At 40.1% G+C, this 70,030-nt stretch overlaps 6 protein-coding genes across 11 annotated transcripts; 3 read left to right on the top strand and 3 right to left on the bottom strand.

Moving 5' to 3' along the window:
* Positions 1-1,564: 1,564 nt before the first annotated feature.
* On the bottom strand, positions 1,565-26,598 carry keap1a (kelch-like ECH-associated protein 1a). 5 transcript variants are annotated; one of them, XM_035994469.1, is made up of 12 exons: positions 26,174-26,593; positions 15,639-16,509; positions 14,810-15,013; positions 14,489-14,641; positions 10,394-10,486; positions 9,731-9,877; positions 9,496-9,602; positions 8,519-8,648; positions 7,780-7,976; positions 5,513-5,718; positions 3,350-3,526; positions 1,565-1,766 (listed from the first exon to the last, which is right to left on the bottom strand). In XM_035994469.1, exons 2-12 carry the CDS (start codon positions 15,849-15,851, stop codon positions 1,588-1,590), a joined length of 1,806 nt encoding a protein of 601 aa, XP_035850362.1. In that variant the 5' UTR covers positions 15,852-16,509; positions 26,174-26,593; the 3' UTR covers positions 1,565-1,587. The 5 variants fall into 5 exon arrangements, with proteins under 5 accessions (XP_035850362.1, XP_031165810.1, XP_031165811.1 ...); XM_031309950.2 differs by having other exon boundaries at positions 14,489-14,645; positions 14,814-15,013; positions 26,174-26,592; XM_031309951.2 differs by lacking the exon at positions 26,174-26,593 and adding an exon at positions 19,886-20,030 and having other exon boundaries at positions 14,489-14,645; positions 14,814-15,013.
* LOC116057475 (complement C1q-like protein 2) lies at positions 11,480-14,426 on the top strand. The gene is made up of 3 exons (XM_031309954.1): positions 11,480-11,796; positions 12,042-12,164; positions 14,014-14,426. The coding sequence occupies exons 1-3, from the start codon at positions 11,523-11,525 to the stop codon at positions 14,298-14,300; spliced, it is 684 nt and encodes a 227-aa protein (XP_031165814.1). The 5' UTR covers positions 11,480-11,522; the 3' UTR covers positions 14,301-14,426.
* A 10,189-nt stretch (positions 26,599-36,787) lies between the features above and the next one.
* Positions 36,788-54,166, top strand: crlf1a (cytokine receptor-like factor 1a). Of its 2 annotated transcripts, none has more exons than XM_031310260.2 (9): positions 36,788-37,262; positions 42,006-42,284; positions 43,643-43,772; positions 44,564-44,733; positions 50,484-50,641; positions 51,797-51,871; positions 51,981-52,074; positions 53,013-53,201; positions 53,326-54,166. In XM_031310260.2, the coding sequence occupies exons 1-9, from the start codon at positions 37,190-37,192 to the stop codon at positions 53,340-53,342; spliced, it is 1,185 nt and encodes a 394-aa protein (XP_031166120.1). In that variant the 5' UTR covers positions 36,788-37,189; the 3' UTR covers positions 53,343-54,166. The 2 variants fall into 2 exon arrangements, with proteins under 2 accessions (XP_031166120.1, XP_031166119.1); XM_031310259.2 differs by having other exon boundaries at positions 36,789-37,262; positions 53,013-53,197.
* A 2,853-nt stretch (positions 54,167-57,019) lies between these two features.
* Positions 57,020-59,648, top strand: odf3l2a (outer dense fiber of sperm tails 3-like 2a). Its single transcript, XM_035994947.1, has 5 exons — positions 57,020-57,125; positions 57,598-57,708; positions 58,222-58,347; positions 58,737-58,878; positions 59,288-59,648. The coding sequence occupies exons 1-5, from the start codon at positions 57,020-57,022 to the stop codon at positions 59,631-59,633; spliced, it is 831 nt and encodes a 276-aa protein (XP_035850840.1). The 3' UTR covers positions 59,634-59,648.
* A 4-nt stretch (positions 59,649-59,652) lies between these two features.
* Positions 59,653-64,385, bottom strand: ebi3 (Epstein-Barr virus induced 3). The gene is made up of 6 exons (XM_031310313.2): positions 64,022-64,385; positions 63,153-63,267; positions 62,922-63,021; positions 61,795-61,912; positions 61,497-61,660; positions 59,653-60,242 (listed from the first exon to the last, which is right to left on the bottom strand). Exons 1-6 carry the CDS (start codon positions 64,122-64,124, stop codon positions 60,087-60,089), a joined length of 756 nt encoding a protein of 251 aa, XP_031166173.1. The 5' UTR covers positions 64,125-64,385; the 3' UTR covers positions 59,653-60,086.
* A 107-nt stretch (positions 64,386-64,492) lies between these two features.
* Positions 64,493-68,731, bottom strand: LOC116057722 (rab GTPase-activating protein 1-like). Its single transcript, XM_031310309.2, has 8 exons — positions 68,121-68,731; positions 67,358-67,423; positions 67,140-67,250; positions 66,544-66,648; positions 66,378-66,461; positions 66,142-66,213; positions 65,672-65,938; positions 64,493-65,119 (listed from the first exon to the last, which is right to left on the bottom strand). Exons 1-8 carry the CDS (start codon positions 68,229-68,231, stop codon positions 64,895-64,897), a joined length of 1,041 nt encoding a protein of 346 aa, XP_031166169.1. The 5' UTR covers positions 68,232-68,731; the 3' UTR covers positions 64,493-64,894.
* Positions 68,732-70,030: the final 1,299 nt, after the last annotated feature.

Consider the following 70,030-nt stretch of genomic DNA (forward strand, 5'->3'; position numbering starts at 1 on the left):
TATTCCAGTAAAGCAATAAAACGTACATGAACATGTTTTCCCCTTCTCTTTCACTCTTCTCTGTCAGTAATCTCAACATGTATTTGAATAATTGCTCTGTCCAGAATTGCCATATTTTGGTGGCCTGCTGGGATAATTGCAGGTGAGACATGGAGGAGATAGAGAGCAGCAGTTCAGAAAAAGATGAGTAAACACACACAAGTGACGTCTGTGGTTGATGACTAACACTGTAGTGACTCCAGTACCCTCTGTCTTTCTTCATGGTATGCTGGAATAAAGGTTTATGTGAAGCTCTAAATATTCTCTCTGAGCCATAAAACATAGATAAGTATTCTTTATCCAAACAGGACACCACTGCTCAGTGTTAAAATTTCCATACTTATAATAATAATAATAATAATAATGTGCTATTGTCAAGTTGTGAATAGATTTATGGCCCTTATTCTATTGCTTTGTTATTTTTAAGATGGGAGCTCTCTTAGAGCGCTTTTACATGGCAAAACAGAAAACAACATTTTTATGTTGCAGTGTGCCGCTGTTTTTGGACTCATCCCACCATCTAGTGGTAGTGCATGTGCTGTTACATATTGGGGCTACACACTTGTGTAGATGCATCCTAATAATTGAGATCACAAGAGGTCAGTAAAAACCCATTTGTCTTCACTAACATCAGAGCATATGAGAAAATGTTTATTACAATGATGAACATATGGTGCAGAAACACACATTTGAATTGCTTTATTTTCAGAAACACAAAACAAAAGACAGTGAACACACACACACACACACACACAATCAATAAAATATAATACAAAAATGGCAGTTTTGTGTGAAACTATATTGGCACAAAATAAAGAAAACACACAAGAAAAGTACTCATTTAGACACAGACAGAGGTAGAGATACAACACAGAGTGAGGAATTAGAAATTATAACTTCACTTTATAAATTTACAAATACAATGTAATACTAAAAGATAAAACTCATTTGAGGAATAACACTACTTAATTAAATAGTACCACAATTTGAGATTACTTACATCCGTTAATGGTAAAATGGTGAATGGAATGCATTTGTATAGCACCTTTCTACCTTACTGGACAAAGCGCTTTACAATTTGCCTCTCATTCACCCATTCACACACACATTCATACACCGATTGTGGCGGAGCTGCCAATGCAAGGCGCTGGCCTGTCCAACAAGAGCAACTTGATGTTTAGTGTGTTGCACTTCGACATGCGGATAGGAGGAGCCAGGGATCAAACCGACAGTGATTAAAGGACGACCCGCTATACCTACTGAGCCACAGCTGTCCTGTGGCACCTTGTTCATTGTGACCTCACTGTCATGCTACCTGTTTTTCTGTATCACTACTCCCCCTAGTAGATGTAGAAATATTCTTCTTCTTCAACGTTTCCATACAAACTATTCCTGCAGTACTGCATGGGCAATACGAATTGATCCATGTATGAAGAGTATTCATATTGGAATGTTTTTTTATTGAATGCACTTAACCCTGTCTTGAAAAGTAGCACCACTTAGATCCGTATGCAACACTTGAGACTTCAACAGATCTGGTCCTCATCCTCATGTGGCTCCATCCTCATCCTCCTCTTGTTCTGGCAGGCTGCCGGGACAGGGCTCCATGGTAACAGCGACGCCCATGCCGCTGCGTCCAATGGGCATGTCGGTGACGCACATCCATTCATTTCTCTCTGGACAGTAACACTCTACACTGGCCAGGAAGCCGAGCTGGTTGAAGCCTCCTGGATGGAACACACACACACACACACACACACACACACACACACACACACACACACACACACACACACACACACACACACACACACACACACACACACACACACACTTTTAATTATTGAGCCATTAATAAACCAATTAGGGAACTGTTCAACTGAGTCTGTCGTTAAGCAATTGATTTTCAATTTATGAATTTAGTACATGATTTTTAAAAAGGCATGGTTTCATTTTTAGATTTTCAATTGATTTTAATGCGGTTTGTTATTTCTTCCTGATCGACATTTCTTTTACCTGCTGCTGATCTGTTTAGTCTTAACATTTGAACCATGCTTTACTCTATTTAATTAAACAACAATGAGACATTGAGCCACATTGAGCCTGCTGACCTAACTGTCTACCAATTAATGGGAATTATCTAATTACTTAACAAGTGTGTATTATTATTGTATATTAGTATACAAAACATATACCAGAGATATTAAAGGGTCATCTAGTAGAGACTGATTACCAAATAATCTTCTTTTAACTCATAAGAATTAAAGTGTTTGTGGTAGTGACTGCACACTCAATGAGAAGGTACAATGAGCATAGAGACATGAAACATGCACTAATTAGGGATGGCACTTAAAACAGGCCAAACTTCAGGCAATCAATAGTAATCAATACAAGCTTCATCAAAAACGCCATACTAAAATACCCGGGAGCAACACACACGAGAAATAAATAGTAAAAACAGATAAAATAGTTAAATAAATGAAGAAATATGATACAATTAAATCTGATAAAAAAGGAAAAAGAAAACAAATCTGAAAAATAACAAAAATATATAAATATAGAAAATAATTAATTGAAAAAACAGCGCATGATGAGCCCAATGAAGCGAAACACATTGACCCTATTAGTGTTAATAAAAGATCATTGATCATATATTTATGTTAGTGTGCAATCACTACCACCCTTTTTTTCATTGTCTTACAGTTGTGAGCACCTCTAGCTTTGCAATACATGCTGTGTGCAAACCCTCCCCCTCTTTTTCATTTAAAGTGCTCATATTATGCTAATTTTCAGGTTCATAATTGTATTTAGAGGTTGTACCAGAATAGGTTTATGTAGTTTAATTTTCAGAAATCACCATATATTTGTTGTACTGCACATTGCTGCAGCTCCTCTTTTCACCCTGTGTGTTGAGCTCTCTGTTTTAGCTACAGAGTGAGACATCTCACTTCTGTTCCATCTTTGTTGGGAGTCACACATGCGCAGTTAGTACTGCTAGCTAGTCAGTTGCAGAGTATGAGGGAGTGTCATGCTAGCAGCTAGGCGAGCATTATAACATGTGTTACAAAGTGACGCACGTTCGTCACAGAAGTAAATAGAGCAGTTTGGAGCAGTTTGTGAACAGTGTTTTCTGTTGGAGATGGTAAGTGCCTTTGAGGTGGACTTTGGGCTTTTTTCACTTTGTAAACCTATAACATGCAGTAAAAGATATATAACACAATAAAGGAAAGGGGAAAAGCCAAAAAGCATAATATGAGCACGTTCACTCATGTATGAATTGTCTTATATTTCGATTAGTGATGTAACTGACCGAGGACAAAGATGCGTCCCTGGTGGACTGTGACTCCGTGTGCACTGCGGCAGTACTGCATGGAGGCCCTGGGCTCCCATTGGTTCCTGGCTATATTGTAACGCTCCACAGAACACAGCTGGCTCCGTCCATCATACCCCCCTATTGCGTACAGGTGAGAGTTCACACACACCAATCCTGCACAGACAGACAGAGAGGGAACTTAAAGGAGTAGTTCGATATTTAGGCAACATTTCTTATTTGCTTTCTTCCTGAGAGTTAGATGAGAAGATTGACAGCTACAATCAGGAGATGTTAGCTTAGCATAAAGACTGTAGGTAGGGGGGAACAGCTAGCCTTGCTCTGTCTGAAGGTGACATAATCTGCCTACCAGATCTGCCTAAGCTCTATGATCAATACATAGTATCTCATTAGTTTAATCAGATTGGCTCTCTGTTGAAGGTAAGATGTGGATTAGAAGTCGTGAGCAGGTGAAAACACTCAGGAGAAGTCGGAGATGAGGTTGAAAAGATGGGATTTTTTTATTTACCCCAATTAAGGCCAACAAAGCAAGAATAATAATATAAAAATTAACAAAATTAAAGAAAAACAAAAAGAAGAAAAAAAATTACTTTAAAGTAAATTGACATGAGAGTCAAAAACGGTCAAATTATACAAACATACAGCTGTTTACATATTGACCTTTGAACCAGTCACTATTCGTCACTACTCTGAGGGCATACAACAGACTTACGTCCTCCTGCCTCCAGCTCTCCCGAGCAACTGTGGTTACTAGTCTATATAGGCCTGAGGCGCGCCACTGGAATTGGAACATAACAACACAACAGTACAATACATGGGTGGCTCAGGTGAGTAGACAATACAAGCTTAAAGACAGCCAAAATTAATTTAACTATAAAGCTAGAAATTTACAGAATAGTATTTATAGGATTCAAGCTAACATTTGACAAAGCCCCAAGATATACTGACGGCTAATAAATTAATTACTCAAACTCCGGGTTACTTCCTATAGCCCCGGAAGTCATAGCGTCATTTAAACCCGACAACCGCGGCAAACATTCCTTTATACACACATAGACAGTAAAATAAATAGATAAACCAACAGATCCCGTTGCTCTGGACGGAGACCAGTGTATATAAGTATATTAGAAGCACTTTTCCAGTGAGGGCTGAGCGTTACTGCGCAGCCTCCAACTGAGCTTGAAGACGTAGATGTGACGTGAGCAACCTGTCTGAAACTTGGAAGTCTTCTGGTAGCTGTGCCAAGAGAAATCTCAATTATTCCCAATCTTGCAGAGACGGAGAGCGTAGGTATACAGTATGTAAGGAGATAACATAGGCACAGGCTAATTATTGCTAACTAAAATGCTAGTTAACATTAGTAATTAAACTTAAACAGCTAATGTAACTCGAAACTGCCTGCGAGCTTCTCCTGTACTATACGGTAATGCCTCTACTATAACGTGAGATACAAGGTAATGGAGCCTTTTATACATTGTTGTGTTTCTTTAGAAATAAACAATGGACAAATAAAGTCTTTAAACGCTTCAGATGTAAAGTTATTCGCTGTCAAAGTGACGTCAAAATGAATGGCAGTCAATGGAATGCTAACGGCGGGTGAGTGCTTGTGAGCATCAAAATGGCACTAAAGGAGGTACGCGTTGTGGAGAGAGACTTACCCCCTTGTATACACACAAAGAGGAGACGCCAGTAAGACACAAAGATGATATGTTACACTATGCTACCTTTTAAGCTCAATAAATAGACACGTAATTAACAAAGACATGTGTTGCGTTGTTATTATAACCGTTCATGTTTGTGAAGTAAATGGCATGGTTTTAAACAATAAGAGAATGATGTATTGATGGTTGCATATAAATCACCGCAGTATTGGATGTTAAATATGTGCACAAGAAAGCTACGGGATTACAGTGGGGGATTTGATGAATGGCTAGGTTAACAGATGATTTGAAAACAGTGTGATAATTAACAGAACATATTCACACGCTAAACAAACATATACAGGTAACCTTTGCAGTCTTTGAGAAATGAAATAGGTAGTGCAATGGTACCGTGACGGCAGCTATGCGCCCTGTCACACTCTCATTATGACAGGAGTACACGCACGCACACGCACACACACACACACACACACACACTCACCCAGTCCACTGCGTATAGTGCTCATGGGTGCCAGCTGGTGCCAGGTGTTGGTGTCAGACTGGTATTTCTCAGCAGTGTTCCAGCGGTTCTGCCCATCATATCCCCCGACCACATACAGAGCCCCCCCACACGCTGCCACTCCAGCACCTAGACGAGCCACCGACATCGGGCAAACTAAGGACCAGCGATTAGACTCTGGATCCCACCTGCAAACCAAACAGCAGTTGTGCAGTGCATGCAGTCAGTGTGATAATCTGTTGACACTTCCTAATGTCGTTACACATTAGTCAATTAAAATAATCAAATAAGGGTATTAGTGCTGCAAAACTTTGAATGACTGAGAGCTCAGTGGCTGTGTGAGGCAACCTTCTTAAGCTACACGAGCCAGTCAACTTTAAGTGGATTAGGTTAAACTGGCAACCATGTTTGGTAACTACTGACAAGCTTTATTTGAAGCTAAAGAGGTTGTGACACCACTGAGAGCACACAGAGACAAGAAAGTCCACTTGATTCTGTAGTCCAACAGACGTCTCTAAATACTTGTCACGTTTTCATGTCCATGGTGTTATGGAAAAAAAGGGGGTTTAAAGGTCACAATAGAACACTCATATCTGTCCGTTATACAATACAGTCAGGAGATGGTAAGCTTAGCATAAAGACTCACTGGAGGTAGGGGGGAAACAGCTAGCTTTGCTCTGTACAAAGGTAAAAAGAAATCTGCCTACCAGCATATAATGCATGTATGTTGTTTGTTTAATCCCTACAAAAACTAAAATGGTTTTTTTTTTTTTTTAATGCAGATTAAATAAACAAACTATAGTGCTGGCAGGTGCATTTTTGTTACATTTGGACAGAGCCAGGCTAGCTGTTTTGGCTTTGGTCTTTATGCTAGGATAAACTAACCCCCTCTTAGCTTCATATTTAATGGACAGATATAGGACACAGATACAGATATATTAATCCTCTTATCTAACTTCTTGGCAAGAAAGCAAATAAGGGTGTCTCCCAAACTGTTCCTGTAATCTTGTTCAAACCATTACTGTAATCCTGGAAACATGAATGCAAATAATGCGAGGTATAACAACAACAAAGACATCATGATGAGGCCGGTTGGACTGCATGCTCACTGGTTAATGATTGAATCAGTTCTCGGCACTGGGTGTATTTCAGCTGGAAAGTGCTGATAGGAGAGTGGCTGATATTACATCACCTGTCCTCAAACATTGGCCAAGTGCCCTTGAAAAGCACTAAATTCAAGTCACTTCTTAAGTCAATGTGCTGACACTGACCCTGTGCTCTAAACCCTGAAATTACTACATGCAGCAAGGCAAATTTCAATGATAAATAACAATAATAATAATAATAATAAATTTTATTTAAAGGCGCCTTTCTCGGCACTCAAGGACACCGTACAGGTATACATAAGACATTTAAAAGCAGCAAAAAAATATAAATAAAAATAAAGAATAAAATAAAAACAACAGAAATACATAATATCAGTTTAGCACACTTGAACAAGTTGGTATGGCTCCCTGTTGAATCTCTTACATGTTGCTTGGATTCATTTGGGAGGCATCCTCGAGAGCAGAGCCTTTAGTTGCCAACCATTGTTACTATAAATGCTCTAATCTCCTTTGATGTGTTTCGCACTGAACTTTCATCAGCTTTTATTATATTTAACAGCTTCTTCTCATGAAACGACTTCCAAGTGGCGTCTGATGAGTTCTTAATTCTCCTGTGGCCAGCATCTTTTAGATATCTATACAATTAAATATAAAAAGGGATTGAGGTTTTGTTTGAAACACGCTTCAGAAAAGCTAATAGTTTCAAAAGGATCATCATCATTTGGCTTGTCTTGAGTTTTTGTTTTGTTCTCAATTGATTGAAACTGATTTATAACAGCATTGAAACTCCTCCCTGCTCGGCGGTGGCGGCAACAAAGATGTAAAGCATTCCTGGCCAGATCGACATTCCTGAGAAGTGTGTCTCAACATGTTTTGAAAGAGCCCGTGTTGTTGTCTAATTAGGCTAAGAGAGGAATACCTGCAAACTTCTTGACTGCTCTTTAGGTTGAATGGCAGCTATTCATTTCCTCTGTCATGCCATTATCCATACTTAGACTGAGGTAAATGAACTTAATCTAGGATGTGTGCATAAGGGGAGGAAATCCAGGCTCATTACATCCATTCTAGTAAATAAGATGTCATTAAAATCAAATTACTTCTCGAGGGCCTAGTTGTATAAATAAATCCTCACACACGTCTCACCTCTCCACCGTGTTGTGATGCGTGGAGCCCTGGGAGCCTCCGACAGCATAGATGCAGCCGTCCACCACGCCCACCCCGACCCGGTTCCTGGGGATGTTGAGAGAGGCTCGCTGGCTCCACTGGTTGGTCATCGGGTTGTAGCAGCAGAGGGCGCTGGACTCTGTGTTGTTTTGAAGCGACAAGTTCCTGCCTCCAACCTGAACAGAGATTATGTTGATCTGTTAAAGCTATAGTGCGTAGTTTGTGTCGCCCCCATGAGGAATTCTAAGTAATGACAACAACACTGTCGGCGCGTCCACATGATACAAGCATTCGGTGATTGCGCACCTCCTCCATGCAGTTGCTAGTAGCCAAGGAGGACACGGAGGATTAAAAAAAACATGATGGACTCTTCAGAAGAGGTCATTATCTTCACTCGAGTTTCTGTGTGCGAAAGTCGCCGGACGACAAAATCTTCTGAACATAGCCATACTGAGAAATACAGAGAGAGTTGTGTGGAGCTGATAGTCTTAATTAGCTTTATAGCAACTCATTTGGCAATGGCTTGAATGTAACGGACGATCATTAATATCAAAAAGTTACGCACTATAGCTTTAAACTTGTCAGAACAAACACTAATCCCTTTAGGACTGACAGGTGGAAAAGAAGAGCGAGGAAAGGCAAGTAAAAGTAAAATAATTACAGTATTAAATGTTCAATGTACATAGTGGCAAAAAAACTAAACCAGTTAGACACTTACAGTGTAGAGCAATCCAAACAGCGCACAGGCCCCCAGACCACTGCATGCAGAGCCCATGTCGGCCAGCTTTAGCCACACATTCCTCCTGGGATCATAAGCCTCCATGGAGGCCAGGGAATGCTGCCGGTATCTGAACAGAGACAAGGAAATGTTAAGTTTACTCTAAATGTTCTCTTGATTTTAGATGCGTTCTTTGAAAAAAGTACATACAAGTAAACAGTACAGAAAGACCCACAAGAAAAGGCCAATGGCTTAATATGCTAATACATGTATGCATGCTTGGTGGGGTTGGAAATATAGTGGTGCAATTTGGTTCATGTGAAAAGTAAGTACTCTTTCCCTATGCCAGTCAAAAACAAATTTCACACCCTGTTGTATCTGTGCTTTTATACCAGCCATATAACAAATTACCCCCCAAAAAACCTAAAACAAAAACTGAATAACCTTACAATCTAGAAACTCAAAATAGCTTAAGCAGCACAATCCAAATGTTCGGTAGTCAAAGGATTGCACTCAAAGAAGTGTCTAAATTGGAGGAAAAAATCCTAATTGTAGTTTGAAGTCTGCTAACCCACCTGCTTTATGATAGACAAAAATAGGTCAACATGCAGTATGCCACTATAAATAAAGGGCTTACAAAAGCGGAGGGTGCATACCTGAACCTAGAAAGCAGGGCTCTCTGTGAAGAAGACAGAGTGGATGTGACCTCTAACAGCCTCTGGGTGGCAGACTGAGACACTTTCTGCCTCCATGAGGTGCTTTTATGTGGACATGTATGCCGTGAACGCAGCTCAATCATTTACAGAAAGTATGTGAGCATTAAAGTCACTAGCACAAGTGCAGTTTCTTATGATCAATATAAGAGGAATATGTCATAAAATGTTTTGTTATGTCCCACAGTGTCTTGAAATATGTAAGTTGAACTGGTAATGCATTGCAGAACAAATTGAGTTGAGAGAACTACATGAGATAAGTACCCGCCGGCCACATAGATGAGTTGAGTTCCACGGTTAGGTGCAGGAGCCAGCTTCCTTAAAGTCATATCCTGGAAGATTTTAGACAGGAAGTCCTTACAGGAATTGGCCTAGAGTTAAAAGAAAGTGTGGACAATTAAATGAAGTAAGGCAAAGGTAACTATTGGAAAACAGATGTCTTTCTCATCTATGCGTTCATTTCCATAACAAGAAAACATAAAGCAAGGCGGTAGTTTACCTTGCTGAGGATGGGGCAGGACTGGAGCTGGTTCTTTAGGAACTTAGGAGGCAGGGCGTAGATATGAACCGCATTCAGGAGGGCATGCAGGTATGGGGCTCTACCCTCCATATCCCAGCGGACCCAGTCTGTGCAGGCTTTATACACCTGACATGGATTTATTTAGACATGTTAATATGGGGTTTGTTATGTACTGTACATCTAGATAGACTTTTGTCAGTGCATTGACTAATGGCATTTGTGCTATGTCTAACCTTTTTAGCATGTGCTGATGTTGAGTCAAAATAATACACACACAAAAAAATCAAGACTCTTGACTTTACAGACCATGAATGTCAATTACTGTATGTTTACTTCTACCTTTTCTGTGTCTGTAGTAAAACTTAAGGTTGGTAAAACAAAACAAGACTTGTGTCTCTAATAAATTAATGGTTTAACTGTTGGTCTTTCCAACAGGCATGCACAATAAAAAAAAAAACATCTTACAATATACAGTACTATTTTTGCACTTTGACCCAAATCATGCTTGCAATTTACTAATGCAATTCAACAACCAATTGCAAAAAAAAACAAACAAGAACAGTTGGAACATACCATGATTACAATATGTTATTTCCATGCCTGTCAGTCAATTATTTTATTAGTTATTTTAATGCCACACACCTCAGACTCACAGAGCACCTTGAGACTGTCCTGACTGATGAGCTCCAGCAGCTGGCAGTGCGAGAGGCTGAAGAACTCTTCTTCTTTAGTCACCTAAGACGGAGAGAAGGACGGTCATATAAAAGGCTTCTGACTATTCAATATGCACATTTTAGTGCTTTTTTCAAATTTTGTTTTCTTATGAGGAGTATTATTTAGTGCAGGGATCTTCAACAGGAGGTCCGGGACCCCTAGGGGGTCCTCAGAGTCAATGCAGGGGGGCCTCCATATAATTGTTAATTTTTGAAAGTTTTTTAAAAAATAAAAAAAATCTTAACATGAATCCAACATATCATTAGCAAATACAAATCCCCACTGCTTACTGGCCTATAGGTAAGGTAGTCACTAAGGTAGCCATCCACAGATACAGTTAATCCTAAGGATTCACTGTGCCACATGTATGTGTATCATTAAAACATGATTTATAAAATAATGCCAACAATTATTAGGGTTTACTGTAATAGCTTAGTATTCTATGCCAAAAAAAAGAGGTATGTATAAAAGCTTTGGGCCACCCTACATGTTATTGTAGGCCCAGTTTATTATGCAATTTCATTTTAGACAATATTTGTAGTAGGGGGTCTCTGCTCCATCTCTCTTTCAGTTAAGGGGTCCTTGGCTTAAAAGACAATGAAGACCCCTTATTTAGTGATAAATGTGAGCTGCTAGGTAGGTGCCCGTAACTATAGATAAGACGCACAGACACAGAGGGAGCATTCACATGCTTACAGGGTAGTTCCCGTCATTTAAAAAAAAGAGACAGAAAGATAGCTAAGAGAGAACGTGGGCAATGTACTGGCAAAAAGTAGGCATAAAGTACTGGTGCTGTTTCGCAACAAAGGTGCCAAATTACCTGACCTTGATTCAGGTAACTATTGTTGACTGTAGCTGTACTGTTCCCACAGTTATCATAAGCACAGCAAGATATAAAGCACCAATGGGATGTGCTGATGCTAAGGCGATGTCTAATTAGCTATGCATAAACAAATGCATTTAAACTGTAAGTGTTCTGTAGCTTCTTTGGTGATTTACTGCCTGCTATCTGCAGTCTAAGTAAAGTCAATCAACATCTTCAAGATCTAAAGACAGAATGAAAAGTGCTACAGCTTTGCTGCTGATCCTATGCCTGTCAGGGGCTTTGGTTCAGGCAGAGATGGCCTCACAGTCTGACATCAGTGCTGAGCTGGGAGCACTGAGAGCCTCGGTGGAGGAGCTGAGGTTGATGGAGAACAGACTGGCAGCAAGCGAAAGCAATGTGCAAGCTCAGGAGAACACAGTGAAGGAACTTAGAGCAGAGCTGGATGTGACTAAGACGGAGTTACTTCACTACAAAGAGCAGGCAGAGAAGATGGAAAAAAAGCTTGGTAAATATAATATGAAAATACACCATGATAAAAACGATCACTGATCTTGTGGAGGAAAAATGGGTCGCTAGCAACATCAGGTCATTTTTGACTTGAATGGTTGAACATTTTATTCTTTCGGGGTCATAAAGTTGCAGTCGATTCTCCTTCACCTGACCAAACAATCTACAACTATCACCTGGTGTGAGCCAACTTGAACAAATGATAAACAAAGAACATGTACTTTCCATGTGCTATTTTCACAGATGGATCCAAAGTGGCCTTCTCTGTGGCTTTGACTGAAGCAGTAGGACCCTTCAGGGTTGAAACTACAATAATCTACCCAAACATCATCACGAACATCGGCAATGCTTACAACGCCCACACAGGTATGCGTTTGTTAGAATATGTTTTAATTTTAGAATATTATTTAATGCAATGTTATTTCTCTATTACCTCTTTCCCACCAAAGGCCAGGGTTGGGCCCTGGTTATCTGATCAGGTTTCAACCCTTCTTTTGGAAATTCAAACCAAGCCAGTCAACATGGGTATATATCCCTGGTCATGACAATTCAGGTACGACCTGGGTCACAACCAGGAAGCAATGCATAATGCACAATTACCGTATGTGCTAGAAATGGGCAGGGCTTTACACATCATATTCAGTGAACATCACAAACTCCAGTCCAGCTGCATACCACAAGAGCTAATGTTTTGTAGCTACTTAAATTCGTCATTGTGCAGTAGAGAGAGAAATAAAGCTTATTGTTTGTTTCACAGTAAGTATGTTCTAAATACACATATAAATAACCATTTATCAGATGATTTTGTGCAGACTGATTTTTCCTCCTCTGCATTTCAGCAACTGGACAAGGAAGTAGGCTGCTCTAGTATCGATGTCCGACCATTTTAAGACGAGGGGGGAACATTTCTCTTTGTTTGATATCATTAAAAGTAAAGTTGGGCTTTGCTGTCAGCTTGACGAAAAAAGGGAGAGATTTGCGCTACCCAGCAGCCGCACTAAACTGCAGGCTGGAGACCTGTGTCTTGAGCGAGAGAGGGGAGTGAGAGGGCCGTTGCTGAGCGATTAAAACTTATTTTCATACGTTTACGTTCTAAGGCTGGGATTTTACAGGCAGTTATGCCTGTAAAGGCCATTTTACAGTCGCCGTAGCCGAGCTCGCGCGCGCCAATGTGACGTCAAAATGACGTAGATCTCGCTGGCGCGCCAGGATTTTGAGTGCGCGACCAGAGGGAGCGCACCACTCTATTTTTTTTCAGCGGCGCGCGACAAAGTGGAAACAGGAAACATGAACGAGCTTAAGAGCAACCGGATGCCAGGACTCTCAGAGTGACTGCAAGTCTCTCTTGTGAACTTACTGAGTTAAGATGTGTTATGGTGAATGAAAGGCTTGATCCGACGAAGTACATCATCAAAATCAAATCGAAGCATTGACGTAAATGCTGTTGCCAGTTCTGCCGTTGTTTACCTTTTTCTTCTTTTTCTATTCCGTAGAAATAGCAAAGTCGGTAGCCTTTCCTCATTAGCGCCACCTCTGTTCAGGAGAAGACTGCAACTAGTGTCGTGACCACCGCACCCGAGTATAAACAGTTACGGCGCTCCCATGATGTCACACTGGTGCTCGACAGCTCGGCTGCGGCGAGTATACCCCACGTTAAACACTCCACTACCGCTCTGCAAAAGTTGACTCGCGGAGTTAACTTTTGGGATGGGCAGACAACCGGGCACACTGTCAGTGGACAGTTCTCCATAGGGAATGAATTGAATCGCTCTGCTCTGCTGTTGTTGAAGCTGCCTGTGAAAACCCAGCATAAGCACAGTGAGACAAAATCTATCTTGTTGTTTTTGTTTTTTCAAAGTGTTAGGCGACCTGTGATGACTGCCCCGCTCTCATTTCTGACCAATCACATAATTTGCCCCGCCCCGGCTGTCAGCAACCCAGGTCGTGTGTAATTCACATTGAAATTGACCCTTCTCCTACCCTGATCTAACCCACCTCGCGACCTGGGTCGCGAAGCCGAGTCGATCGACGAGGGTTAACCCGTTCAAACACACAATCGACCTGGGTAAAACCCTGGTTGAGCCCTGGGTGTGAATGGGGTATCAGACATGAAGGAGAGAAAAGAGAAAAAGAGATTATTTTGATTACTATGAGACTATGATAGCTGACAAATTATAACTAAGCTCTGTGTCTGTTTCTTTGCACCACAATGCAGGTTTCTTTACAGCCCCCATCAGCGGCGTCTACTTCTTCAGGTTTAATGTTATGGATAGTTGGAAAGATAGCGCCATGGGCGCAGCGTTGTACAAGAACAACCAAAGAGTTCTTCTAAATAATGCCTGGAATCACTGGGAGGACAATGAGCATGTTTCCAACGGAGTAGTCCTGGAGCTCTCTCAGGGCGATGTAGTGCACATGCGTCTTCCTGCATGGTACAGTGTCACTGATTTTGGTGAACATCACTTCAACATTTTCAGCGGTTTCCTTCTTTTTCCCATGTGAGAACATGGCAGGAGTGTGTTAGAGGTTGCATGTTGCTCAATGAAAAGCACCTCAGTTTCAAAATACTGCGTGTCACATGTTTGCTTAACATAAGTAAAGCTCAAATAAAATAAGCTTCTATAAAAACCTGACTTGACTATATTTCAAAAGGATAACTTCTTTCTGCGTTTCCTGTGTTTGCACCTCACCTCATTGAAGTGTGTATTGACATACTCTCGACTGCGCTGGTGCAGCTCTGTGCAGCCGATCTCCTCGGCGAAGCGGGCAATGCCGATGACATTAGCAGGCTCCAGGTGCTTAGTGAGGAAATCGCAGCATGCCTTGGCCACGTCCTCCATCTGATATCTTGTAGAGGACAAAATTAATTAAATCTTGTATATTCTCCACCTTAAAGTATTATTCGAATGTGATTTTGATGCATTTAACTGGTAAATCCTAAAAGGTACAAAAAAAAAAAGTGTCAGAATAAATAAATCAAGTCTGTGTGTTGCTGTTTAAATACTGTCTGCGTACCTCATAGCAGCCATAAGAACGTGCAACACACACTTCTCTCCCACTGTGATGTGGGAAGTGTAGGCAAAGTCAATAAGTCTTCCCACCACCTGGGGGCAGACATCGCGCAGGGTGACCTCTGAGGCGCTGCACTCTTTGAAACTGCTGGTGAACATGGCTCTGAAGTAGGGGCTACAGGAGGCCAACACCACCTTGTGCACCTGAAAAAAACAAACATGCATTTGGTTATACAGAAACACTGCACTCAAATGTGGAAAAACATCCCACAAAATAGTACATACTGCATTTCATTTTGAGTAGAGCCCGACCGATATAGGATTTTTAAGGCCGATATCGATACAAATATTTGGTGATTTAAAAATCCGATATTCCGATATATCGGCCGATAAATATTTAAAAAATATATATCCAGAAACGTGTAACAAAACATAAACAGATTTCCCTAACATTAGTTATATGTAGTTATTTATGAGTCCTCACTAAAATAATATGATAATGCAGTTTAAAAATAAACTTAAACAGAGGAACATCAAAATATATTAAAGTTCTGTTAAATAAAATGTATAAAAATACAAACTTAAGATATGAAACATAAAGTCCTTTGAACAAAAACACAATAACAAAAAAAATAAATAAATCAAAGAGTGTTGCCAACAGAGACGTTGTAGAGTGCCCACTGGTGGACAAACCAACCATGCAACGGCAACACTCAGAACATGGTTGAATATATCTATCAGTACATATATATATATATATATATATATATATATATATATATATATATTTATAGATATCAGTTGGGCTCTAATTTTGAGGGTGTCTTACCTTGAAGTCCACTGTCCTTTCCTTGTATGTGACATGTAGCACCAAGTCACACAACATCTCCTGCCGTCTGAATTCCTCCATAACCTCCAGGGATCTGGAAGCGTGAGTCTCGACCGAGTAGTCGAGATAGCCGGACCCATGCATTGAGGGAACCGCGATAGCTGAGAAATCAGAGTCGCGTGTGGGACGTTTCTTCCTTGAAGGGCAATTCATTCTGAGAGAGAGGTAGTCCAGATTTTCTTTGTAGTACAGTAACTACCTGTTCAGTCTTACACAGTTCAGAGTTTTTAGTTCTTATCCCATTGGGGTCAGACTTTCAACAGAGGAAATACATTTGGTCTTTGCAAAGGGTCCGGTGAGCAGATGCCCTTAGTTCCTCCATTTTGCCTCAAATTCAAACACACAAGTCTATTCAGTAAGTAGACATTTCCCAAGAAATTAGGAATGTGAACAGCGTAATGGTACTATCCATTGGTGATCCCGGCCACAGCCAGCAGGCAGTGCAAGCAGTCCAGTGATAAAGCCAGTTGCCACATAAAATACGTTCAGCTCATAGGTTTCTCTGCACAAATATGGCGGGTAAACAAACTTGCAGACTGATGGTGAACCACATAACACTCCCTTGTCCACAGAGCCAGGCTCCAACATGACTGACAGCCTTTGAATCAGAATCAGACAAAGCACGAGTCAAACCATGATCATTAAATCGCTGTTGGTCCAGATTTTACAGGTTTCAGAGTTTTGAAAGTGATCCACTCTGACATTTCACAGAGTCCCAGCAATTTAGTGTTCCACAGAAAAAAAGGGGAAGTGGTTGGCAATTGGATGTATCCTGGCAGGGATTTCTTTATAACTCTGTGTGATGCTTACCCTGCAAAAAACACACACAAAAAAAAACAGATTGAGGTAAGACAGATGAGAGACTTTTAGTGGTTTAAAAAGAAGCTAATGGAATCAAAATCTCACGTGTATGAGTTTTTTCCCTCGTGTATGAATGTGTGGGTGTCACAAACTCAGGGTTTCACTTCCTTGCAACTGAAACAGACAAGACGTATACCGTTGAACTGCTTCATGCCACAGCTTCCCCCAAAGAAATGGTCTCTGTGCTTTTAGTTTGGTTTAATGGGGGAAATATTTAGTATAATATTCTCATATACAATCTGTTAATGGGCAATCTGGAATGAATGCCCTGCCATTTTCATGTTACAGTACACTTTACAATATTGAATGGCATTTTAACATGCTCACATGACAGGGCATCTTTATAGCACTTATTCTGATAAACCAGAAACTCTTTATCAATACATGATCAAAGTAGAGCTGCCACAATTAGTCAATCGATTGAAAGAAAATCACAACTATTTTGATAATCGAAATAACCATTTAAGTCATCTTTAAGCAAAAGCACCAAACATTTGATAGTACCAGGCTCTCAAATGTGAGAATTTCCTCCTTTTTTTGCGTTATAAATTGAATAATTTGGGGGTTTGGAATCATTAGTCGGACAAACCAAGACATTCTATGAGGTCACCTTTTGCTCTAGGACAATGGGATGGCCAATTTTAGTTAATCTAACGACATAACGGGTAAATTGGTTAATCAAGAAAACCTGCAGTCTGCAGATGCATCGATAATAAAGAAATCTATATTTACAGCTTTCGATCACAGGACCTCTGGTTGGTGGTTCGACCAGAGCTGGTTCAGTCCTTTAAACATTCAAATTGATAATTTGGACCAGGACCAGTTCAAACTCTCTTTTCCCTCCTCACTTCTTCAAAGAGCTATGCCAAACAGAAGACTGTTAATAGTCACAGTCAGAGTGTGTGAGTCACAGAGGAGTGACTGAGACTCCGCAGACAGCAGCCGGCTGATAACCATATCCAGAACACACATTCACGCTATTTAAAGCAACACAAAGTATGAATGAATTCCTACCAGACACCAGAAGCTGTCGCTGACCAACCACTCCACTGTTTGCCTGAATCACACACACTTCTATGTTCCTACTTATTTTCTGAAGTAAAGAAGTAAAGAAACAAAACCACTCCCCTATGTCAGAGTATGCTGTGTCATCTCCGTGCTGACAGGATCCTGTTTGACCGTCTATCTCAACTTAGTAAGCCTCAAGAAAAGAACACACAAATAACAATGATCTGCCTCTGGCGTATTTCTACATTCATTGTTGATAATCCTAAAAGTTAGCCTAGAAATCTAGACGCACTGTTGCAGCAGCAAATGTAATTTGCAGCCGGGGTCAGTCTAGCAACTCTCCGTTGGCTTGCGAGCTGGAAAAACCAAACTCTAGTCAGGCCAATCACATCATGTATAGAGTCGGTGGGCGGGCTTAACATAATGACGGCAGAGTTGCAACGGTTTCACGTGAATTCCCTGCTACTTGAAAACAAAGAAGATGGCTGCTGCTGCTGGCGAACAGCGGTCTTTCGAATCGGCTTTGGCCGCAACTCTGGAAGACTTGGAGTTAAGCTTTTCTTTGAGAAAAGAACAAAGAACGGCACTGAAGTCATTCTTAAAAAAGGAGGATGTGTTCGGAGTTTTGTCGACCGAATAATCTATCAAGTAGTGTTGCTCTGGTTGGTTGTAGCGCTATCCTATTGCGTGCAGAGGGAATTTGAAAGACAACCGTTTATCCCGCCGCTCGGATTGAGCCCTGCCATTGATGAGTTCCCAGACCCAACATCTTGATGTGGGTCTGGCTTGTCAGGCTACCTAAAAGTAGAAAATGTAAATAAAAAACAGGTGTATCTGAGTTGAGATATGTTTTTGACAGTGTCATTGAAAGATCTTTGTCATTACATCAAGTATCTGTAGAAGACATGATGTAATTACTGTGTGGGTTTAAATGGTGCACTTGTCTCTAACAAAGCACAAATTAAGAGTCTCACTGGATTATTGTCAATTAAAAAATGACTAAGTGCAAGTGGAAGTGTCAACTAATTACCAGAGCTAATGACTGATACTGGATTTTAGAGATCGGTATGAATAGATTTTGGGACTGAAAAAAAATTAGTTATCACTATATCAGCTGACCTTTGTTTTTTTAAGACAATTTGGAAAACATGCTTATTCACTTTCTTGCTGAGAGTTAGATGGAAGATTAACACCACTCTCATGTGTGTACATTAAATTCACAGTTAGGAAAGGTTAGCTTAGCTTAGCATAAAGACTAGAAGCGGGGCGAAACAACTGCAGCTGGAATTTTGGTATTCCGAAGATACACATAAAATGTCTCTTTGAATCTATGCAGAGAAAGGTGTTGTGGGTAACCGTAGATTGCAGAGGTTCCACACTGGCTGGGGGCAGCTAGGATAGCCGTTTCCCCCCGATTTCAGTCTTTATGCTAAGCTAAGCTAACCATCCCCATGATGTAGCTTCATATTTAATGGACAGACATGATAGTGTTATCGATCTTCTCATATAACTCTCAGCAAGAAAGTGAAGACGTATTTTTACCCAAAATGCTGAACTATTCCTTTAACAGAAACACATGAGATAAACATTATTGATAAAGATGCCTAAATTGGTTAGAACAAATGTGACAGCATGTTCACAAATGTACTTGTCAGTGCGCTGTAATAGAGACATTACACAACCATTCTGTATCTTTGGCAATTCTGTACTGCAACTTCATTTAGCCACAAATCAATACCTACTCTACTATTGAAAGAAAATGGCATGCTGTTACTTTGAGTAGGACTATATCTTTAAGCACTATGCCTCACATGATCTAAAGGCATCTAGAAATGTGGTCAGACACAATGTCATACGTTAAAAGCATGCAGTTGCTAGCATCATTTGTAAATGAAAAAAACATAGTATGTTTTTTGTTACAGGTTCCTGATTAGGGTGTTCAAGATTAACAAATAACCTCAATTCTCTTACACCTATTTCTGAATTAACATTTGCAATGCTTGACCTACAAAATTCCTGGAAATATAGGATGTTTAAACACATGTAAACTGTCTCTTTGCACAACACAGCCAACCCAGAGCTTGTCCAGCAAGCATTACATATCTGCATTCCAGAGTGTCACTTGCTGCTACGGCTCGAGGCAGAACAAATCAGCTCCTGAGTTGGAGAACAAGAAAAAACTTCTGCTACGCAGCCTGTTAACAGTGCATTCGAATCAATAATAGCAGACCCTTTTCCAGCAGTAGAGAGACAAACCCTGATCCTACTAGAGACAAAGCTATACTCTGACCCTTTGAGAAAGAAACCGTTATACTTACAGCAGTTTGGTGTTAACTTTATAACCATGGTTTTCTTTTCTGTACTAGCATCTATCAGATGTTTTACTGAGCAGAACACAAGAACGTTATTGCTGGTTTGGCCTGAGGGAGTGCAGCTTTGCAGAGTTGCACAATCAAATCTGTTCCGTCACCTCTTGATCTATAGTCACTTGGCCTGTTTGCTGGTCATGTGACCAAAAGTGTAAGACGGAAAGAGCGGGAGAGTGATGCAGAGGGAGAGAGATTATGAGGGCAACATGTACAGTGAGCAAGGGAGAAGAGAAACAAAGTGGGAGAGGGCAGGAGTGAAATGATCTTAGATGTAACTGAAGGAAGATTCTAAAAGGGAGGGAGGAAAGGAGAGAAAGGTAGCGAGAGTCATTACTACAGTAGAGCTCAGTTTTCCATAAAGGGCCATTGTGCTTGGATATATCAGCCTGTCCTACTCTCCTGATCAGGCTTCAAGGGGGTTAAAAGTGAATGACTGTGTAAACACAGTGTGCAGAGCTTGGCTACTATATAAAGATTTGCTCAAGCCTGCAGGAACACTGTGAGAACACTGTGACACAAGTTCTGACCAGTTTATTGATTTCAGCTATCAATGCTTGTTTGACAAAGGTCCTGACTGTTGGCACCGCAGGTGGTGGGACTGTTTGGTTTTGTCTAATTTATTTTTCAAATGGCTGTCTGGAAATGAGACGAGTAAGACCATGCAGACTAATAGGATTTCATTAATAATAATAAAAAAAATGCATCTGATTCGATTCAGCTTTTGAGATACTTCAACTAACAGAAAAACTGAATTATAGAAGAAAATCATTGACTAACATGACGCATAATTTATAAGAAGAAACAAGAGAGGCAGCAAGAGGGAGAGTTAACCATTTACAGACTGTTTCTGTTGGCAGATGGTAGACAGAAGAGCACAGCTGTTTGGGAACACGGTAGCCTGTGTAGTCATCTTTGACCTGAACATATCACATACAGGACTTTGTATATGGAGTGAAGACACTCCTGCTTAACCTAACCTAACAAAATGTTGTCTAAAACTGCTGAGCTGTAATGACCACATGTCTTTTGCAACGTCATAGGGTGCAGAGACACAAGCTCTTCTGCCTTGTCATCTTTCAGCTGCCCTAACAGCTGACTGGGGTCAAAGCTTTCTGATGACAGAAGTGTTTTTTAGTATTTCGTATTTTAGGAATATTAAATAATATACACTCACCTTGAAGATTATTAGGAACACCCTACTAATAGCGTGTTTGACCCCCTTTTGCCTTCAGAACTGCCTTAGTTCTTTGTGGCATTGATTCAACAAGGTGCTGGAAGCATTCTCTAGAAATGTTGGCCCATATTGATAGGATAGCATCTTGCAGTTGATGGAGACTTGTGGGATGCACATCCAGGGCACAAAGCTCCTGTTCCACCACATCCCAAAGATGTTCTATTGGGTTGAGATCTGGTGACTGTGGGGGCCATTTTAGTACGGTGAACTCATTGTCATGTTCAAGAAACCAATTTGAAATGATTCAAGCTTTGTGACATGGTGCATTATCCTGCTGGAAGTAGCCATCAGAGGATGGGTACATGGTGATCATAAAGGGATGGACATGGTCAGAAACAATGCTCAGGTAGGCTGTGGCATTTAAATGATGCCTAATTGGTACTAAGGGGCCTAAAGTGTGCCAAGAAAACATCCCCCACACCATTACACCACCACCACAGCCTGCCCAGTGGTAACAAGGCATGATGGATCCATATTCTCATTCTGTTTCACCAAATTCTGACTCTACCATCTGAATGTCTCAACAGAAATCGAGACTCATCAGACCAGGCAACATTTTTCCAGTCTTGAAAGGTCCAATTTTGGTGAGCTTTTGCAAATTGTAGCCTCATTTTCCTATTTTTAGTGGAGATGAGTGGTACCCGGTGGGGTCTTCTGCTGGTGTAGCCCATCCGCCTCAAGGTTGTGTGTGTTGTGGCTTCACAAATGCTTGGCTGCATACCTCGGTTGTAACGAGTGGTTATTTGAGTCAAAGTTGATCTTCTATCAGCTGGAATCAGTCGGCCCATTCTCCTCTGACCTCTAGCATCAACAAGGCGTTTTCACCCACAGGACTGCTGCATACTGGGTGTTTTTCCTTTTTCAGACCATTCTTTGTAAACCCTAGAAATGGTTGTGCGTGAAAATCCCAGTAACTGAGCAGATTGGAAAATACTCAAACCAGCCCGTCTGGCACCAACAACCATGCCACACTCAAAGTTGCTTAGATCACCTTTCTTTCCCATTCTGACATTCAGTTTGGAGTTCAGGAGATTGTCTAGACCTGGACAACACCCCTAAATGCATTGAAGCAGCTTCCAAGTGATTGGTTGATTAGATAATTGCATTAACGAAAAATTGAACAGGTGTTCCTAATAATCTTCAAGGTGAGTGTAGCTGTTGATATCTGGGGAATTAAAGAGTTAAAAAGCCTCCTGTAAAAAACATCTGATGGTCAGAAACTTCAGCCAAGTGCTGCACACTAAACATTGTAACCTAAAATACCACTTGAAATCGAAGAATTAAAAATGCCCAATGCTGCCTCCTGACCACAAACTCACCATATCAGAAACACTAAATATACAGTCACTAAACAAACAAAATTCCTTCCTTATCTGAAACGTGAAAACGTGTGAGTACACAAACATTTGAGAACAAGCTGAACAGATATGTGTATGTATTGACACATGCATTGCAACAAGTTGTATTTTTCTAATGTTCTTATTGCATTGTGTTTTGTATTCATGATTATTTTCATTATTGATTCATCTGCCACTTATTTTTTTGATTAATCAATGAATTGTTTGGTCTAGCTATATAATGTAAAAACAATTCCTATAACCCAAGTTGACATACTTACAACACTTGTTTGGTCAGACCAACAATCTAAAACTCATCAGGTTTGTTATTATTATTATTATTATTATTATTGAAGAAGCAAGAACCAGTTAATTTCTGTCTTTTTTCTTTAAAAAAAGACTGTAAAACTGACTGATTGATTAATCAACTAATTGTTTCAGCTCCAGTTTCTTTGTAAAGTATAATTGTATCCTCTTCCATGATGATAAATGATTTATTTTTCAGCAGGGGGTATTTGTATTGTATCTTAAGCTGAAACAATTATTTGATTATTGAAATAGGCCTAGTTAGCCTATTTGAGTATTTGCTTTTCATTTTGTAGTTTCAGTTTTCAGTTTTTTTAGGCCTTTATTTCGACAGGACAGATGAATACATTAAAGTGATGAGCGGGTATAAGTTAGCAGCAGGTTTGATATTCGCCGGATATTCGTTTTCGACTTACCCCCGATTCAGTTTCTTCAATAAAATTCCACTACATTACGAGTGTAGTATGTTGAGGACAGTTTAGGACACTGTATCAAAAAAAATGACAATGGTATTTCTCGTTGCTACCGATTTACGAGCGAAAACAGCACTTCAATCTACGTTCCGGCTGTTGGCTGAGTTAGGGACCGTCTACAAATTACAGTGCTCAGGCTGGTGACATATAGACTTATGGGATTCTTTCAGGAAAGAAATCACCAAAAATCATCTTTTGTAATTCTGATTACTGTAGTAGTAGCCAATGGTGGTCTGCTAGTTACTACAGGTCATATTTTTGTCATATGTCACATTATAGTGAAACAGGATGGAATTAAAAGTTTAAAATATTCACCAAAAATCAACAAAGGTACATTTCCTCATTCTGATTACTGTAGTAGTTGCTAAAGGCAGGGTGCTACGTACTACAGGTCATATTTTTGTCATATGTCACATTACAGTGAAACAGTATGCAATTAAAAGATTAAAATATTCACCACAAATCAACAAAAGTACATTTCCTCATTCTGATTGCTGTAGTAGTTGCCAAAGGCAGGGTGCTACGTACTACAGGTCATATTTTTGTCATATGTCACATTACAGTGAAACAGGATGGAATTAAAAGATTAAAATATTCACCAGAAATCAACAAAAGTACATTTCCTCATTCTGATTGCTGTAGTAGTTGCCAAAGGCAGGGTGCTACGTACTACAGGTCATATTTTTGTCATATGTCACATTACAGTGAAACAGGATGGAATTAATTGTTTAAAATTCAATGAAAAGACATTTTCACATTCTGTTTGATGTAATGGGCTTGTTGCTAGGCTGCTACTTAATGTAGGTGGATTTTTTAGTGTAACAGGACGGGAATAATTATTTAAAAAAAACACACCAAAGGCATTGTTAACAAGTCATTTTTTAATTACAGAGTAGTAAAGAAGGGTGGATGTAGGCATGGTTCTTAAACAAAAACAAAGCCCAGTGATGAATAAAAATACATATTCTTATTCTCTTGGATGTAGTTGCCAGAGTATGTCTTATTACAGGTCAGATGACATTATCAGATCATTTATCAAAAGGAGTTGATGGAATAGACATTTTCCTGTTTTGGTTACCTCATTTCCTTGTTTGTTGAATAAGATCCCCTTAATTAGTATTTTTTTCCTCTTTCATTTTGTGGAGCTTAATTTTCTTATTCACTATACTTTTGTTATTCAACCCCTATAGGGCAATATGACCCCAAAATGATCTCACTTTGTAGAATAAACAACATAGAACAAAATCTGTCATGAATAGCCTATAGCTAAGAGACTTGTATTTCTTAACAAAACATAAATAAAAAATATAAATAACATAATATTTATAATAATAAGCAACACTTAAATAAAGATATAAATAAAGTAAATAATAGGCAGCGACACTTAAATAAAAATAAAAAATACTGTAATAATAAGAGGCAGAAAAGATAAATAAAAATAAACATAATAAATAATATAATAATGAATCTTTCACGTTGACTTTTCCTCTAACCTTGCCCCACAAAACTTTTACATCGTCACGGATTTTCTCTTTCCCAGTCTTCTATCTTCTACTACAGAACGTAATTTATTAGTAGACAATTGTGAATTGTGAATATTTTAATCTTTTAATTGCATACTGTTTCACTGTAATGTGACATATGACAAAAATATGACCTGTAGTACGTAGCACCCTGCCTTTGGCAACTACTACAGCAATCAGAATGAGGAAATGTACTTTTGTTGATTTTTGGTGAATATTTTAATCTTTTAATTGCATCCTGTTTCACTGTAATGTGACATATGACAAAAATATGACCTGTAGTACGTAGCACCCTGCCTTTGGCAACTACTACAGCAATCAGAATGAGGAAATGTACCTTTGTTGATTTTTGTGAATATTTTAAACTTTTAATTCCATCCTGTTTCACTATAATGTGACATATGACAAAAATATGACCTGTAGTAACTAGCAGACCACCATTGGCTACTACTACAGTAATCAGAATTACAAAAGATGATTTTTGGTGATTTCTTTCCTGAAAAAATCCCATAAGTCTATATGTCACCAGCCTGAGCACTGTAATTTGTAGACGGTCCCTAACTCAGCCAACAGCCGGAACGTAGATTGAAGTGCTGTTTTCGCTCGTAAATCGGTAGCAACGAGAAATACCATTGTCATTTTTTTTTGATACAGTGTCCTAAACTGTCCTCAACATACTACACTCGTAATGTAGTGGAATTTTATTGAAGAAACTGAATCGGGGGTAAGTCGAAAACGAATATCCGGCGAATATCAAACCTGCTGCTAACTTATACCCGCTAAAGTGATGAGAGAGGGAGAATGACATGCAGGTCGGAGTCGAATCCACGGCCGCTGCGTCGAGGAGTAAACCTGCACATCCGGCTCTACCAACTACACAAACCCGGCCACATAATTATTTAACTTTTAATCGATTATTTTAATTGTCAGCGATTCATTTTCTGTGATCGACTAGTTGTTTCAGCTCTTTAAAGCGTTAGTTTTTCACGAGGATGTTTATTTGACTCTACATGAATGACAGACCATGAACAAAACACAACGAGCTGAAGTTTCAATTCCCCTTTACGAGTCTGCGCACTAGCCTACTGAGGAAACAAACGGAAAGGTCGACAACAACAGTATAAACTACCGGACATCTTTGCTGTTAATGCGACCGTGGTAAGGAGTTAGGAGCATAGACAGTAGGCTATATAAGAAGGTCAGGAGTAGCATGAACACAACAAATGAACACACACACACACACGCACACGCACACACACGCGTGCGCGCGACAACAATGTTTAAATACTTTTTTACAAAGGGCGCGTCCACCCAGCACATGAAACCGACACTTTTAACTTTGAAACAGCTGCAGATGTACTCACCTAAAGCAAAACGTCAATGGCAGCCGTTAAACGCCATATCACATGAGAACAACACAGAAATCACTTCGGGGAGTTTCCGCACGCCTTGTCCGACCGCAGGAGGTCTTCCCCGGTCGCTGGCTGAAGCGTTCCGTCCCGTCAGGAAAGTAGCAGATCTGCCACTCTTCACATTAAAAGGCTAAACGAGCGGAGCTGTGAGTGTCGCTGCTGCTGCTGCTGCTGCTGTTGCTGCTCTGCGTCGCCGGCACACTTCCAAAGGCTGCGGTGGAGGAATGCATCAACATGACTTTGCAACTCTGGAGTACACTGCGACCCGGTCGGGCAGTAGCTTACAGAGACCTACATGGCAACAAGTCAGGGGCAGCATTCCTCAAACGGAAACTGAACCTTGGCCAGAAGTGCAAGAATTATTATATAACCGTTACACTGTTGAAACATACAACAGGATCTCTCTCTCTCTCACACACACACACACACACACATACATATACACACACACACACACACACACACACACACACACACAGGAAATCCACACCAGTTCATTTGAATGATGATTCATGAAGAAAAATAAAACTGGATCTGCCCATTACATTTCTGCCCTGATGAATCACCTCTTGGCTGATGGTGATATGTCAATACAACAAATAGTAAATCCTTTAATAAAATGTAGACAAGCAGTAGGCTATTTGCTCTTTTATTATTTTATTAACATTTCAAACATAAAGACCATAATGTGACACAAGATAATACAGTACATCATTGGAAACAGAAAATATAACACACATAAATGTATTGCCTACAAATAAAATAAGACAGAAAAACAAATTAGACCCCCAAAGGGAGTGGGCCAGGGGGGCAGACTAGATGGCAAAACCACCTCCCAGAGGCATCTCTCAAAAACTCTATAAGGTAAAAGTAATTATTATTATTTACTCAAGGTCCTCTTACTTTCTTTTTCTGGTCTCGGGTTGATTTTCCTTAGTCATGCAGTTGGCTGCTTGTACCTGTTGTTCACGTTGGCTTAAAACTTGTGTGTCAAAATACATTCTGTGTTTGCCTTGTGTCCCTTTATGGTTCTGGAAAATTATCCTGCTCCTACATCCTCCTATCCTTTTTTTTTTATCTGAAAAAAAGTGCCACACAGTTGAAAACAGAGTAAACTAGCGCATGAAAAGTTTGTGTTTTGAAGATACAAAGTTTTCACGGGACATTGACGTCAAGATAAATTGCTTATTACCATGGTCTACAGCAAAATTTTAATCCATAATCCCCTAACTCTTGACTTGTCTTATTAAGTGAATGAGCTTGTTTGACAGCCTGAGAGTCAACATACAGACAGAACTCGCTTAAGAAAACCATGAATTTTCAAAAGATTATTCTGAACAAGAAAATAGCTTAAGGGCTTATATCCATTGTGCTCACTGTATGATTTTTTTGTCCCTACAATACATAAACTCCTCCACTTGGAGTGACTGCCCTCTCCCCCCTCACCTGGTATCTTTTTTTTCAGTTTGGGACCACAATCTCAGACATGTAAGTGCTCATCCTGACCACATCGTACACAGCCAGACCTCAGATATACTTTGATATCCTGTCCATGGACATCTCAAACAACAGGAGAGCTGACAAGTCACACCCTTGGCAGGTGGCCACACTGAAAATGCTGAACATAACTCTGAAGAAAACAAACACAGCTCCGGATCTGTACATCCTGGGAATGAATGACTTGCAACAGCAACCAATCAACTGGTCCTCCTCCACAATACCTCATGAAACAACAATCACAAGCTTTCCCCAGTTCTCATGTAGACTTGTTCAGCAGGAATACTAGTTAATTATATGTGCACATCATAACCACAGACACATAAAGCCATTTTAACAAGTTCTAATGATGAATATTAAAGTGCGCAGATGATAAGAGTCTTTATCTAGTTTGTTAGGTGGAAACTTCACTCTATCCTTCACTAAACTTTTATTGTGTGAATATCTTCCAGACATATATAGTGGGCTAAATTATTTCAGGACATGATTGCTTTCAAACTTTATTCAAATTCTCATCTGCACATCCTGTAATTATAGCATTTGTCATCAGCCCTCTGGCAGTTTCAGTACAGATGGGTGTGATTTTTGCAAATTTTTTTCAAAGGTGTTAACTAAGCTGACATTAAGAAAGTTTATACTGTATTTTTTTATGGCAACATAATTATCCACACATAGCACACCACACCCACTAACCAAGAACATAAAAACAAACACACTGAAAATCGTGTGCATAGTTTAATGTCTGCATATTGTTTCTGTTACTCATAAAAAAACCACAACAGCAAATCCATGATGATGTTAAAGATGTTGGTAGTCAAACTGTAGAGGATGATCAGTGTAAAACCATGAATAAAGCTGCTATTTCACTGTGTTATAAATAAACATAGGACTCTCTTTTAGATATATTTGTCATTTGTACTTTTTTATCTTTTATTTTTTGGGATCAGATGTCTAAGGCATTTATTTAGTCTCTTTTTCTATAAGTTATCATATCTGCAAATACTTGTTCAACTAACACAAACCTCAGCTTATTCCTGGCGCAATAAACATATAAACCACTTATTTACATAGGGAGATGCTTTTGTTGCCAATAAACATATCATGGAAGGACATTCACATCTGATGATTCATTGTTATACAGAACATGCAGTTAAATGTGTGGTAAGTACATGTACAGGTGTGTGCCCATACTGTAAATGTTTATGTATTTGTTGTGCTATTGTTACTGTTTGCTTAAACTAAATGAAACCAGTCCCGATGAAAGATGTTTTCGCTGAACATCATTTTGACTGCTGTTTATTTAATCAGGAATATTTGATGTTACAGAGAAATACTTTTCAGGGGTTAATATGTGTGTACTGTACTATTTTACTGTTGTATTCTCTTATACAAATGTTCTATACGGTTAGGTAGTTTAATCATTAACAATGCGTCATCTTTGATGAACTGCTTATATGTTTTGTCTGTAAAATCTTTATTCATACTGGAATAAAAAGTACATGTTTTCTCTCTGAACTGTACTGGAGAACAAGTATAAAGTGGCATGAAATGGAAATAATGATAATAAATGCAGTGATGAATGAAGTATTCAGATTCTATGGCACAAAATGGAAACAGAAAGTGCAAATACTTAATCAGTACTTGAGTAAATGCACTTGGTTACATGTACAAACACTTATCACTCAAAACACAGAGACACATCTTTGTGACTAAAAGCTTCTACAGTGAAGAATTGAGTAGCTTTGTTTTAAAAGCAGCAATGCTTTAATTAAAAGTGATTACTTTTATTTTGATATGGTTTTAAAAGATGTAATGAAATGCTTTTATTCAGCTAGATTTTCGTTTTCTTTTTTCAAGATGAGCACCTGTGTGTGTGTGTGTGTGTGTGTGTGTGTGTGTGTGTGTGTGTGTGTGTGTGTGTGTGTGTGTGTGTGTGTGTGTGTGTGTGTGTGTGTACCTCATGCACTAGGCATTGTGCTCAAGTCCATTTACTGCTACAAGGAAGTTATACAACAAAGTACAACAGCACGGTGACACAGCACAATGCAGGCCACATTTCTGTTCTGTCAGAGTGATCACTCCTCTTTCCTTACATCCACCTCTGCTGCTTTCCCCTTTCCTCAGCTCCAACCAAACCTCTGCTTCATTTCTTCATTCCCTTATTTAAGAGTAGTAATGAGAGAAAACCATAGATGGTTCTTGGCGTCAGATTTTACTTGACCACATAAAACAACTCATGCTCGTCTAACTCCAACACAAAGCCCTAGTTTGTTTAAGAACACACTTTTTAAATTAGTAAGGGAAAGATGTGAAAATGCTGCTCGGTTTCAATCAAGGCTGGTTGTGTTTAGTGGAAGAACCGCAGGGTTTTATGGACCTTTGTGTTACTGTGATAATGAGAGGGGAGTAAAGCTGACATCATGCACTGTGAATGTGCTGCCCTCTGCTGTTTGAACACAGAAACACATGTAAATGTGAAAAAAAAAAAAAAAAAAAAAAAGCTGTAGTTAAAGGGGTACTCCGAGTACAACACAGCCGGTGAAAATAGTTGTATAATGTCTTGTGGGGGGGGTCTGAAAGGAGATGTCCAAAGTTCGAAAAAATGTCTCAGCTTGGACTTGAGACTTGACATTTTTACTAGGAACAGACAAGAAGACAAGCACTGCTCAGACATAAAGAAATAGAGTTCAAATTCTAGCCAAGAATGCAAAATACTTGCAGAATTTTCCTTTTAAATGATGCAAAAATGAAATATATTATCTTGGACTTCAATAATTCCGTTAATATAACTCAACCATAGGAACAGGAGGATGCATAATATATTTTAATTAATTGAATCATTCATCATTAAGACTGAGTATCCTCCTACAAAAACGTACTTACTTTGAGTAATATACATATTGGACTTAGATAAAATTTTCAAGGGAAATCTAAGTACAAAAAAATATGGCTAAATAGATCATTTAAAATGTTACAATATGACAAGATGCAGAGAAACGATAATCCACGAAAATATGTGAAAACTAAATAAAGTTCCATTAATTTTTAAAATTTTGCAGCAATCTAATGCAAATGTTTATGCCTCTGTCAAATACAGTACAGGTGGCAATGCCTGTAAATGATCATGATCCAGAGTAAGTAAAAAAAACATGAAAACAGTGTTGGAGTCCACAACAACACCATGCTAACTCTAATAAACATTCACTGCCTGTAGGGTCACTATTCAACCACCAGAACAGGAGGATTCCTCGGAGGAGACCGTAATCCTCTCTTTCTCTGTTTTATAGTGGTTTATGCCTTGATGTGTGATGCCCATCACCAACAACACATTGGGTCCAGATGGGAGGAGGCAGAAAGGGAAAGAGAGAGAGAGAGGGAGAGACGGAGACAGACAGACACAGAGATAGAGAGAGAGAGCATGGTTGATGTACATCTGTCATGCATTATTGCAGCGAATGCCAGCGCTGCTATCCTGGCTTTAGAAACTATGTGAGGAGGGGGTTGATGGGGTCGTCCTTAAATCACAATATGATTCCTCCTCCTCTTCTCCGCCGCTCCTTTTTAGTGACTATATCAGCACACACACACACACACACACACACACACACACACACACACACACACACACACACACACACACACACACACACACACACACACACACGCATATACACATATATACACACACTATCCCCCTATGAATTCCTCAGGAAGGAGTCAGCCTTCTTCATTCCTCTGGACATAACTTTTCCTTAACAAGGTACTGATGGTCTTGACCTCCTCTTCAAACAAACCCTTCCCTCCAATCAGGGAGGATTGTGGAGCCTGGGCTCAGTCGAGGCCTGTGGGTATTACAGAGGAAACGTCCTGATTCTCCTTGATTACTCGCTCTCTCTCTCTCTCTCTTTCTCTAACTCTCTCTCTCAGTATCCCCCTCCTTCTGCCCCCACTCTCTCTCTCCAAATATCTCTGTCTCAGTGGCTTCTGGCTCTCCTGTTGTCTCTAACCCAATCTCGAACTTTTCTTTCCCGTCTCTGTCTGTCTACTCACTGTATTTTCTTTCTAGTCTCGTCTGCATCCATCCCTCTGATTATTCTCCAGTTTGCTGTTCAGAGCTTTCCAGCCTCCTGATGACGAACCGTTTATCCACTTTGTTAGCAGAAATTCAACAAATCCTTTCAATCAAGACTTTAAGGAGACTATTGGAATACTCAATTGCACTGTATGTGTGTTCATGTTTCACAAATGGCCTTATTGACATGTGTGATAGGGGTAACATAACTCTTCAAAACTCCATATGACTATTAAGGTAAATTAACATAGGGACTGACTGTCAGGAACAACATTGTTAAGAGGTTTTTGTTTTGAATTTTTCGCTGTATTTTCCTTTCCTCTTTTACATCTTGTTTAGCAGAGGAAATATGCAGAAAACAAAGTGTGTCAAATGACTCATATTTTTCAAGTATATGTTAATAACAGCAATCTCATTCTTTACTGTTATTAACCAATACACGTATTCCAAAAACTGTATGGGCCCCAAATATGAATATAAGATGTATTTCTTATGTTTATGAGACCTTTCGTTTCAATTCTAATTATTCTACAGATTACATTAGAAGACGAAGAACGACGTATATTACAGGAAACAAATTCATCAAGTGAAGGAAAACCTCTTAAAACATTGTAGTTGTCTAGGAGAAGTCTGTAAGGGTGAGTGCTTCCAAATTTTGTGTATGTGAATTTTTAATATTTTAAGAGTACGTTCTTTAACTGTGGAGTCAAATTAATAAGACTTTAGCAATCCCTACTTTTCTGAATACGACTTTTTTTTTCATTCAAAGTATAGTTTCTATATGGCTATTAAAAAAGTGACATGATCTTGCATAAAATGGTTCAAGCGTGGTTGGCACACTGGATTAGATTGACGCTTCCTTCATTTAGATTTATGTTGTAGCACATTTATGCTATGATAGCCATGATAGCAGCTGTTCACAAAGTTCATTTTAGTTTAGCGTGTAAGCATGCTAACAACAAAGCACAGCTGAGGTTGATGAGAGGTACAGTATTTGGTCATTTACCAACAATATTGGACAAATTGATGAAAAGTCAAGGGATCACCAAAATAATTACAATTCATCCTACGGGGAACATGAATGTGTGAACAAAATGTCACAGCAATCCACCCAGTAGTTGCTGAGACATTTCACTTAAAGCCATGAACCTCATGGTGGTGCTCAAAAAAAAAAAGTCCAATGATCACCAAAGACATTAGCAATTATAATCTGGGAACCATGAATGTCTGTACAGAATTTAAAGGGTGATCCATCTGATAGTTATTGAGAAATTTCAGGGTGGATCAAGGCGGTGGATTGACTGAGTGAATGACAGTGCCCACCATGGAGCCGCACTGCTAGCATGGCAAAGAGCTGCATTAAAGATGGAGCCTCATCAGCTCTCCATTCTGTCGAACATGTGCCATTGGTTTACACCGAGCCTGTGTTCTCATGTTGTGGTTCCAGCTAGAGATATAAAGCCTATTGTCCTCACATGACTGGCATTATTACAGAGCAGGCTTCCTCATCTAACTTCAGCATCGCTGTAATGGCTCTCTTGATCTTTCTGACTTTCCCCGTCTCACCCTTTGTCATCATCTTCATTGTGTTTCACTGCCTCTCAACACGTTGTCTTCTGCTCTCTGTCTGTGGTGTTTTGGATTAAGGACTGTCTGGTTGGAAGATGTGGTATTTAAATGGCTGTGTGTGTGTGTGTGTGTGCGTGCATGTGTGTTTGTGTGTGTGGGGGGGATGTATTTGACTGTATGGCACACATTTGTGCAAGTCTATGTGTTAGTCTTTTTATGCATGTGTGAGAGATGACGTGTTAATGTGAAGTGTGTGTGTGTGTGTGTGTGTGTGCATAAAAATGGAGGACAATAGCAGCATAAAACACACAAGCTGAAACAGTGACACAACATTTTCACAGACGGGGCGAAGACAGTGGCGGCTGTCCGTCATGACTCAACTATTCTAACTATGACACTGTGAATACCAGACGACCGGAAAGTGACACAACAGCCGCAACAGTGTCACAAAATTCTTTTCACATTTCCTGGACAGTAACTGCAGGGCACGAGCGGGAACGGCCCCTCGAACAAGAGTCCCCTCTGAGTGAGGAGAAAAGGGGGACATTGTAGGCCGGGGACCCAAAGGTCATCACGGCTGTTAGGCTCACGCTCTGCCTGGACTCCTGCTGACTCACCGCTGGTCCAACCAGGAGGAGGACAACCAGGACTAATCTGTATATGTCTTGGGCCACCATTAGTCAAATATTAGTCACAGCGCCCATTTAGGTGATGGACATGAAGAGAGTTTCTGTTCTCCAGACACAGTCTTTGGTCCAAATGTGGATTTCTCAATCCCAATGTGACCTGATGTGATTGTATTTCCTCTTCCAGCTTTGTCTCCCTGCTCTTTGCTTGTCTCCAGAATCTGTTAAAGATGCACAGACTGACAGACTTCCTGCGTCAGAGCACTCCCATTGAGATGCTGACTGGCTTCCACTCAGCTGATGCCCGAGGGCAACTCTGATGCTGATTGGCTGACAGATTATCTGATCTTTTATATTTCGGAGGAAAAGGTGGTTGTTTCACATGTAATCATATCACTCCGCAATCAATCTAGAGGCTTACTGTAAAATATGGAAGGTTTTTCCCAATTTAATTTATCCGGACAGCACTTTTCTCTTTCAAAACTTTTGGAAGTGCGATGTTTTATAGATGATTAAAGGAAAAGATGCCTTTTTGTCCGAACTACCTGGTCAAATATTTGCAAGTTTCCTCAATATGTTTCATCTTCCAATAGCTCTTTTTGCATGGAAGACATTTTGACTTGTATAAATAATAAAAGTAATAATGGTAGTGTTCCATTTAGTTGCATCGGATCCAGTGTCCTGGTTGTGCATGCTGGCTCTCACTGTCATGGCTTACTGGGACACTAGAATAGAACGGAGTCCTCATTAATGTTATTAGTAACACCAGTGCTTTTCCTGCTATGACAAGTCAAAATGTCTGCTGTGAAAATGGCCTATTGAGCTGACTTTGTGGTTCTCCGGTTGGGTAATCTCTCCAGCATCTTTGTGTATAAATGGGACTGTTGGGATTCTTGTTTACATATTTGCTGAAGGTCATCTAGACTGAAAGGTCATGGTAAATAAATATGAAATAAATAAACAGCAAGTGAGCCAGTTTGTGGGTGTTTTGGGGTTCTTTTATTTGGACTCATGCTTAGTCAGTGTCTATTTAGCAATAGTGCCATTTTCTCTACAATAGCACCGCAATTCTGACACAAATGTTTACGTTAAGGCAACCATGAAAAAAAGAGGAACCAGTGTTTCTTATTTCCTGAAAATACACCCCTTTACAATAAACCACCGGGTCATGTTTGATGGAAAATATTACAGTAAAGGAGCTAACTTTCTCTAAAGCCAATTTCAACTTTTTGTTGAACAGTGGCTATGTGTCCAAATGTCGGTTTGACAAAGAAGTTTTAGAGTGATCTGTAGTGATAGGGCCAGTCTTCATTTTACTTTCAGAGTAGTCTAATGCAAGTTAGTTTCACAAAAATAAAGACAGACATACCAAAGTTGGCCAACCAACCCCCAGGCTAAACTAAGAGCCATGTTTCCATGGTAACAGTCATTGACTCCTGCTGACCGGTGGCCCCAAAAGACAAAAAAAGAGATAAACATGTCTCATAATTTGTGCTTTGCGAGTAAGAAGAAAGGAAAGAGTTTTTAGAGAGGGCAGTAACCTGTTGGAAATACACAGCAGTGAAGAAATGTCCTTGTAGCTGTTATATTCTTCCAGAAGGCAAACATTTTCTGCTGGACTAGGAGATGAGCAGTTTGAAGCTGTTGCTAGGTTAACAATGTTTTTTAGTTTGAAAAAAGTCTTAATTTACCCAGAATTTATGGCAAATTAGTCCTACTTAGGATAGTCCAGATCAGCTTTGTTCAACATATGAATGTAGACGTCTATCTGAAGTCTGACTATTGGTTAGACATAGTTAAAGTCACAATTACAAAATAATGCTAAAAAGTGGCATAATTAGCAGCACAAGGTTGGACCAAGGGACTTTCCCCTGGAACTAGAAACCTTCTGAGGACCTCATGGCGTTTTGAACACAGGGACCAGGGTCTAAATTTATTTCTAAGGACATTTTTTACCCCCAAAAAAGTCCCTGGTCAGAGGGAGCCTTCTAGTTGCTTAAAATAGTTCATGGGAATTAAAATAACTAAGAACCTTGGGTCGCAAAACAGCTGTACAGAACAAACATTAGCAAACAATAGCCACCATGACCTACTGGTCATACCAGACCAAGTAAGGCTTTAGCTGCAAAGCTCCAGTGTATTAAATAGAGCAAGAATGCATATAAATTACCCATGCATTCACCTTTTTATTTGTAAGAGAAGGAATTTGTTATTTCATCTTTGAAACGTCACATTGTCTTTTTTTAAATGTTTGTAAATCTTACTATGAAGTGAATCCCACTTAAACCTTGGTGATTTGTAAAAATCCAAAAGGTCAGAAAAGATATTAGAAGGCACTTGTTGATTATTTCATTTGTTTAAAAAAGCTATTTCCATCCTCACAGGTAACTGAGGAGAAAAGTGACACGTAGCGCCAACAGAGGGCCAAATTATTTAGATCCAACACATAAATATTGTACATAGAGAAATCTTAACTGTATAACAGTAGCCTACAATTTCCCATGTTATTCAACACATCATAAGTATATCATGTCTGAGTCAAAACTGACCATCATAATTCAAGTGGGTACAAAGAGGCTTTTTGTGTCACACTTTACATGGACAAAGATATTTAGACACTTTAGGATTTTCTTTCCTGTAACTTTCAGTGACTCAACAGCCTCCTATGGTGAAACCTGTGAAGCAGAGACCTGAGGCATGGAAAGTAACAGGGACAGAGTGATTCAGTGAAAGTGAATGGCTCTGACTCTCCTACCCATCACTGAAGAGGGAGAGGTTGAAAAAAAGAGCAGGGAAAGGACGGAAAGAGGGGGGAAATGACTGGCGACTGTGTGGGAAGAGAGAGAGGAGGGGCTTAAAAAGTATGAACTTGTGTATGATTCAGCTGCAGGAAGCATTAAGAAGGGAAAAGACTCCACACAGGACGCGGTATACTCACTCCTTTAGCCTTTACTGAGGACGTGTTGTCTTATGGCTTCTCAGAGGGTGACTTTTCCCACCGGGTCACACTTTCTCTAGTGCGCTCCTTCACTCCTGAGAGTTGGCTTGTTAATAAAATCCGGAGCGTTCAGCTTTTTGAACCCGTGCTGTTTTTGCTCTCTCCACACTGTGCGTAATTTCTATCCAGGATCGAGAAAGAAAAGGCGACATCACAACAACACGAGGACGAGGAATCAAGACAGAGATAAAACCAACTGGGGGAAAATGAAAGTCGTCTTGGATATCTGCTTGATGTTCCTCATGCTGCACACTCCCGGCGTGCTGTCCTTGTCCACACGTAAGTTGTTGCACACAGATGTCCATCGATGCGCAAAGTCACGGTCTTGCTGGGGAAGGGTTTTGGTTTGGGTACAGGCTGCCCTTTTTGGTCCACTAAGACAGTTTAATCCATGTGTCACCCAACGATATTACTGTAAACAGCTCTGTGTGACATTGTCCTGCTCTGGTACGCATGATTTTAAAGACAAAACAAATGCAAAAATGGATTTGCACAATAGTACAACACAAATATACTATTTTAGAAGGGTGTTAGTCAATGCAAACACTACAATATAGTGATATCATATGGTATATAATTACTATTTTAAAAGGATATAAGTCAGTGTAAACATTGCAAAAAAACCCTGCAAGCCCTCCTAATTACATTAGGCAATAGGAATATTATAGTGATATTAAAGAGGATAAAGCCCGTAAAAGGTCACTTTAACTCCACTACCACTATGTGTAGGGTTAGGAGGATACAATATCCCATATATGATCACATTAGATTCACAGTGATCTTATGGGTAATACTGTATTCAAAACATGTTTCCAATGCAAAAATAACTCAATAGCTTCTTAATATTAGGGGCTCACTTGCTTGGATCCACTCTGGTGACACATTAAAAAAGACAAATGCCACTCTGTCCACCTGACACCGCCTGTTATTGATATGCTCCTGCTGAAGTATATCGGTTGTACCCCTGCATAGAGAACTCAGCTCCCAGGAGGCTGAATTTCAACAAGTCAAGCCATAATTCGTTTAACACATGGAGAGCATGAGGGCTTTACGAACCGCAACAAAACAGTGACATCATTTGCTCGGGTTTTGTAGAATGTTAACCGGCAGCTTAATGCACAGTAACGTAAATAAATCAAAGTTACGTCCGCTTCCTCTGTTAAGTGGCTGGATTAGTTTTTATGGTGAGCTCACTGGCAAAGAGCGATTCCTCAGGGACGATCTCCTGTTATTCATCGAGTTTGAAAGGCGCTAATAAAAGAAAGTAAAGTTCCAGAGGCTTATAGAAGACAATGGGCCCTGATCATAAACTGCCCTGCTGTTTATTATAGGGCCTAATTGGTCATTACTGTTTTATTCACTATAATAATGGAGGGTGCCTCCCTTTCACTCAGTGTGATGTGGTTTACAGATGCCACTGAAATAAAACAGTTTAAATGTGGAATTTTCTTACCAACATATAATTAGTTTTTAGTACAGCTCATAATCCCATAAAGTTTGAGTTTATATGTCTTGTTAGCTTATACAGAAGTATTTATGTTGAATATGATTATTTAATACCAAATATTTGACTCTGAAACACACTAAATCCCCCTGAAAAATCAGCTTTTTAACCTGAATTGAACTTCTCATAATCCTACATGTCCCATTTCTCCTGCATGTATTTGACTTAAATTGATTTGACAAGATAATCTCTCCTCTCTCCAGATATGAGCATCAGTTAAATACCTAAAATGCAAGCTGTGTAAAAAAAAAAACAAACACCCGCTGCTGTCTTCTCCGTCTCTTTTCAGATGGTGTTGCGCGGCTCATTGTCACTAAATGTTTTGTGACATCTTCCTCTTGGCTCATCTACACTGGCCCCTCAAAATGTTCCACATGTACGTCTATTGTACAGCAGGAAAGTAAAGGCCTTCTTTGAAGTGTTGCATGGATGAGTGGAGAGTAAACATTTCTTTAGAAAGAGGAGAGGATGTCGTGTCCCTTTGAAGACTGACAGCATAAAGGAAAGTGTTTTCAGTCCACTAAAGACTTAAAATCGCCCATACATGTCATTGAAGGTCTCCTATGCCTATGTCCGACCGTCGCAATCACAGGGTTAAACTCATCCCGTTGCCCTGATCAGAGCTGTGCTTCAAGCACCCTCATCCTCTCCAAACAAATACTATCATACAAGCCAATTCCTCCATTGAGTGTGTCAAGCAGAGACAATAAACTGTAGTAATTGTGTCTATCGTTGTAGTGTTTGAACTGTGAAGAAAGGGCTGTAAAGGGGCTTCACACCGCGCTCCGGGGCAGTGTCCCTTCCTTAGCGCCTGGAATACATAAACACTGATTGTTATTCAGCTGGATCAGCACATTGTTGGCTAATCACGGCCCCCTTTACGTCCACTGTATCCGGTGACAAAGACAACCACCCCTCTGATCATGTGTTTGTTTGTATCCATGTGTTTGCATAAATGTGTGGAAGTGTTGTGTCAAAGCTGGAGTTGGGTTTGTGATGTTAATATTGGTGTGGAGTTACAGTTGAATTAACTTCTTCAAAGGTGGCTCCTCCATAAAGGACCACACAATGTCTGTCAGCGTAAGAAGGCTGGCAGCTGAATAGATGTGGCCCCCGGGTGCAGATTTGTAATGGTCTGAACAAAGTGTTGACACTCTCACTCAGTCACTGCTCTCATTTCTGCATAGAAAACATTGTTTTCATAGTCCTGTCTACTTAGGTGGGCAACTATTTTTTTTAAATCCTCCAATCTGAAGAAATAAACTAATATCTTGTCTTCTCTTGTGTGCTGCTGTTACAAGAGAGACCTGAGAACAAATTACATCACAAAATAAATCACAAATATTATTAAGCAATATATAAATAATATCTCTCAGTACTATAGTGTTAAAGAGTGTCTCTAACTGTATGTTCTTTGCAGTTTGCCACTTTATTTGTATGTTAACATTTAGCTGTAAAACATGATAACAAATTATACAAAAGCAGCAGGAATAATATTTATGTAGCAACTTTCCTAAATAGTTTACCAACCTTTTTACAGGATTAAAAATCCAACACCACAGACAATAAGCAAACAGCAGTACCCAAGTACTGTAAGCCAAGTGAGCGAAACAAACTTAGGCAAGAGCTGGTGAAAAACAGCAGAAAAGAAGGGCACCCAGAGAGCACAGACCTCTGCCAAGGCCATGCCCTATCTCGCAATGTTAATGAAAGTGAAAAATAATCCATGTATGCGCCTCATGGTTCGGATCCGCTACCTAATTTAATGGGTTTTTACTTGGCCCATGCTACACCTTTCCACCAAGTTTCATGAAAATCGGGCCAGTACTTTTTCTGTAATCCTGCTGACAAACTAACAATCCAACAAACTGAACCAAAAACATAACCTCATTGGCAGAGGTAATTATCAAACTATTAAAACAGTCAAAACAAAATTACAAAAGTAACACACTGAAAACAGCCTTTAAACAACTAGTGTTTAAAAATAATAAGGTTTCCGCATGTATTATCCCCAAAATAGTGCTTGCTTTACATTGTTGACAACCATTTTCTCAGGCATGTCTTACGTTTTTATATGTATTTTCCACTTTTAAACACATTTCACTGTAGTACAGCATGAAAATCAACTTGCTGAAACATAACACTTGCTTCAAATAGGTAATGCATCACAGTGAATATTTCTTCAAGCAGGGACAGTTTTTTGTTCCATGCACCATCTGAGATTTCAAAGTCAGGCGCCAGTCATCTTTACTGTAACACAACAACATATTTTAGCTCATTCATGCAATAATTGGGATGCTAACTGACAGCTAATCCGCCCTCCTCAGGTTGGCTTTTCCAAAGTCTAAGGTCTCTGAAAGGCATTCTCCAGTAATTCAGTATGACACGTCCATAAAGTTGAAGGAATACATAAAAAAGAATGATCAAACTCAAAGCAGCAGAGGCCGAGATATCCTGAGTTTTAGTCTTTAGTAGGGGCAAGCTCTAAAAACACTGGATCCAACATATCCCACAATGCAACGGTACAGCATATTTTGTTAGACCCTCTATATGTTTGTAGTGTAAACTCCTGCATCCTTCAAACACCTCACCCCCAGTTTGTAAGGCAGGCTTTCTGTCCAATATTTAAAGTTTCAACCCTAACTCATAACCCTAATGACATCACTATGACATCATAGAGTTTAGATTCTCTGCCCGAGCCCGAACTGGACCCCGACATTTCCCACTACTATCCTCGGGCCCTTGATCAAGCATTTGTGTTTTTTTAATAATTACTTTATTAGCCTAATTGGGTGGGGAGAAAGCTATGTCATAATCATGCGCGTCTCTTCTACTCGCACACATCACACCCGGCCTGCTGTGCTGTATGGTGTAGCTTAAGTGCAACATGGAGCTTGAAGATGTAAAGAAAAAAATAAAAACAGGAGAATTAGCCTAACTTTGAGCAAGTTTGGAGGAAAGTCGGAGGTATGGAACCATTTTAAACAAGTCGTGGGCAGTGACAACATATGTGTTGGCTTTGTCGAGTGCATTAAGTGCGGCACCCTGCTCGCCTGTGACAGCAAAAAAACGGGGACGATGAACAGACACATGAAGCAGGCTTGCCATGGCAGAAAAGATGATAGTCATCCTTCAATGTCCTCTTTTGTTACTTCTCCAAGCATACCCCTTCTAAACAGATTTCTGTAGTTCAAACAACTCGGAATTGTAGTTTAGAACGTCAGTTATAACGGCCCACGTATTAAAAAAAATGTTGGGTTTAAATCAGGCTCGGGCTCATAATTACAGTTAATGTGTAGGGTCGGGCTTGATTTTTTGGGCGCGATCTAAGCTTTATGACATCATCAGGGTTATGATTAGACTTTACAAAGGTCCACCCAGAACCATAGAAGATATTATACAGCTGCTTCCACATGCTGCGTAGAAGAGACGAGTAAACTGACCTTTACGTGTAAAATGACTGGAGTGCTCATCAACTGTCTTCCTCTAACTATCCATCTCTTCCTGCCATCTTCCAGATGTAGCAGTGGTCTACCCCCAGGACCCCGTCCTTCGCATAGGGTCCACCCTGACCGCCAGCTGCTGGGTCCACCCCGACCTCGGTGTCCACGCCAGCTCCCTGTTTTGGACGCTCAATGGTCAACAGCTGCCCAGCTCCCTGTACAGAGTGCTGAGCCCGACCAACCTCAGCGTGACGCTGGCCGGACTCAACGCCTCCAGACAGACGTCCGGCGACAACCTGGTCTGTCACAACCACAAGGGACACATCTTGGCTGGCTCCTGCCTCTACGTTGGGAGTAAGTTGAAGTGTGTTAGTGGTTATATGATTTTTCAACTTGGTTTTATTTATGCAGAGGTCCATAGTTTTTTATTTTGTCATTTTATTAGTATAATCATTTGGCCAACATTTCTCCGAAGAATTTGTGTCTGCATGTATCTCTGCGTCACTGTTTAACGTTAAGGAAAAGGGGTAAATAAAGGGTAGAAAAGGAGTGAGAGGAATAAAAAGGAAATGGGAATGTAGAAGGAAGTAGTGGGCAGATTTTTAGTGTCTCTGTGGCTATATTTCATGTTAAGTTTCCTGCCTTCAGGCCAGTGAGAGGCCTCTATGAGTGTGTCACTGTGTGACGCTTTGACCACCTGTGTGGTCCATTACTTGCACAATCACTCACAGGGCATAGGCCATTTTACACAGACACATGTTTGTATTTCTATACGTATGTGGACCAGCATTTACATAATGCATTACCTAGCCCCTAAATGTTTTATTTTTATTTTTTTACAGTGAACTTTATTGTGTGATCTTGTTAATGTGGTTTCTGTTAATAACCTTAAAACAACCGTATTTTATTGCTTATTCACTTTCTTGCTGAGAGTTACTTGTTATTATCAATGGCTGAAGCTGCGCAAGTTGTAATAAACTGGACACATCCTTTAACTCTCAAACAGCCCTTTGAAGAAGTAAGGAGTATCCTCACTCTAAAAATTGTGCTCTCAAAGATAGAAGTACGTGAGCACACACAACACACACTCATTTCCTTGCAGTTCCCATACACAGAAAAGTACATGGTATCTAAGACTATGAAAGGTGATGAGATGAAAAATGACACAAATGTATTCATGAAGCAACAAGTGCGTGCACATGCGCGCACACACACACACACACACACACACACACACACACACACACACAGACACACACACACACACGCATATACACATATATACACACACTATCCCCCTAGGAGGAGATGTAGTCGGGATCCTAATCTCTGTGCGACACTGGTGTTGAGCACCCTGTGTTCTGAGAGACGAGGAATGTTGGCAGGGATCCCGAGTCTGACAACATCTCACACAAACGTACGCACACGCACACACACACACACACACACACACACACACACACACACACACACACACACACACACACACACCAATTAAGAAAAAAACCCACCAATTTCTAGAGAACATCACTAGTGAGTCAATTACACTCAGGAGGATGGGGCTGGAGTAATGGCTAGAAGTACCTTTGTACCCTCAATGACCCTACATCTCCACTTTCTTTCTCTCTGCTCTACTCTCCTTTGTCTTCACCCATATCTCTCACTCTATTTTCTTCCCCCTTTCTCCCCATCTGTCCCTCTTTTTGTCCCAGTGCCTCCAGAGAAGCCGGTCAATCTGACCTGCTGGTCCAGGAACACCAAAGACCTGACTTGCAGCTGGTCTCCAGGAGGAAAAGGAGAGACAAACATTAGCACACAGTACATGCTCAAATACAAACTCAGGTATATAAACACACACACACACACACACACACACACACACACACACACACACACACACACTGTTTTACTATCTTCTCAAAATTAAAGATGAACTTTTTGAACGCCATTGATGCCAATAAATTACACCCCGTCTTCTCAGAGTCATAACTCAATCAAATCAGAGCACACATACATCAAAAACTCATGCCTGCTTTAAATAGGACAACATACTCTTTCTAATAAGTGATTACCCTATATGGCTGTAAATGAAGGGGGTGAGAACCATGCAAAACCAGTGTTGGGTTCAAATGGGTTAAACATCCAACTTGGTGAGCCTATTGCAAATGTTCCCAGTCCAAATTATACTTCAGAAGATGTTTTAGCCCCAGAAACAAGCTAAAGTGGAGCTGGAATCAGGACAAAATACCATATCTCTTTGGCAGAACTTATTTTGAGAAAAATACGCCCTTCGCCTGTAAAAAACTATCATGAGAATTAGGAAAACAGGTTTTCATCTGGGAACGAAAATGAGTTTCAGATGAGTTGTAAGCTCTATTCACATTTTTTAAAAGTTAAATCAACTATTTAAAAGCACCAAAAGGGAAATGACTTGACATGCAGTGCCCGCAGTTGGGGAAACTGCATATCTCTTTCTGAAGTTGCGCTAGTGTAAATAAGGACTTAATAAAACCACTTGACAGATAAACTCTGAACTGGTAACTCATTATACAATAAATTCTATATCAAATGCATTAGTAATGGATATTGAAGCAGTCCAGAGTTATTTGAGTTTTGTTCTGTTTTCCTCCCAGGTGGTATGGTAAGGAGAAGGAGTGTGAGGATTACACTCATACGCAGCCTTACTCCTGCAGCATCACTCGGGACCTGCACCTCTTCACGCCCTATGAGATCTGGGTGGAGGCCTCCAACCAGCTGGGCCGGGCTACCTCCGATGTCATCACCCTCGACATCCTAGACGTGGGTGAGTGTGAGATAACGTGAACTTTGACCCTCTTTCTTTAACTGTGTTTTAGAGCTTAGATCCCAGTGTCAATGAGCCCTCAGGCTATAATAAAGGAGAGTGGATACCAGGCTTTCAGGCTTGTGATGTTGAATGATGAAAAAAGACAAAGCTATTTCTACCTGCAACCACTCATCACAGGTTACACTTGTGTACGACTTGTTAGCAGTTCAATTGTGATTTCCCCCTCTCCCCGCCCTCATAGTGGTAATATAATAAAAGTAATTAAAGTAAACAAAATCTGAACAGGAAAAGGAAATACGAAGCAAATAACTGAGGTGATTTCGCAATTGAAAGAAAAACAGTAAAACTTACAGTGATTGAAACATTGATTTAAAAGTCTGTCTTGGGGGGCAATTCTGACCTGCGGCCCTTTGCTGCTTGTCATACCCCGTCTCTCTGCCCTTTCCTATCTTCAGCTGTCAAATTAAAGGCCTAAAATGCCCAAAAAATAATCTTTAACAAAAAAAAAGTCTGCGGTAGCCAGCTTAAATGAGCATGTTAACTTAACTTGACTCTTTAAACTCAGTTGAAGGACTGTTTTGTTCATCATAGTATTAGTTGATTTAAAAGAATAGTTTATGCCCAGAGTTAGATGAGAGGATTGATACCACTGCCATGTTTCTGTGTTAGGGTACATTCAGACCAGATCAAGCAATCTGGCGAATCGCCGCCTGGGAAGTTAAGTGCTTGTGTTGTCTTTTTTACCCTCGTAGTTTAAAAAAAAAACTTTCTTGTGGCAGCGATAGAGGCAGTGAGGTTTACTGTTTCCTGTACGGGACTCTGACACCGCCTCAAAACGGACTGACAAGTCTGATCGGCCTACGTGATTGGCCATTGCAGGGTAAAGTCAGGTTGCGTTTCTCCAAAAGTTAAATCCGTCTTGCTGCAGGCAACTGCATGACCCTCACTGAAAATGAATGGAAGGACTTGCGTCTTCGCCGGACCGCCTGAGAGTGTGTGTCAACCTAGCATTAGCTAGGATGTAGGGTCATGTAGAGTAGGAGGGCGATTAGCTTACCTTAGCATTGAGACTGTAAGCAGGGGTAAAGTATAATATAAAATATACCTTCCAGCACCTCTAAAGCTTATTAATCAACACGTTGTATCTTGCTTGTTTAATTACTCGACTCATTTTGGTGTAGTAACAATAATTTGTGGTTGTACAGGGGGTTATGTGCCAGACATTTTCTTGGCTTGTATGTGACTTCAAGTCTGCACAGCAACACCTATAGAGCTTTCTTTTAGTTAATTCTAGTAGGGATCCCAAAGCTTCCTAGCCTGGTTGACAGCAGACCCTTCTCAGTTGTAACTGAGAGTGGTCCAAGGATGCATAGAATACAATGATTTAATAACCTTAATACTACTTAATAAGGTGGACAACTATAAGTTAAGTGGTTTATTCCCTATTTATCATATCGTGAACCCTCAGATTTCTCTTGTGACCGGGTGTGTTGGGAACCACTTACACTTCAGCCTTGAATTGGCGCCCTTGAAATGTTGAGTATCACTTTATAAATTCATCTCTTTTATTTCAGACAGGGCATTGGCTTGAGTTCTGTGGCTTTCTGGCTTTTGGAGAAAGTTGTTCACAAGTACTCATCCAGCTTTACACTGATAGGAACTGAGTGGTATTTCCTTTTACAGCTTTGTTATGTGGTCTGTTGCTTGGCTTAGTGCAGTTTAAGCAAATGGACCATAAGATGAAAATTCTTATCTTCTCTCATTATCCCCAAAACACACACACACACACACACACACACACACACACACACACACACACACACACACACACACACACACACACCTGGACAGGCGTAGGTGTGTGGTGGAAACACCCTCTCTTTTGATGAGCTCATGTTCTCTTTACTTATGCTCACTGGACACACGTACAGAAACACGCACAGAAAACACTCGTTAACCCTCTTTTATGTAGTGTTGGAATGTTCCAGACTGATCCTCAAACCTAATCCCATCTCCGAGCCGGCTGCAGACCCCCGAGGCCTGAGGAGTTTGGGCTTTGACACTTTAAGACTTGGACCTGAAATAATACAACCTGATTAGCTCAGAGCTCTTCACCTGGTTCAACACGCTCCTAACGGTGTTGGGGAAAACGTACCGAGGAAAACCATATAGAGTTTCAGAGGTGAACACATCACCGGTGAGGAAACAAGCGTTCATCATATTGTAATCCCTATTCCGTTCCCTAATGTATGCACGCACGCACACCTGTTTACACACCCCGAGGGCAGGGCAGGGCCTGGTAACGGTATAGAAACAGAGAGAGGCAGAGTGTAGGCGGTTTCTGGACTTGTGTGGTGTGTGTGTGTGTGTGTGGGGGGGGGTTTGGTTTCGCTCAGGTTGCCCTGGCCATTCTTTTCATGCAAGCAGTTTCCACAACAGTAGCAAGTCATAAAACACAGCAACCACACCTGTGTGGAGCTGCAGTGAGTCACTCACATCTACGGTCATGTCCAATCAGTTATGAAGGCGAGGCAGAAACACCTACAGTTTTCTCTGCATTCCTAAGTCACGGGATGCCCTCTGAACTCAGAGACTAGAGGCAACTTGTATCGGTGTCTGACTCTAAAATGAGGATATGTTGAGGGATAACACAGCATATGCTAACAATGATTAATCTGTAATTTGCCTTGTCTCATTGACCTCTATTGTCAAATGCACATAACGTATAGGAACAACGCATTTCCTCTTATCCGTGGACAAGTAACAAGAATGGCCAAGGTTGCAATCATTTTTACACAAGTTAAATACTGTATGTTGTTATCTTTAGGTATCGTGGCTTTTCTTGGGATAACAGAATTTTTCTTAAAAAAACAAGAATGCGTGGCCGGGTTGGTTAGTGGTAGAGCAGGCGCACATATGCCTCGACACAGAGGTCCAGGGTTTGAATCCGACCTTTGACAATTTCCTGCATGTCTTCCCCCTGTCTCTCCCCTTTCTCACCTAGCTGTCCTGTCAAAAATTAAAAAAGGTGGAAAAGCCCAAAAAAAACAAAAAAAAACAACCAAGAATGCAGTATGGACTATTTTGTCATCTCAAAAGAAATATCCGAATGTTATTCATATTTACATCAATTGAGCAAACAAAACATTATTATGAAACCAGCTATCAGTCTTTCCATTTTAATGGTAGTCAAATAGAAAGATTAGAAATGCTATGTATGCTATGAGCTCTCATACTTTATGTGAAATAATGTATATTAGATCTTTATTAGCACAGTCATTTACTGTCTCAACTTTGAACACCGCTAATTCAGTGATTTCTTTTTTACGCAGGAAAAAAAGTGCACTAGTATGAAGTTTTTTATTTTTTCAAACCTGAGTTTTGCCGGCAGTCCTGCTCTTAGGCTTCGTCCAAGCATCCACCAATCAGAGGGTCGGGCTGTAGAAAGAAACAAAAAAGACAGTTTAAAGAGATGTTAGTGAGTAAATTAAACTAAAGTGAAAAAGTAGGAGGGACAAAAAATGAAGAGTGGAAATTATGCCCTTGGTTATAATTAACCAGTTATTATGACAAAACAACTCTGTCATCCCGAGATAACAAGAACATTATACTTAATCCTAATCCTACTTTAAATAATTTAGTTCACTAGTTTAATTAATATAAAACCATATTCAGCCCTGTATTAACATTACATCCATTATTTAAATTAATTGTGGTTAGAGCTGGGCGATATGGAAAAAAATCTAATATCATGATATTTTTGACCAAATAACTCAATATGGATATTGCGGCGATATTGTAGGGTTGACAATTGGTGCTTACAAAAAATATTTACACAATGAGATTTTTGATAAATAATCATCATTAATGTGTATATAATAACTAAGTGGATAAAGGCAAATAATAGAAAAGCTTGAACAGTCTGGTAAGTTCAAAAAATTAAATCACTTTTACTGTAGTTGCACAAATTCAAATTACGATATGTTTAGGAACACTTCCACCCACCCATCCAACTTTTTAAATCACCCATGAGTACAAAATGACACGTCTGAAGTTACACATTTTAGTTCAGAGAGTCTCCGGTTTCTTCGAACACTGGGAAACAGATCCTCTGATACTCTCGTGTCAACTCCCACTTTTTCGCCTCCACTGAATATGTTCCATCTTCTTCTTTCCCATGGGTTCATCTGGTTTGTTTATTGGTAAGGGATGACATTATGAAAAGGAACAAAAGTTGATATTGCAACGATCTCAAAAGCCCAAAACAAAACGCGAGGAAAGTTAAAATAATGGTCTGACAGCACGTTTGTTTGTCGAGAAGATAATCGTTGTCAGATGAAAAAGTCTCTTCCAGCTCACACAAGTCAACTCTTCAGGAACTATAAGGCACTCAGAGACCACAAACCTCCGCCAACGCTGAACAATCCTTCAATGAGCTGTTACGCATAAAGACATTACTCCTACCGCTTATAATTGAGTGGATTTCTTGACCCTGCAAACATAACCCAAAAACGTAGAAAGAAGCCCCTAAGCTATGTTTTTTTGGCTAAAAATGATAATCTGGGGCATCTGTCCACCAGAAGTTAATCATTAAGTTGTTAGGATAGAAATATACTTGTTAATGGATGTAATAAATTAAAAAGTATCCCAGTTTGTGTGCCTCTCATGAAATCATTGTTTCTTCATGTGAGATTTTGCACTGATCATGACATTATAGTCACAGTTTTTCTAAAAAATAAACAAAAATCCAACAGGTTGTTTGGCAACACATACACACACTCTTTTTTTAAAGACGTTTCTTAAATCCTTAAAGCTGCTCTTATCAATATTTCTATATTTACCATGGATCAAATTACTAAATGTAATGTGAACGGAGTCACCTGTAGAACCAACAGAGAATTATAACCCAACTCAACAGTTCCTCTCAGCTCTACCGAGCGTTAGCGTCGTTCAGCTCATTGTCTTCGTTTCAGCCAACAACTTAACTGTTTTGGTCCACTCTCACTGCTCTCATCAACTAAATTTCCAGCAGCATGCAGCTGTTTTAGTGAAAAATCTCTATTGAAAATCTGTACACTCCTGCTCAGCACTAAACGACTTCCTGCTTCAAATGCAACCAATAACTTGACTCATTTTTAATTTAAAATTTGTTACTGTTAACCCCCTCTCCTCGACCCCTCAACACGCACTCCCAAGAAAGTGAATGCAGGAGACAGGAGAGGAAGCTCTGGCTGTCTGGCACTGGTCTGGTCTTGGTCATGTCTCGGTCTCAACCCCTCAAAGTCTTGGTCTTGTCTCGGTCTCGATACACTCTGGTCTTGGTGATGACTCGGTCTCGGTTTAGGTGGTCTTGACTACAACCCTCTTGGCCAGAGACACGACTCCTGATGAATGATATTGTTTCTGTGTTTTCAACTTGTTCTGCTGTCCCCAAGTGGCCAAAAAGCAAGTTATACTTCTTTAAAGATCACTCTTTCCTTTCTGCATGCAAAAATATGCCATTTTGGAATGAAGTAGATTGTTAACGGTTTCACAAGGTTTCAATGTATTCCTTAAAAGGAATACAAAGATAGCAACAGGAATTGACACTCTGTATGTCCCAATTAGTCTGAAATATTATAAATATTATATTATACAATTTGGTTGAAAATATTAAAACAAAATACCCTGCACATTTTTTTTTCATCATTTCAGCTCTTGATGAGATCTTCTTACTTAATAACCTCGTCCGTCTCCTCTTCCTCCAGTGACCACGGACCCTCCATCAGGTGTGACTGTCAGTCGTGTCGGGCAGTTAGAGGACCAGCTGAGTGTTCGCTGGGAGGCCCCGCCCGCTCTCAAAGACTTCCTGTTTCAGGCCAAATACCAGATCCGCTACAGACTGGAGGACAGCCAAGACTGGAAGGTATAGGACAAGGACACACAGTTATAAAGACATAAATCTGTTCTCTTTGTCTCTTACACACAATATCTCTGCAGCACCGTCCCAGCTGTTTCTCATCCTAGTGCTGTAATCAACCCTAATCTAGTCTGATTGAGGCCTCCTCTGCCAGATGGGTTAACAGTTCAGAAACTTTCATCAGCCATAAATCTAGAAGGCAGGTTTTGATCAGGAGAAAAACACAGGCCAGAGCCACTGTCTATACCTCTGTTCAAACTTTTAATGAATTAAAAATACGGTGTAAAACCTTCAGCCGTGCAGATGGTGCTTCCCAGGATTCCTATGAGTCCTCTGGGTACGAGGGAAGATTCTCCAGTAATTAAGGGGGAATTACACCGATGTAATATAAGCAAGTCTTTGCTCGCAAAGTGGAAAAAGAAAAGAAGGGGTGTGGAGAGACGCGGCGGAGGGATGAGACCGGTTCGAAGGAGGAGAGAGGAGATTTAAATCCAAGTGGCTTTAAGGGTTTGATGGTGAAAACAAAACACGGTTTTCCGACTGAACCGGCCCTAATCATGAGGTCATGCTAAGGAATGGAGGGATACATCTCAGCTGTTAATGCCTTCAATATGGCTGTAAAGATGCTCAGCGGTTAGCGTCTGCTGATTTGGCTTCCCCACGTCACATCATTAGCCCTCTGATGCCTCTAATTTCCATGTTCTGCTTTCTGTTGTAGTCGTTCTTAGCAAGTGTTTACAGACTGAATGCCAGAGAGAAAGTGGGGACTATTAGACACGATTAATAACTGCAGTATTTAGGAGTTTCTTTCTCTCTACTGTATCTATGTTCATGTCATTATTTTTGCTATATCTTGTACTGTATATGTTGAGGACCTGTGCTGGCTCCTGTGTGTGTTTCTCAGCATATCCAGCTCTGTAATACATAACAGAGAGCAGATTTTTACCCAGCAGGCAAGATTACATTAAAACATTTTCATAAACATGCTGATTAGGAGTCACTAAACAATGTGGTGTGCATGCATGCTTAGGTCTGTACATGGTTTGTGGTTGTGTTTTCTACATGGTGACTCTGCCCTGTGTTTTAGTTTATGCACATTGGCATTTAATACTGCGGTCAGACCTCCAACTCTTCTGTGTTTGGGTCTTTTTTTTCATATAGGTGATGGATGACGTTGGGAATCAGACATCTTGTAGATTGGCTGGACTGAGGCCTGGAACAGTGTATTTCGTCCAGGTACAGCATGGTCTGGGTGTGCGTGCGTGTGTGTGTGTGTGTACATATGTTGGAGTGTATGTTCGTGTACGTGATTTGGTCCGTGTTCATAATGTTGTATCTTCTCCAGGTTCGCTGTAACCCTGTTGGCATCTACGGCTCTCGCAAAGCTGGGATCTGGAGCGAGTGGAGCCATCCAACTGCTGCATCCACACCCCACAGTGGTGAGCACATGCTCAAACACACACACACTCACAGGACTGCTTGTTGAGGCAATTTATGCCACTAAAATTTACTTTATATCACTGTGCACCGCGTGTCCAACAGCTCTCTCCCACTACTGGAAACTGGCAGCCTCATAGAAGAAGACAATGGTGCTGTTTTACACTCCTTTCAGCCTGTTTTGTATTTTATTGGCAGTTTTATTTATGACAGATGCATCGGTCAAATCATATCAAATCAAAAATCATAGCCAAACCAAATCACATTATTTCCAAACCAGATGTTACGAAGCCAAACCAGACTTTAATTATGTAACGTTTTAGTTGCAACACAAAGGCATTGTCAAAGAAATGATGAAAAGATAAATAAAAGAACACTCAACACAATTGAATTCAGGCTGTTTTCCCCACTGGATACTATAACGCTGTCAGAAGGTAGCCACTGTTGTTGCCTCCACAGATTTAACAATTAACATATAATCATAACTGATAGGAACAATGGCCATGACTATGAAAACCAAACATGGGTTGTTAAAAATTTAAAAAAACAAATTTCCCATGATTTTTGGCAAAAGTACCAGACTGAAAGAACAGTCCTCTCAGTTACTGTTTGCATTCATTGCCTGAACTTTTCATGGCTCTTAGTGTGTGTTACATTGGCACGCACAGGCAGTACGCTACACATCTTGAGCGATATCTCACTTCTTGTTCTTGGCTTTCTTCTCTTTAATACTGCTCAGTCGCTCCTATCTGTCTTTTTTACCTTTCCTATAACTCTGCTTTGCAGTGGTGGAAGATAACTAAGTACTTTTAACCCTGCAATAACTGACCGAAATACCACCACTGCTGCTCTGTGAGAGGTTTCATTACAGAATGCCAAAGCCAGTCTAACTCCCGTCTCACTCTTCCTCTCTTCCCTTCCTTTTCTTCCCTTGATGCAGAGCGCTTGATGTCGGGCTCCTGTGACTCAAAGTCTAGCGGGGACTCCAACTCCACCCTGCGCAGGGAGCTGAAGCAGTTCTTCGGGTGGGTGCGGAAACACGCCTACGGCTGCAGCAGCATGTCCATGAAGCTATACGACCAGTGGAGAGTGCTGATGCAGAAATCCCACAAAACTCGCAACCAGGTAGGTAAGCATCACTAATGCAGGGGACACACAGTTGTATTCAAATCTGATCACAGACATGCATGCAGACATGCACTCAAAGTAAGTTTTCTTTTATAAAAGCTAACAGATTTTGTCTTCTAATTTAGGTTCTCCAAGGGGATAAATCCTAGCACACGCTGCGTTTACAAGCCAAAAACAAGTCAAGAAAAGAACTGAGTGAGTGTGTTTTTGTCTATGTGTATGTGTGTGTGTGAGAAAGAGACATTGTGTTCGTATATGGGAATTATAAGACATTGTGCTCCGGACATTTTGTGCGAATACCAGCCGTGGCCATGAGAGGACATCCAACGAGAAACTGTGGGATTTTCTTCTTTATTGCATCTTCTCCAGCCGGAATGAGCACTTTTTTCGTCTGAAAAGTTGCAACTGATAAAGGTGGACTTTCCACGGACATCCTGGAGTCATCATTAGCAAGAGACCATGTGGACTACTCTGCTTTCTCAAAGGACGTTGTAGCATGAATAACTCGGGCATCAATAAAGAAGTTTGTCGTGTACCTGCTCTAAATGTGCACAAAGGTGATCAAAACCAATTCAAACAAACTAGAAATGTTGCCAGAGCATCTAAAAGTATTCTGTGACCTTTTTTTTGAGTTTCTCCTGTGGATCCAAAGCACCATCTAGTGGCTGTTCAGCGTCCATGGATACTCCACATCAAAGCTTTCACTGTGGTCCTGATGTAAAAAGAAAAAGCAACAAATTGTCATTCAGTATTTCTAAGTCATGCTTTGTTATATAAGTGCCAAACTAGTTCACCCAGCATCCATGTGTTTCTGAGCGACAGTATGTGACTGATGGTGTTTGTGTGTGGAGACGTTTCACTGCCTTTATTTTTGTACTGAATTGTACCAGCATATTTAAAACTGTATAAAGTTATGTTTTATGTCTTAAGTTATGTTTAGTTAGTAAAGAAATATCAATGACTGAAGTTGTTATCAATCTCTAATGTTGTTCTATAAAAATGTTGTCAGAAACACAGGGTTTGGGAATGAGTTGTGTGCACAGTAATACAGACACAATGAAAAACACACCTCTGCTCCCCGTGTTATAGATAGCTTTAATATCCATATGTTCCCACTGCTCCATAGAGTATGTCGACACATTTCCTGCTGCAGGGATTTCGGTCAGATTGTCTGAACTGATATATTTCCAATAAGTGATTTTTGTGGACAAAAATAACACGTCATAATATGAATACAGAATTAGGTTTTCTTATCATATTGCCACCAAAATAAGCAGAATGCATGCAATAAATTGTGTGACTTTGAGCGATACTATCAGCTGCTCCTCAAAGAAGAAAAGATGGAATGTAATGTTTTGCTTTCCCTGTGTTTTATTAACTCTTTATCTAGTTAATATGACATTCTACATCTGTGGACGCTGTTTCTCATGGTCAGCATCTCAAGTCCCAGGGGCACCCTTAAATTTGTGGTTTAATATTCCAAAATACTTTGAAGTTTCCAAGCTGTGGCTGGATCCAGATCTGCTTCAAAGTGCACATAGTGATAGGAAAACACCACCAACACTTGTAAAGTAAAGAACAACATCATTGTGATACCATGTGTACCAAACACCATGTGTTTCAGCTTGTATTTTCAATCCTGACTTAGTTACTTTCCAAACTCCAGTTTAAGGATATATTGTGCTTTTCAAGTAAGAAAAGTCAGATTAATAACATTTTGATCAAAGTGCACTCATCTTGCACATGCTAAATGTGGTTACTGTTTCCAAACGTGTTTAAGCCAAGCTTACAATATTTTAGCAACCACAGAAAAATGGAAAAGGGTTTGTTATTGAAATTTCTTCCAGTGGCAAAACAAAAAAAGTGTCTTGCAAAACAATCTCAGTGGTAGAAATGGGTGTTCATAATTTAGCATTTAGGAGCACAGATGTATAAACGCTGACCACTTGGTGGAGCTATCTGCTTTTATAAATCTAATTAGTTCTTCCTTGGTGCATAACCAACTTCCCAACAATCTTCATTCACCTCTGTGATTGCTTTCCTGCTAACTACAGAAACAACAGGCAAGCAGGAATGAAAACTTTGGAGAGGGCCATAAAAAAACTGATCTTTCACAAATACCTCCCCCAATGAATGCAGGCTGCATCTCCAACCCAGTCCCACAGCAACCATGCTTGCAACATTGTCTCAGTGTTTATCAGGGAAACCTAAGACAGTAGTTGTGTTTCCTCTCCTGCTGGTGACACAGCGGAGTCTTATTACTGAGCCTGTGGCCACTCAGAGTCACTGGTGCTTAATATTTAACCAGTGTGGGGTTTAACTTGGTCATGGCTCTGCTCTTAAGGCCTTAGTTACATCTCTGTACAGGGATAGAATTAGTGGAATGGGAGAGCAAGAGGGCAAATGTCTACCTAAGTTTCTCACGCTGGAAAGCAAACATCTCTGTATTTGCCAAAAGTTCATTCTCCTCAGGGCTTTTTTTCTGACACAGTTGACACTTTTCAGATGCTGCCTGTCTGGGCGCTATTATGGCAGTCAAAGTAGCCTACTCTGGAATATGTTGATGATTCCTCAACCTTTTTTCTTTTGTGGCTGCAAATCCATTTTTAGATCCCCTAATCCTCACAATCCCAGAAATTAAGGTTTTTGAATTGAAGTTTTGTAGTTTGAAGATGTGAGTTTTGAAGGACATGCATGAAGCTTTACCTGTATTAAATAGAAGAAAAAGGGAGGGTTCAAAGAAAATATTGGTAATGGTGGGGAGGATCTTGCTTTTTTATAGAATTAAACATAAAATTCACCCCGTATCCCCACCCCAGTAATTTTTGTACAGTCCCTTATATGATTAGAACAATTGTTTAAATAAAAACACCTGAGTAAATCTCTCTTTGAGGCTGTTTTCGTCTGGTTTTAACATCCGTCCTGAGTGATCCAATCACAAGTGGACAGCTCTATATGTGTCTTGAGTGCCTGCCTCTGGATTTTACCCCTGAATGTAGTGGATTAGAAGTGTAAAGTAGCATTAAAGAGAAAGTACATGAAGTGCCTGGAAATTGTACTTAACGACAGTAATTACAGTAGTTCCTTCCCACTATGGAGTGCAGATCCATTTTGGCTTTAAACTGTGACTGATTTACCAGCCAATAAAAGAGAAAAGGCAAAAACATCCCTGGAGATTTTTCAATATTTAAAACCGTGTTTTCTGTTTATACTCCTTCCTGGAAGAAGTCATTTGGCACGCTGTTACATCACCTTACTAAATTTACCAGTTGGCAGGCAACGAATCATAACTGATCTAAAATATATTTACTGAGTAACAAAATGCTGTCCAGAACTTAATACTCACCAGTCCGTGGTTTTCATTACAGCAATGTTGAGCTTGTCAAATAGCCACCTGCAATAGAAGATTAGTGCAGGCCCTTTCAATTTTAATAGCATGTGCACTGAGATGCTATTAGTTACAGCAAACACAGTGCAGTTGAGAGGATTCACCACACACATTGAGGGTCAGTTTAAGTAATCTAATGCCTCGGAATAGGATGACAAATTAACTACATTACATGTTGCTGACATGTTATTGTTGCAGTGCTTTAAGACTAAATAAAGCACCTTAACTCTGAATTTATATGTTCTTTACTTTTGAAGATGTGTCTTAGACAATCACTGTTTCTCCTCTTTTTAGCCTTGAGAGAGTCAACGTTTTGGCCCTGGTGGTAAAAACCTTTTGTCCTAAGGGGACCTTGGGGAAAAGGAGGTGGAGAGCAGGTTGGGGTGTAACCAGGACCTCGGTCAAGATAGGGTTTCTTTCACCTCACAGTCATGGATAATTCAGCCCAGGCGGCCGTGGATCACCTGGAGAGAGTCACACACAAAAAGGATGTGTCTCAGGTGACAGAGGACCCAAAGAGGAAGAGAAGGGGACAAAGTAGAAGAAGGAAGAAAGAGGCCGACAGAGTATGCAGGAGGCGGCGAAGAAACGGCCGATAATCTCTGCTAGAGAAAGAGGTCAGTTTAAGAAGACTATGGCCTGTGTGTGTGTGTGTGTGTGTGTGTGTGTGTGTGTGTGTGTGTATGTGTGTGTGTGTGTGTGTGTGTGTATCCACATGGACTTTATTATAGCTAAGCTGGTTTTTGCTAAGAAATCTCTCGCAGCATTATACAGCCATTGCTCCATACTTGTTTGAGGTGTCTACTTTGTTTAGAATCCATTGCCAAACATGCATAGGAAGAACGTTAAAATGCATAACCATAGAAAATAAGAGAAAGAGCTCCATATGGAAACCATCAGAGACAATACAGCCTGAGCCAAAGAGCGGTGGGTGTGTCATAATGCTGCACGGAACTGAATCTGTTGCACCATTTTCATCACCATCCTCCTCTTACTCTCCCATCATCAGGCCCGGGCCCTGGACGCTACGCTCTGCCCCCTACAGTTGGATACATCAACCATGACTTCACCAAGTCCAACAGCCCTGCATACTCCTTTCACAGCCGCATGAGCAGTGCAAGTGAGTTGCTATGTATTCATGTGTACAATAGGGGTGTGAATCTTCACTGGTCCCACAATTCAATTCGATTACGGTTATCCTGTCAACGATTCCAATCGATTCGATATCACGATGCATCACGATGCGTCACTTCCTCAATATTATTATATATTGCTACACATGGTTTTCATCAACAAATTCAAGCAGTCAGACATATATGAACTCCCCTTTTCATTGTATTCGCGCTTAAAAAAGACACTTCCTGACTGTAGCATAGTTTGAACACAGCAGACAACAGACAGAAACAAAAAAAAGCAGCAAGCGGAAAATCAACAAGTAACATCAGTAGGCTATAATCGATTATGTGTACAATCTGTCACACACGTTTTTCTGATATATTGGTCTACAGTGCCCCTGTTTTTACTCACATGGATTCTCAATGTCTCTTTTTTTTAATGCAGAAATTGGTTTACTTAATTTTATGAGGTCTAAAGGTGTCTTCGGATGATTGCATGTGCATCCTGTGTTCCATAGTGGTCTCTGTGGACTCCAGCCCAGGACCAAGGTACCACATTGACGCCAAAGTCACCCGGTTTGGCCGGATGGAAACTCCCTCGTTCTCCATTTTGGGCAGAGGAAGGCGCACAGGGACTAACAAAGGTGATAAAAACCCTTGTGGACAAAAATAACACGTCATAATACGAATACAGAATTAGGTTTTCTTATCATATTGTCACCAAAATAAGCAGAATGCATACAATAAATTGTGTGACTTTGAGCGATACTATCAGCTGCACATTATTTACGCTGTTTCAGTCCACTCTACCTTTATCTAGTATATTGGCAAGCTTCAGAACAGCTCCATATATATATATATATATATATCAAAAGATTAGAAGAGGATTAGAGAATACTTTCAAGTTGTGCTTCCTTCTGACACACCTGTTCACACATGCAAGCGTGCAGAGATTTCTTTTATTTAAATGAATAAAGGTAATATAGACAAAGAAAAGAAAACTTTCCAAACCAATTTCTATTCATGTGCATAGACGTGCTGTTCCAGACTCCAGGGCCCGGGGCCTACAGCCCAGAGAAGGCTCCCCCTCTCAATGGTCACCATAGACCACCATCCTACACCATGGGCTCTCGCACAAGATACCGCTCTGTGGATGCTGTACCAGCACCCAACAGGTGAAGACAGCAGTACAGAGACATTAAATGATAGAGCTCTACGAGATGACATTTTCCCTCATTAGGACGAACATGCATGGGTACTGTAGTTTATTTTGAGTCAATACCACATAAGCGCGTATTTGTGTTAGTTCCCAACAAATGCCCTATTAACTCCTTTTTGAGCAACGTCTGCTAACAGTGCCTAGCTTTTCTTTTTTAGGATAACATATAGCACTTTAATAATGAAAGTATTTGTGATATTTGTTGTTTTTAAAGATAAGTAGGAATGAATGAGTTTAGCTAGGGATTTTGGAAGGTATTGAGAAACAGACTGTTGCCAGCCTTATCATTTAAGTCAGAGATACTGCTGCCGAAATGAAAAGTCTCCGAGGCTCAGCTTTAATACATGTGTTTTTTTTCCCTTCAGCTACAGTCTTCCTAATCTGCTGGGCTGCCAGGTTCCCAATAAACCCTCCAGTGCCAGCTACAGCTTCTCAGCCCGGAGGAAGATCGGAGCTCCCTCCAATGACCTTTCCATGAGCCCTGGACCAGCAAAATACGACACCACCAACCCGGACATTTACCACCAACGTCAGCCCTCCTTCTCCATGCAGAGACGGACTAAGAGGCCTAGTTATTCCTCTGCTATCCCCGGCCCCGGCACGTACAGCCCGGAGAAGTTTCATGTGCATCTCCCCAAACCACCGGCCTTCACTCTGGGTGTCAGACACTCAGAGTTTGTCACCCCACTCGTGGTGGATGTCGTTGACTGACAGGTCTGCAGATTCAATATAAATGACTTGTTTTTATTCAATTTTTCACACAAATGTGGAGCTGCCACACAATGAATAGTACAACATACATATATGGTAAATTGTGTCTTTAGAGAGGTCAAAGGGGGGGTCATAAACTGTTGATAAAAAAAAAAAAAAGATCAGACAATCAGACACCTTGACCAATAATCACAATGTCTTACAGTATGGTTTCAGACACGCCACTCAACCAACACAAACCAACAGCATTACAAAAAATATAATACTACTTTCAATGGAAATGCTGATTGTACACTATCCATTTATTCCTTCATAAATAAAACAAAATATCAATAACTGTTGCTTGCATTGCTTGTGCAGTTAAACAATGCCACCCGTCAGCAGTTTTTCAGTTTTACTTAAAGCTAGCTTGAAATGAGAGGGTTAAATAAAACAGGAAGTAAGGGAGAGTCTTTATGATTTTGTTCTTGGTATGGTGATTTGTACAGGTTTGCTCCAGTCGCTGCACTCGCCCAGACCTAGCAGCTCCTTAGCACACACCTGGAACACGTAGTTCGATCCTTGGGTCAGCCCCTTCAGTTCAACCTTGGTGCTCTCATACGGACCCAGCTGGAGAAGAGAACATTTTTTTGTAATCATCCATATTGATTTCACATCTGGAGTTTCAAAATACACAATACACAAAGACTCTATTTTAACACATTGGTTAAAAGGAATGGTTTGACATTTTGAGAAATGCAGTTATTCACTTTTTTGAATGAAAGATTGATACCACTCTGTCGTTTCAATATGATGCTACAGCTTGGAGAGTGGGCTAGCTTAGCCTAGCACAACGACTGGAAACAGGGGAAAACATGTAGCCTGGCTCTGTTTAAAGGTTAAAAAAAATTGTCCATCAGCCTCTCTGAAGCTCACTAATTAACACAAAAATGTATTTGTGTGTATTTCATTTGTAGTGTATTTCCAAAAATGTCTAATGTCTAAACTAATCCTTTAACACTGGAGCATAGTGCATCATTTAAATGAGGAGACAAACTGTGTTCCAATCAACATTTGTCATTTTAAAGGTCCAATGTGTGGGAATTTCTCCCATCTAAAGTTGAGATCATATAGCTCTATCAACTCTCTCGCACCACGCAGTTCAAAGTATGTATTACAGCTACGGTAGCCTTCACGCTTCAAAAAGCCAGTCTCTTGCTCTTTTCAATATCCTTTTTCTTTTTCTGGGCGAAGAAGAAGACTCCTGTTCCTGAAATTTGGATTTTGAATATGTGTGGTCCTCCATGTTTCCTTCTTCAAACTTGCCGGGGCCGGGAAGATACGATACCCGTTTACCAGCATTAGTAGCACCTGTGAGTTTATCATGTGACAGCGAAAACGCAAAAGGCGCAGTATGTCCTGTATGTCCCTTACCGTTTCAAGACAGTGCATGAATATGGAGCATCTACCCCAGTTCATGCAAATGCAAATGTAAAATTTCAAGCCAAAAGGAATACTTGGAATTGATGGTGGTGGTAAATATTCATGAAAAAGTTTTTGAACGGGCAACACAGATTTTGATAATGAACAACAAAACACGTTACACACTGGGCCTTTAAAGTAACTGTTTTAAAAAAATAAATATTTTTTTTAAAACAGATAATGATGATGATGATAATGATAATGATAAAAAAAGAAATACAAAGAAAAAAAAACCATTACATTTTAGTGTAGTTGAAATAAGAAGGATTTCCCTTGATGAAGGGACTTTCTAAAGTTTAGGTCATTTTGAACTTCCTCATGTGATATCTGTGTATGTGTAATAATGTAGAGCTTTTGAAACACATTGCTGTTTTTAGGGCTGATGATGAAGATTATTCTTACATTGACAGACTTTGGAGTGCCCCTGCTTTTGCACTGGTACAGTATCTGGTATTTTAGGGGGAAGATGTCCAGGTTAGCCCAACTAGGGGGAGGAGACCATTCCACCAACAAGCTTCTGATACCATGAGGGGAAACCCGGACGTCTATGGGAGGATCTGGTTTCACTTCAGAGAGAAGGAATAAATAAAAACAAAAATGTCTTCACAATATGCACAACACATTACTATCAATCACACTATGCACACATCACTTTCTCTATTCAATTTTAGATTGTGTTATTTATCATTTCAATTTTCACCTATATCCTCCAACATGAAACTTGATAGATGGGAGCTGCTTCCACCAGAATAAACTGCTGTGACATTGATGATGTAACTAGTGAGAAGCTTCAGGTTGGGCAGGTGGCAGTGCCAGAGCTAAAGAAAAAGAGATGCTGGATTATATGGGATTCTAGCTAATATATATCATTTAAAAGATACAATGAAATATAGATGTAGATAGATTTAAATGTAGATCTTAGATAAAGAGGATGGATGCTGAGGAGAATTCCAACCACAATAAATGCATAATTGCTAGCAACCAAGCACACCACTGTTAAGTTCTCTCATCTTACTGATATACTTTTCACCTCAGACTCACAAGACAAACTTGAAAGTGTCTTGTGAGTGTGTTTCTGTTACAGCTACTGTATAGCAAGACACATGAAAAGGGGTTTTCCAAAAACCTAATACACTGTGACCAGTATGGAAATGGAGAATAGAGTGTGTGAGTAACATCTTTTGAAGAGTTACTTTTATTAATCCCCACGGGGGAATTATAAAAAAACAACATCATAACCTTCACTATACTCATTGATGTGTGCTTGGTTTCATTTAGGCTAAAATCAGACTTAGTGTGTTTTGAAACCCCCCTCTAATATGGGACGGAAGATGCCAAAATCAAACTAAATAACTGACTCGATAAATAAATGAATATGCCATTAACTGTACCGACAACAATATAACAAATAAATGTAGGAATTAATTAATTGATGAAATGTAACATAAATTGATATTCTCGTTTAATTTGCTTCTTGAATTATTCACATTTGTATTAATGCCTCTATTTATTTATTTTCATATTTATTTTTCCTTTCCATTAATTAATTAATTAATTAATTAATTTGTATTGATTTTATAATGTACGTATTTATTAAATGTATTTAATTATTTTGTATATAATTTCAATTCACTTTTAAATGTTTTATTTTATTTTATTAATTCATGCCTACATTTATTTGTAATATTAGTTTTGGTACATTTAATAGCATATTCATTTATTTATCGAGTCATTTAGTTATTTTTTTTCTTTTTGGCAGCTTCCATCCTCCATACTCTTCTGCTAAAGATACAGTCTATTTGCTGCAAAGATAAATCAGGCTGGTACCTGTTCAGATGACGGTGACGATGCTGAGATCAAATCAGAGGATGAAGAGCCGGGTTGGATGAGATGGCACTGCTGGGTGACCTTCTGTCTGTGTCTCTCACTGACAAACACATTAACACAGATAAATTAGCTCCTTGTTGACACTTGACGACTGGAGTCTGTTTTACTAAAAGGTGTCAGTGGTTTGGGTCAGCACAGTAGGAGGACAGCTGTCTTCTTTGTCAGATGTACCTGTAGGTGGCAACGTAGTGTGTTGGTGGGGATAGAGAGGGTTCAGGCCAGGAGCAAACAGTCACGTTTGGGTAGCTTGCACACCAGCAATGCACTGTGGGACTGGAGGGAGGATCTGAGGGAAGAAATTACACTTAGTCACATACCGTGTGCAACATGAGCAGAGCATAACATATTTTTTAAAATGATGCGTTTGCTTCTACGTTAAAGGTGCTGTAGGTAGGATTGTGAAGATCCAGGACTTAGCCAAAAAATTTGAACATCGACAACTTCTCAGTCCCTCCCCCACTTTCTGCTAAAGCCCAAACGGTCTCCTAAGCCCCTCCCCCCACAAGGGAGAATGAATGCATGTGCATGAACAGTGGTTGACACGCCGTTAGACACACCCCTGGCTCTGATTGGTGCATCTGAACAGGGAAATGACCTGCTTCATGTAGTTCTACTGGAACATAGGGTCAGTTTCAGAAAATATGACAGAAAGTCTTACCTACCTTTAAGGTTGTGTTTTAATTTCATAACCTTATTTGTCACTTTAATGGCAAAATCAATTAAATATGAAATCAAATCAATTAAATATCATTTTAAATATCTATAACAACATAAAATAATGGATATAAGGCTTAGAAAATGACTCTATAAGCACTAAGGGCAGGCAGAAAAACATCTAAACAGAGGTATGATTTTCAGTGCGTAATAGCAGCATCGCAGCCAGATTATCATCATTTTTGAAAATGTATTGCTTTTCAATAAAATTATTATGATTTGATTAAAGAGCACTTTCCAGGAATGAATATAAACACACTGACAGGACACATGAAGCCTTAAAAACAACAGCATGATTCCATATTTTCACTTAGATTGGTACTTACTCCTTGATGTTGCAGTCACTCTCAGCACGTCCAATGCTTGGCCTCCAAGAACAAACATGAGGAGAGTCGCAGTGATCCACACACTGCCAACTATCGCAGCCATCAGCGCTTCAGGCAGGAGAAATTATTACCCGAGTTTAGTTTGTCTAAATAGCTTTGTAAATACTGTAGTGAACCCTCACTTGCGCAAGATATCGACTACTTTCTATTGTTGTCTACTGTTCCTTTGTTCTTTGCTCGGTTTCTTTCCGTTTTGGTCTGTACGCCAAAGTTCAGAGATAACAGTCTGTGTTACAGCCTGTTGCTGACTCTTGTCTGTGCGTTTGAGCAGCAGCCGTTCAGCACTTTAAAAGCTGCCGTCGTCAAAATGAAAGAGGAACAGCAAATGTGGTGTATTTTTTTTAAAACTTTCAAAAATGGCCGCTTTGTTTCTGTTGATGAGTCAGGTTTCCTTATGTCATACACAAAAACTTGTGTCATACTTGCTTTAATATTGTATTCAAATTGTTTACCAACAACGACACAATATATACAGCACAAGTACAAAGAGTATAGTATAATAATATATGATAGAAAAAACACACATGACGCATGGATTTGGTTTACAAATATAAAAATCCCCTTATCAATGGATACACTAGTTGGAAAGTGGTGAACAGAAAAGAGTACTTGTCTGACAGCACCTGTATGCTCTCAGGTACATTTCTCTGATTGTTTTATACTCTAGACTGTCCTCTAGTGCCCGAAACAAGAAATAGCAGCTACAATATGGACTACATAATAACATTGTCAATTAATACTCTGAGGTCTGATCCTTCCGATGTGTACACTTTTAAGTGATCTGCACACTCACAGTCCGAGCTATCAGACATTTTATCGATTGTCTCCGATAGGCCGCAACAGCTTCTTTGCGCTCCATCCAGAGAGGGAGCCGCTGTGGAGGTTCCAGCCCACTGTGGGAGATCCATCTCTGGGTATGCTAATACTGTGAAGTCCCTCTCCGCTGGAGGTCCGCAGGGAGGTGAAGGCCTTGCTGATCCAGCTGTTCTTTGCTTTCTGGAGATCGTTTGCCAGGATTCCCTTCTGGTGCTGCAGCTCCTGTACGAGGATGAAACAGGCGTATGTGAGAAAGGCAGCAGGAAGATGTGAACTTTACTTTGTCACAAGGTACTTTCAATATGTTATCTGTGCAATGATACTGTTTATGTTCTTGTATTTTTCTAAAAAAAATCCTTGTAATATTGTATTGATTTTTTTTTTTTTTTTTTAAAGTTTAACAAAAAAGAATTCCTTAAAGAAAAATAATAGTATACTGTACCTACTAATAGTATTAAAGGTCCAATATGTAATATATTTACTGTAATAAATCAAAAAATGACCCCAATGCATCATCAGATATTAAGGAAACATGCTCAGTTGAAATACTATCTTTTCTGACAACAATGCTAATGCCAATATTTTCTAAAATTAGGTTTTTTGTTTAAGGGTTAGGCAATGAATATATTCCCAGAAAATACAAACATTTTGTTCTCTGTGTATGAGGCATGATTAGCTGCGACTATGTGACCTGGATGTTGCATGCTTATATTGACGAAATTAGTTTTTATATAATCAAATGCGCTGTGTGATGGTTTGATGGTCTGCTCTGACCTGGATCTTGCACTTGGCCTCCACCATCTGGAGTTTGGTCTTGGCCAACTCCTGTTCCAGCTCCCTGATCTGGTCCTTGAGGGACGCCTTCTCCTGGTTGTCTCTCTTCTGCTCTGCCTTTTTTGGACCTTCGTTGCCCTCTTCCCAGCCTGGTTCACCTTCCCCGTGGCTTTCTATCTCTGCGGCTGTTGGAGATTTCTCAGCTGTGACGGATGGTTCATCTGATTCTACGATGTGTCGACAGCGTGAGCAAGCCTTCGCTACACTCTACAAAGGTGGAGAATGAGAATAATAGGCAGATTGTGAAGAGAAAATATGACATCCAGCTTTGAAAAACCACTGACATCTGCTGTAAAATTAACCCAAATGAGAAAGTAAAGCAGATGTTTAGAAAGGGTTGTAAAACGATTTAAAGAGATAAAAGTAGGCAGGATGACAATAGAGCTCAACAAGATAAGAGCTATTCTCACCTTGAGTGAATCTAACTCTTCTCTGTGGGCGGCCTGCTGCCTCTCCAGACGGTTTGTCAGCTGAGAGCAGATCTGACCAGAAGAAAGAGCATCAACATCATTAGGCAGCACACTGCATTCTTTATTAATAGCTCCTGTAATGTAGTAGACAGTATTTCCCAATTCCAAACAGTCTCATTTTATTGATTCCAATCATTCATCATCATCATCATCATCATCATCCTCCTCCTCTCTACCTGTTTGTAGTCCACAATGATACCCGACGATCTTCTGACTTCCTGCTCGGCCTTCTCCAACTCTCTCCGAAACACTTCCTTCGACTGTAAGAAGAGACAAATTCTTTACTCATGCATGTCAACAATTACATCCAAACCAAAATGACCGTGAGGTAAAGAATCGTACCACTGCAGCTTCCTCCTCTTTCCCTCTCTTCTCCTCTTCTGTAGCCTGCAGTCGATGTCTGGTCTGAAAAAGCTCTTTGGTGAGTTCATCCACTCTGTCCTCCACCTGCAAACACACATTATTCTGGTCAGCAGCAAATACTCTCAGTTGAAATTAACATCATTGTGTAATATGAATACATATTTTAGTCCATCTTGCCTTTTTTTTCTCTAGGCTTTTGTGACAAAGTTAAAAAACTTAAACACATGAAAATGAAACAACCATTTCACCATCTGATCATCTTTACACCAGAATATTTCAGGGTTTTGTCATGCCATTTCATGAAAAAAAATAAACTTAAATCATAGTGTATGGTTTAGATAAAATGACAGCATGCATAGTACAGCTGGCCTGTTTATTGGAGACTAGTTGACATTTTGAGCTCATGTACAACTGCAGACTGAGTTGCTACTCTAATGCTAAAAAAAGTTTTTATTAAGGTTAGAGTTTGGCCGTCTCCCAAGAGGCTAAGTGATAACCTTTGGGAGGTGACTATGCATTTTTGAAATAAACCGTTTTATCCCTTTTCTGAAGGTCAGTCCTGTAGCTAACCGTACCTTGTCCAGAGCATTCCTCAGGGCCACCTTGCTGGTGATCAGTCTGTGGGCAAGGCTGTCGTTCTCCTGCTCCAGACGGAGACTGGCCTGCTGCAGTCGACGGTTCTCATTCTGCAAAAACACAGACATATCTATCAGGGATCAAGTTAAAGGTTGAAAGACAGGCTTGTTGATCAGTAGAGTGACTTAAATGTATCTGTTTCTGAAGGATTTCTGACCATGTATATTTCTTCATCCATTATTTGAAGCCGGCTTTCCCTCAGTTCAGATTTGTTTGTTGGGACCTGAGGGGAAAGAGAGAGTCAAGGATAATGTGATACAGTAATGTCACATTTGACTGAGCTGAAGAAAGCTATCTCCTCCAAACAGATCTGGTGCCGGATGCTTTATGAGCGCGACAAATCAAGAACAGGCCCCCGAAAAGAGATCAAGATAGGGATAAGTAGATAAGACAGAGCTGAGCACATGGGGGATCATTTAACAGATCATTTAGGAAACATAAATGAATAATAGTGAAGGGGAGGATTTATTTGAAGCCTGAATTGACAATTTCCATATCTCAAATATCTAAAAGGATCAGAATTAATTTCCTTCTATCTGGAATCCCATATCTGTCATGCAGAGGAATGTGTTTTGTGTTACAGTGTGTGGTCTGGATTGTATCTGTAGGAAGAATTATACACAGAGGTTTTTTTTTTTTGTTGGATCAGTCTAACTCTCATAGTGACTTTATCGATACTTTATAAGTTAACATGCAAAAAAAAAAAGCTTTGTATCTGCAAGTTTGTAGGTGGATTGCATTAATATGAAAGACAAATTTAGTTATTTTTTGTGTATTCAGGCAAATCCACGATTTAATTTTAGAATACAGTAACGTTACTACAGTATTACTAGAGCCATGTAATGGTTTTATTAATGGTTAGTCTATCATTGTGGTTCAGCTGTTGATATTAGTCGTGGCGATCTAAAAGTGAGTCTTACTGTAAATGTAGGTCCTATTTCTTCCACCAGACAGGCCAGGATCTCCTCTTCGCTCATCTGGTCCATAACATGGGCATCATACGCCATCATCATGGATACATCTTCCATCATCTTGCCCCTAATATGCAGCCGCCCCAGGAGCTGCTAACACTCACACAAACAAATACAAACTTTGTAGGTAACACTTCCAACTCCAATTTAGAGAAAATCCACCAGGAGCGTTGGACACTTTGTCAGGTCGGAATGATAGTATCTCCTGAATGAATCAGAGATGTAAAGTACTTCAAAAAGATGAAGCAGTCTTGTTTTTCCTTGGAATGATGCAGGCGAGAAGTCAATCCAGCGTACGAGCATGAACAGGAAATAATCAGGATAAAGTCCAAGTCGTCCCGCACAAATAAACTTTTACGGTCCAAAGGTGAATAACAGAGATAGAGATACTCCCGCAGGTAAAGTGTAGCTACACTTTAAACACACTAACAACCTCATATGTAGCAGCCAGAGCCACTTACACAGTGTCAGGTGAAGGAGTGTGTGTTACAGGTTATGTGCAGTAACAGGTTTAGCAGGGTTTATATAAGACCTGAGAGTGTGTGTGTGTGTGTGTGTGTGTGTGTGTGTGTGTGTGTGTGTGTGTGTGTGTGTGTGTGTGTGTGTGTGTGTGTGTGTGTGTGCTTGTGCGTGTGTGTGTGCGCACAACAGCCATAGACACACCCACTAACAGTGCTCACCTGTCTTCTCTCTCTCACACACACACAGCACCAGCTTATGATGCCCACCTCTCAAATAAATCACGTCACCTGCATGATTCTGATTTATTTGGTGACAATGAGCTCTCACATTACCTTTTTTGTCATACACTTTAATTAAAATCCATTTTTCCTCTGTTCCTGTTGTTCACACTCATACTAGTTGTCACAGATGCTGTGTGAAGCTGCCAGACTGCCAGCTAAACACTGCTGATGTATCAGGATGAAGTAAATGGTGTGGTATTTGTGATATTTCACCCCGGGGTGTTGGCGTGACACAAGCCCGACGGCCTGTTATTATTATGGGCTGAGCAACCTGACAGGAGAGCAAACGGGTCCAGCAGGTAAAGTGATGGAAGCATGAATGCAGAATAACAAGAGGATTCAGAACCCCCGCCCGTAACTGACACCACCCCCCCACCCCCACCCCCACATATTCTCAGTCTTGCTTCCTAATCTCAGGTGCAGTTTCTCTTCATTTCTCCCTTCATTTTTTTTTATCTTAATTTCCCTGATGACAGATCAGTTTCACTTCCCCTTCTTTGAGCTTCAACACGTAGCTATTTTTCACTTCTATCTTTTAATTTTTCATTTGTGTCCCTTCCACTTTTAATTTCCAAAACCCGAAACTGTGATTTCAACATCCTGTGCATTTACTGTCTGAGTCAATGTGGCAGACCAAAAAAAAAAAAAAGTCCAGGCAGATATAAACATTTATTTCACCTCAAAAAAAGCAACATTTTGTGAAACGTGGTGGATTTACGCATTGTATCAGAGTATACCAAAACTTATTCTAGCTTCATACAGAAAAATCTGAAAAATACAATTTTCAACAGTCAGAAAAAGAAAAACGGAACCTAAAAAGAACAGTTCAGTTCTGATACCACAATGGTGCTCTTTGTGGTGCAACAAACTAATCACAAAAACTAAACCCCTTTCATCAAACTATGGGGACCACATTTGTTGAGTGAGTATATTGGCTATGTGGCAGTGAACACCAATGCTGAGTGAAAAAAAAGTAATTTTACGTATATTATTTAGCACATACTTCTGAATAACAAGGGGATGTGAGTTGAGGAAAGTTAGGAGATGTGATAATAAAGCTCAGTGGAAACAATGTGGTGTGAGAAAATACATCTATACTATGTCTTTTAATTAATA

The sequence above is a fragment of the Sander lucioperca genome, chromosome 18, assembly GCF_008315115.2.
Source record: "Sander lucioperca isolate FBNREF2018 chromosome 18, SLUC_FBN_1.2, whole genome shotgun sequence".
Lineage (NCBI taxonomy): Eukaryota > Metazoa > Chordata > Actinopteri > Perciformes > Percidae > Sander > Sander lucioperca.

What these genes read in the sequence shown, in the direction of transcription:
- crlf1a (XM_031310259.2), top strand. Translation starts at nt 37,190, where the DNA reads ATGAAAGTCGTCTTGGATATCTGCTTGATGTTCCTCATGCTGCACACT. An exon ending in CGTGCTGTCCTTGTCCACAC is followed by an intron (nt 37,263 to 42,005) that starts GTAAGTTGTTGC and finishes GCCATCTTCCAG; the next exon opens with ATGTAGCAGTGGTCTACCCC. An exon ending in ATGCTCAAATACAAACTCAG is followed by an intron (nt 43,773 to 44,563) that starts GTATATAAACAC and finishes TTTTCCTCCCAG; the next exon opens with GTGGTATGGTAAGGAGAAGG.
- odf3l2a (XM_035994947.1), top strand. Translation starts at nt 57,020, where the DNA reads ATGGATAATTCAGCCCAGGCGGCCGTGGATCACCTGGAGAGAGTCACA. An exon ending in GCGCACAGGGACTAACAAAG is followed by an intron (nt 58,348 to 58,736) that starts GTGATAAAAACC and finishes TCATGTGCATAG; the next exon opens with ACGTGCTGTTCCAGACTCCA. An exon ending in GCTGTACCAGCACCCAACAG is followed by an intron (nt 58,879 to 59,287) that starts GTGAAGACAGCA and finishes TTTTCCCTTCAG; the next exon opens with CTACAGTCTTCCTAATCTGC.
- LOC116057722 (XM_031310309.2), bottom strand. Translation starts at nt 68,231, where the DNA reads ATGATGGAAGATGTATCCATGATGATGGCGTATGATGCCCATGTTATG. An exon ending in TCATTGTGGACTACAAACAG is followed by an intron (nt 66,214 to 66,377) that starts GTAGAGAGGAGG and finishes TCTTCTGGTCAG; the next exon opens with ATCTGCTCTCAGCTGACAAA. An exon ending in AAGAGTTAGATTCACTCAAG is followed by an intron (nt 65,939 to 66,141) that starts GTGAGAATAGCT and finishes CCACCTTTGTAG; the next exon opens with AGTGTAGCGAAGGCTTGCTC.
- keap1a (XM_035994469.1), bottom strand. Translation starts at nt 15,851, where the DNA reads ATGAATTGCCCTTCAAGGAAGAAACGTCCCACACGCGACTCTGATTTC. An exon ending in CTCATCTATGTGGCCGGCGG is followed by an intron (nt 8,649 to 9,495) that starts GTACTTATCTCA and finishes GTCTCTGTTCAG; the next exon opens with ATACCGGCAGCATTCCCTGG. An exon ending in CATCACAACACGGTGGAGAG is followed by an intron (nt 5,719 to 7,779) that starts GTGAGACGTGTG and finishes TTTGGTTTGCAG; the next exon opens with GTGGGATCCAGAGTCTAATC.
- LOC116057475 (XM_031309954.1), top strand. Translation starts at nt 11,523, where the DNA reads ATGAAAAGTGCTACAGCTTTGCTGCTGATCCTATGCCTGTCAGGGGCT. An exon ending in GAAGATGGAAAAAAAGCTTG is followed by an intron (nt 11,797 to 12,041) that starts GTAAATATAATA and finishes CTATTTTCACAG; the next exon opens with ATGGATCCAAAGTGGCCTTC. An exon ending in TGCTTACAACGCCCACACAG is followed by an intron (nt 12,165 to 14,013) that starts GTATGCGTTTGT and finishes ACCACAATGCAG; the next exon opens with GTTTCTTTACAGCCCCCATC.
- ebi3 (XM_031310313.2), bottom strand. Translation starts at nt 64,124, where the DNA reads ATGGCTGCGATAGTTGGCAGTGTGTGGATCACTGCGACTCTCCTCATG. An exon ending in AGTGACTGCAACATCAAGGA is followed by an intron (nt 63,268 to 64,021) that starts GTAAGTACCAAT and finishes TTCTTCCCTCAG; the next exon opens with ATCCTCCCTCCAGTCCCACA. An exon ending in CACTACGTTGCCACCTACAG is followed by an intron (nt 63,022 to 63,152) that starts GTACATCTGACA and finishes TGTGTTTGTCAG; the next exon opens with TGAGAGACACAGACAGAAGG.